Source organism: Nicotiana attenuata, chromosome 5 (genome assembly GCF_001879085.1).
Source record: "Nicotiana attenuata strain UT chromosome 5, NIATTr2, whole genome shotgun sequence".
In the NCBI taxonomy this organism is placed as follows: domain Eukaryota; kingdom Viridiplantae; phylum Streptophyta; class Magnoliopsida; order Solanales; family Solanaceae; genus Nicotiana; species Nicotiana attenuata.
In genome coordinates, this window is record NC_031993.1 from 27,897,215 (window position 1) to 27,969,303 (window position 72,089).

The 72,089-nt window shown below is 37.9% G+C and overlaps 4 protein-coding genes and 1 non-coding gene across 6 annotated transcripts; 1 reads left to right on the forward strand and 4 right to left on the reverse strand.

The window, feature by feature from the left end:
• Positions 14,297 to 17,504, reverse strand: LOC109225560 (peroxiredoxin Q, chloroplastic-like). Its single transcript, XM_019390268.1, has 4 exons — positions 17,114 to 17,504; positions 16,887 to 17,024; positions 15,254 to 15,343; positions 14,297 to 14,783 (listed from the first exon to the last, which is right to left on the reverse strand). Exons 1-4 carry the CDS (start codon positions 17,315 to 17,317, stop codon positions 14,565 to 14,567), a joined length of 651 nt encoding a protein of 216 aa, XP_019245813.1. The 5' UTR covers positions 17,318 to 17,504; the 3' UTR covers positions 14,297 to 14,564.
• Positions 30,072 to 33,928, forward strand: LOC109225563. 2 transcript variants are annotated; one of them, XM_019390270.1, is made up of 3 exons: positions 30,072 to 30,329; positions 33,086 to 33,157; positions 33,561 to 33,928. In XM_019390270.1, the coding sequence occupies exons 1-3, from the start codon at positions 30,166 to 30,168 to the stop codon at positions 33,694 to 33,696; spliced, it is 372 nt and encodes a 123-aa protein (XP_019245815.1). In that variant the 5' UTR covers positions 30,072 to 30,165; the 3' UTR covers positions 33,697 to 33,928. The 2 variants fall into 2 exon arrangements, with proteins under 2 accessions (XP_019245815.1, XP_019245816.1); XM_019390271.1 differs by lacking the exon at positions 33,086 to 33,157 and having other exon boundaries at positions 30,079 to 30,329.
• Positions 34,059 to 42,240, reverse strand: LOC109225562 (respiratory burst oxidase homolog protein E-like). Its single transcript, XM_019390269.1, has 14 exons — positions 41,332 to 42,240; positions 40,778 to 40,937; positions 39,664 to 39,712; positions 38,769 to 38,882; positions 37,723 to 38,145; positions 37,260 to 37,643; positions 37,064 to 37,159; positions 36,728 to 36,843; positions 36,479 to 36,649; positions 36,243 to 36,396; positions 35,964 to 36,152; positions 35,703 to 35,831; positions 35,375 to 35,453; positions 34,059 to 34,715 (listed from the first exon to the last, which is right to left on the reverse strand). The coding sequence occupies exons 1-14, from the start codon at positions 41,942 to 41,944 to the stop codon at positions 34,606 to 34,608; spliced, it is 2,787 nt and encodes a 928-aa protein (XP_019245814.1). The 5' UTR covers positions 41,945 to 42,240; the 3' UTR covers positions 34,059 to 34,605.
• LOC109226078 lies at positions 45,069 to 45,711 on the reverse strand. The gene is made up of 2 exons (XM_019390882.1): positions 45,370 to 45,711; positions 45,069 to 45,308 (listed from the first exon to the last, which is right to left on the reverse strand). Exons 1-2 carry the CDS (start codon positions 45,709 to 45,711, stop codon positions 45,069 to 45,071), a joined length of 582 nt encoding a protein of 193 aa, XP_019246427.1.
• On the reverse strand, positions 61,029 to 61,101 carry TRNAA-UGC. The gene has a single exon. It is a non-coding gene; the product is annotated as a tRNA-Ala (tRNA).

A 72,089-nucleotide genomic window follows, 5' to 3' on the forward strand; every position in this document is an offset into this window, starting at 1 on the left:
CTCTCTCATTCTTCATTTCCCTTGTTTGGACCGGAATGTTGCCCCTGATATGATTCACCTCTACTCGCTTGACTTGGCATCTCTCGAAGACTGATCGGAAGGTCTTTCTTTGGACCGTAATGCAGGCTTTTGGACAGGGTTAGGAAGAAAGGGTATCAAAGGCTCAAAACAATTTAACATGGGTTCAAAATTACAGCTTTCGGAATCAGATTTCTCACAACAACCACAACTTCTGCCCCAGTTTCTTTCTTGGGGACTTTTGGATTTTTATTTCGGTGTGACTGAAACTCAGAGAGAGGCTGCCTACGTACCCTTTCGGGATCAAGTCAAACGTAGTTCAGGTCATAAAACTACGTTCGTTGTTGCGATCTTTCCTTTTCTTCCACTTTTCTTTTCTTTCCTTTCATTTCTTTTCTTTTCCTTTTCTTTTCTTTTGCTTTTCTCTCTTTTTCTTTTTCTGTTTTTATTCTCTATTCTTTTTCTTTTCTTTTTTTTTCTTTTCCCTTTCTTTTCCTTTTCTCTTCCTTTCTCTTCTTTTTTTTCTTTTCTTTTCTTTTCTTTTCTTTTCTTTTTTCCTTTTTCACTGTTTTTCTCTTGTTTCTCCATTTTCTTTCCCCGCTCGGGCTTACGAGTTTTATTATTGATTCCGAAAGAGGGGTATGCAAGAAAATAACCGAGGCTCAAAGGGGTAACAAAGGATAAAGTGTTTGGATAGCAGAACAAAATGCCTTCGTCATTTCAATCTCCAAAACATGCCAAGTACAAACTACGCAATTAAACAAACTGAGGAAAACATAGGTAACATTTTTTTTGATTGCACCAGAATTACTAACCATATCCACACATTTGCCTTCTACATTTGTCAATTACCCAGCACCATTTGGACAATAGTCTAGGTACCACGAGCGGCCCCTGTAGACTCGGGGGCAAAATTGCCTTTGGTCTCAAACCGATGTGGCATGATGCATTTCAACAGTATTTCTTTATGTTCCGTCTGACCCAGTTTCACACAGTTTGGGCTCGAAGAGATTTCAAAATCCCTCGACTGTCCTTACATCTTCAACATTGTTTTATTGCTTCATTACTAAACTGACTTTTAAAACCAGGCTGAGAATTATGCGTGCATGTCATGTCACCAGATCCAGCATGAAAAGAATTGCAAAAGGAGAAAGGAACCAGATAAAATGACTAGAAATGGCGGGAAACAGAGAATTGATTAGACTGACGGTGAAAGGGTTTAAACAACGAAACAAGCAAACTAGACTAGAGTTACAACCCTTGAACAAACCTAAACAGCACTACACAAGCTACTACGACGAGACAAACAAGACAAAATGAAAGGATAGAAGGGTTTGAGTCACAAGACAATATCCGGATTACAACCCTAAAATAACCCGGACAACAGAAATGACAACAAAATAAACCACCAAAACTCCAAGAGATGGAGCGTCTTCCCAATACCAAGTACGGCGTCTTAGCCACTGAATTTCACACCAAGATTGCTGGAATTTTCACAAGACTTCATCACGTTGTTCTGAGTAAACTGCTTCTGGTTTCTTCTGCCGGCTCATTCTCACAATCAATCATACCCACCATATGCGTTTCATTGTGTACAGGAGACGGATCTTGGCCAGTGTTTGTTGCATCTGGATTTTGCACGACAATGTCACCTGCATCAATAAGCTTTTGAATTGCATTCTTCAGATTCCAACATTTCTCTATGTCGTGCCCCAGGGCACCTGAGCAATATGCGCACTTTTGAGAAGGATCAAACTTCTTTGGGAGAGGGTTCGGCATTTTTATCTGAATCGGCTTCAACATGTCCAATGTCCTTAGCCTCTGGAACAGACTGGCATATGATTCTCCCAATNCGCCTAAAGCAACTACGCTTTATCATCTTTGGGAAAAACCGTGAAATTCGCTAAACGGCTCGTCCCGAAGTCTAAGTATTGTTGTATAAACATTTATCGAGGGCCCCGCAATTTTACATGTTTTGTGCGGCGAGGCTCGTCTCATTTTTTATTAAAGGCAAACCTAAAGTAATCTACAATTTTCTATCATGTATTGTCTCTAAAAATAAAAGGAAAGGCCCTACTTAATTAGTTATTAGCCTACTCGCAAAATTCAGGTCACTGGGCTTCGATATTAGCCCGGAGAGGTGGAGTTTCAATCCAGCGTTATTTTTAAAAGGGTTGTAGACCAGTTATGGGCCTTTGCACAGGCCCAAATGAGAAACGAATTAGGACTAGAGCTGGGATGGGCTTTAGCAGAACTGAGGCCCAACTCGATCAACACAGGCTGTTGAGCCTTGATCCATCAACAGATTCCAAATCAAAATAGAAAACCCAATGGGATCCTAATAGCTTCTGAACTTATTTCACATTGTTCTAATGGTATTCAATGATTTTTAAAACAAAGGAAACAAGGTATACCCATTCAAATCAACGAACTACTAGTTAACAGACTCCAGTTTGATGCTCAAGTCACGTTTTAAACTTTGCTGCGTGTTCATATAGGGTTTACCGAATTAACATGGAACAAACTACTCTTGCTAAATTCAGGGACTTAGTGTAGCGAAGATGTACTGAGTAATTACACCTACGATTACTGATTTTAGATACTAAAGTACTACACTACCACAAAATATTTATTGGGCCTGAAGTTGTCCTTGATATGAGCATACACACTAATGCCAGAGTTAATCTCAAGTCCACAATATTCTCCTGATTTTAAAAGTCAAACTAACACAATTAATTAAACTATGCTAGTTCAAGGCTAATCACAAGCCTAATAGTCTAAATAGTCCAGTACAGTCCATATTAGTACAATATAAACAATGACCTAAATAACATTATTGCACTAAATGTCTGAGTACACGAATCAGGAAATAAACTAAATCAACACTTGTGCTTCAATTCTCCACAAAGATTCATTCTTCACGTTTTCAGCTCACAATTATCAGAGTTACAATTGTGTACCTGGAATTGAGTAAGATGATGAGAAATAGGAGTTAGCTACAGTAGCAAATCAGCAGAAGTATACTACAGCAAGCCACAGCAGATTCCAATTCCAAAACCCAGGAAATGTTTTAACACTAAATCAACCAATCAAACAACCCAAACAAGTTGAATAATACCACACAGACTCGAAATTAAACCCAAAAATACCCTCTGAAACTTCAACAGCCAAAACACAAGGAATTTCAAGCCATTCTCCTCTTTAAACTAAGCTAGAGACTCGAAATAGTTGCTCAAACTCGAAATTGATCTAAGGAACTCAATGCAACAGTATTTTTCTGGAATTTCTGTTGTTTTTGCTTGTTTTCTTTTTGGATTTTTTGAAGATTTGGAGTTTGGATTTCAAATTTCAGATCTGAAACTTGTGGACAATGAGAGGGAATTTTTAGAGGCTCCAAAACTTGTCCTCTAAGGCATTGGCATGCCTTTATATAGGCACAATGAGGGCAGCCCTCAGATTTTCAGTTTTTTTTAGTCCCTATTTTATTTTCAGACTAGTCCTTTACTTATTGACTTGTTCCTCAAGTTAATATACTAAAATTACTGAAATTACACTACAGTCCTACTTTGGAAAGCCCTAGAAGCTTCTAGTGTTAACTACCATGTTCTTCCCAATCCCAAATACCCAAATTATCCCTGGACTTACACTAAAATTGTAGCTATAACCAAACAACTTCCTAAATTCTGAATTGAACTTCGACTAAAAAAAATGTAATCCTAATTCACTACTATCTAATGATCTATTAAACTTGGCAATAAACAGATTAAAACTAATCAAGACCAAACAGAGTCGATTAACAATTATCGAGACACAAGATTAAACTAATATCCCAATACTGGTCTGACCAAATCAAACTCAACATTCAATTACAACCAAGAATCAAGTGAACTAAAATCTGTATGGCTAAACAATTAAGCACGAATTAATCACCAAATAACTGGGCTTGATTTTGGCCGGATTTTGGGATTTCATCATGGGCGTTTGGGCTGGGATTGGTTTGGAAGGGGTTTGGTGTTTGGGCTTGAGTGCCTGAACAAAAATGGCCCAATGTTGGCCATCACTATGCCTCTTTATTTTAGTTTCTTTTATTCTTTTATTTATTCTTATTTTGTTTTTGTTTATATTTTTTTTATATATTTTTTGACTTAATAAAAATGCAAAAATAAAGACCTAATATATTTAAAAGTTAAACTATTTCCTAAAAATGTGTAAAAACTATTTCATGGCAAATTCAACAATTAAAAATGCAAAACTGGACTACTTTTTGTTATTTTCTTTATAATTTGTTCTAAAAACCACTTAACCCCTAACTAATCCTAAAATATGAAACTAAATCCTGAATGCAAATGCCAAATGTATTTTTTTATATTTTTCATACGAATTAAAACAAACACCAATAAAATGCAACAATTATCAGAAAATAACACAAAAATTTACAAAAATTGTGAAATAATAAAGTAATCATTTTTTAATTCCGGCGGCGGTCTAGGGCGGAGGACGGTGGCGTTAGGTTTCCCTGATGAAAGATGAGAGAGATGGGAGGGTGAGGGGGTCTGAGGGGGTAGGGTAGCGTTAGGACATATCTATATCAAAAAACCTAGGCAGTTCTCATCCGTTGGATCAAAAGAATCGAGGGTTGTGATTAAATTGGAGGAAACGGGGTCGTTTTGGTAGGGTGTGGAGGCTGGACCGGGTTGGCTATAACTGGGCTTGATTTTGNGAGATATTCTTTGATATCATGAAACCACGGCTCACCATCAAGCTCTCTTCCACCATATTACAATAAGCATGCTGATCTCGGACCTGAATCTGTAACGGGTCCACATAAGCCTTGTCTGGATGATGCAACATTGACGCCAAAGTGGCCAAAGCGTCGGCAACCTCATTGTGAATCCTTGGAATATGCCTAAAATCTATTGATTGAAACCGTTGACAAAGTTCTTGCAAACACTGCCGATACGGTATAAGCTTCAAATCTCGTGTCTCCCATTCACCTTGAATCTGGTGTACCAGAAGATCCGAGTCACCCATGACCAAGATTTCCTGGACACCCATGTCTATAGCTAATCTCAAACCCAATATACACGCCTCGTATTCAGCCATGTTATTGGTGCAATAGAAACGAAGTTGAGCAGTGACAGGGTAGTGTTGCCTGTCTCAGAAATCAGTACTGCTCCTATCCCGACACCCTTGGCGTTGGCAGCTCCATCAAAGAACAGTTTCCATCCTGGCTTCTCGATTTGTTCTAATTCTTCAACATGCATTATCTCCTCGTCAGGGAAGTATGTTTTCAAAGGCTCATATTCATCATCAACTGGATTCTCGGCCAAATGATCAGCTAGCGCTTGTGCTTTCATTGCAGTCCGGGTCACGTAGACAATATCAAATTTCATAAGCAAGATTTGCCATTTCGCCAACCTCCCTGTGGGCATGGGTTTCTGAAAAATGTACTTCAACGGGTCCAACCGAGAGATGAGATAGGTGGTATAGGCTGACAAGTAATGTTTCAACTTCTGCGCTACCCAGGTTAAGGCACAACACGTCCTCTCAAGTTGAGTGTACTTTACCTCATATGATGTGAACTTCTTGCTGAGGTAGTAAATTGCCTGCTTTTTCCTTCCTGTGATGTCATGCTGCCCCAGTACACAACCAAAAGAATTATCCAGCACGGTCAGATAAAGGATCAAGGGCCTTCCCGGCTCCGGCGGGACCAACACAGGTGGACTAGCCAAATACTCCTTAATCCTGTCAAATGCTGCTTGACATTCATCCGTCCATCTGACCACAACATCTTTCTTTAGCAGCTTGAAGATGGTCTCGCAAGTTGTTGTAAGCTGGGCAATGAACCTGCTGATGTAATTCAATCTGCCAAGCAAACTCATCACCTCTTTCTTGTTCCTCGGCGGTGGTAGCTCCTGAATGGCTTTGATCTTGGACGGGTCTAATTCAATACCGCGTCGACTCACTATGAATCCCAACAACTTCCCAGATGGAACTCCAAACGCACACTTTGCTGGATTAAGCTTGAGGTTGTATCTGCGGAGTCTCTGGAAGAATTTCCTCAAGTCCTTGACATGGTCACATTGTTTTCTCGACTTTATGATCACGTCATCCACATAGACCTCAATTTCCCGATGTATCATGTCATGGAACATGGTGTTCATCGCCCTCATATACGTTGCTCCTGCGTTCTTCAACCCGAATGGCATGACTCTATAACAATATGTTCCCCAAGGTGTAATAAACGTCGTCTTTTCCGCATCCTCCTCATCCATCAAAATCTGGTGATAACCCGCATAGCAATCCACGAAGGAACCAATCTCATGTTTGGATCAATTGTCAATCAATATGTGTATGTTTGGTAGTGGGAAGTTGTCATTCGGACTTGCCTTATTGAGGTCACGGTAATCTACGCACACTCTGGTCTTTCCATCCTTCTTTGGCACAGGCACAACATTGGCTAACCAGGTGGGATACCGCGAGACCCTGATGACCTTTGCCTCAAACTGTTTGGTGACCTCTTATTTGATTTTCACACTAATGTCTGTTTTAAATTTCCTTAGTTTCTGCTTGACAGGAAGGCATGCTGGGTCAGTGGGCAATTTGTGAACCACCAAATCAGTGCTCAAACCGGGCATGTCGTCATACGACCATGCAAAAACATCTTTATACTCAAAAAGTGCTTTAATTATCTCTTCCCTGAGCTGAGGTTCCAGATGGACACTTATTTTCGTTTCCCGTACATTCTCCTGATCCCCTAAATTGATTGGCTCTGTGTCATTCAAATTAGGTTTGGGTTTTTCTTCAAAGTGGCTTAATTCTTTACTGATTTCCTCAAAAGCGTCCTTATCATCATATTCTATTTCGTCATCACACTCAACTTCTTGTATTATTATGTCTGAGTTAGATTGGCTTTTAAGACTGGGCTAAAGACTCCTCATGCATGACACATCACTAAAACTAGCATAAAAGGGACTGTACAAGAAATAAAGAAAGACAAAAATGAAAACTATCAGGAATGAAAAAGAGGGAAATTGCATTTCATTAATATTTAAGATAACAAGGTTTAACTCATCCAAACGGACGGAACATAGCATCCGAATTACAACCTTGGAAATAATCCAGATTAAACTGAAAAGAAATCAAAACTAACTACCAAGACTCCCTCCGGGTAGGAAGGGGAGTTGCTTCCCAATTGTTAAGCTTTGCTTGGGCCCCCACGAACTGGACATCTGACTTGCTTGGACCTTCTCCGGCTTCCAACACATTCACCTCATGAAACAGCTTTTCAAACTTCTCAATCAGCTCCTTGTCGGGGTCAACCACATCATTGGGCATTGATGTTGCAAGGCGCTTCTTAGTACCAGGCCTGACAAAGGAACGGGAAAGGCGGGGAATGGGTTTTGGAAGGGTCCATGCTTTCTTTTTCATCTTTCTAGCTCGCCTTATGTCCGCAGCAGTGAGCTTGAAACCCAAACCAAAAGTATCCAGGTTTGCAGGAAGGGATACGGGCTGTACGATGCCTTGTAAAGAAACACCCAAGCCTTTTCCAGGTACAAATCCGTTCTTCAGCATTTTCGACGCAACCATGATGGATGCAGCGGCTACCTTTGGCACAGGAATACACTTCCCTTCCGGGATCTTCTCAACCGATACCGTATAAAAGAATTGATAAACCCATGGGCCTTTGTCATCCTCAGCTTCTATGAATGGCACAATGGCATCACCCAGAGTACACGAACTATCTTCCCCATGCACCACAATCTCTTGCCTATCCCACTCGAATTTAACCATCTGGTGCAAGGTAGATGGCACCGCCTTTGCTGCATGGATCCAGGGTCGGCCTAACAGGAGATTGTAAGAAATAGCCACATCAAGCACCTGGAACTCCATAGTGAATTCAACCGGACCTATTGTCAGTTCCAACACTATATCCCCAACTGTGTCTTTGCCCCCTCCATCAAATCCTCGCACGCAAATGCTATTCTTATGAATCCTCTCACTGTCCACCTTTAACTTTTCCAGGGTGGATAGAGGGCAAATGTTTGCACTAGACCCGTTATCGACAAGCACCCGGGTGACCACAGAGTCTTCACATTTCACCATGAGGTAGAGTGCTTTATTATGTTCAGTGCCTTCCAAAGGCAGCTCATCATCAGAAAATGTAACCCTGTTGACTTCAAAGATCTTGTTTGCTATTTTCTCTAAATGGTTCACAGAAATCTTATCGGGAACGTGGGCCTCATTCAGAATTTTCATCAATGCCTGGCGGTGCTCATCTGAGTGAATCAATAATAATAGCAAAGAGATTTGCGCCGGGGTCTTTCTCAACTGTTCTACAATGGAATAATCACGTGCCTTCATCTTCTTCAAAAATTCTTCTGCCTCTTCTTCAGTTACAGCTTTCTTCACTGATACTAGATTATCTTTGGTGGCTCTAGCCTTTCTCAGCTCGTCAGGAGCAAAACATCTCCCTGAGCGAGTCAGTCTATGTGTTTCACAAACTTCTTCCTTGACTTCCTTTCCCTGATACATCACTGTCACTCGGCCGTAATTCCATGGGATGGCCTTTCCACTGATTACCGGTAGTTGAGTCACTGGCTTGATGACAACCGGCTCTGTGCGAGCCCCTTTCACAATCACAGCGGGCTTAACAGCTGCCCCGGACACTACCACTTTAACTGGTTCTTGTTTTTCTGCAACACTGCTCAAAAGCTCTTTCTTCATCACTACAACTGGTTTGCTAACTGTTTCTCCTACCTTGATCGATGCTCTCTCCTTTGCTAGTTTCTCATTTGATTTATCCTCACTAGCCCTGATCATCATTACGGTTTGTGACGGCTTCTCATGCTCTCCCTTTTGGATTAGCTCGATCATATGGCTCTCGTGATGAGTTGGTAATGGATTTTGGGTGATGTTAGGCGTTTTTGGGGCTTGTACTTCAATTCGGTGGGTATCAATGAGCTCTTGGATAGCCGTTTTCAAGTGCCAACATTTTTCTGTGTCATGTCCCGGCGCACCTGAGCAATACTCAAAACTCACAGAGTGGTCCAGATTCCTTGGGGGAGGATTTGGCAATTTGGGTTCGATCGGGTTCAGCATGCCCAACTATCTCAATCTGTGGTACAAGCTAGTGTAAGATTCACCCAAGGGAGTGAAAGTCTTCTTCTTTTGCAACCTATCGTTCTTAAATGCGGGATTGGGTCGAAAACCGGTTCCAGCAGGATTTCTGTTGGTTCTTGGGGGTGGGTAGGTGTTTTGAGATGAGTAAGTATTTTGTGGGGTGGGTGCACGCCATTGCGCATGGGTAGGAGGTTGGGGGTATGTCTGGGCATGGTGGACAGAGAAATGGGGAGCGGGAGGTGGGTAATAATGCTGCGGTGGGCCATATGGGGTATGTGGGTAGGTTTGGGGTGAGGGCGACGTTGGTGATAATATGGCGATGGACCTCTGGACCAAGCTCTCGATTCCACTACCGCAACCTCTTCTTTCTTCTTCTTTCCCAATACGCCTCCAGTGCCGCTCTGAATAGCCTGAGTAGTTGCTTTGATTGCTGAATAACTCATAATCTTGTTAGACTTGAGACCCTCTTCCACCATACTTCCCATTTTCACGACCTCGTTGAAAGTTTTTCCCACTGCTGACACCAGATGACCATAATAGGTTGGCTCCAAAGCCTGAAGGAAATAATCAACCATCTCATTCTCTTTCATTGGAGGATCGACTCTTGCTGCCTGCTCTCTCCACCGAAAACCATATTCTCTAAAGCTTTCTCCGGGCTTCTTCTCAATTTTAGTCAGTGACAGACGTCCGGGACAATTTCGAGATNTTGGCATAAATAAAGAATTTAGATGACTAAATCATCACAAAAGCAATTTGAAGAATAATTATTGGATATTTTATAAATAAAGAGAGAAAATAAATTGATTTGGGGCTTTTAAAAATTATAGAAAGAAAAATTATAAAAAATTTTATGTATGCTTATACTATTTTGAAAGCATATATATGTGTTAAAAATATATGAGAAAAAATTGGGTATCAACATTTGGAAAGTTTCGCATAGAGCTTTTTCTCCTCCAAAATTTTCAAGACAATTCAGAGATGTTTATCATGATCTTCACTATTCGTGGAATATATTAAAATATCACCAATAAATACACCACAAATTGATCAAGATAAGGTTTGAATACACGATTCAGTAGATCCATGAACACTGCAGGAGCATTTTTAAACCCAAACGACATTACCAAAATTTTATAATGACCATAACGAGTCCTAAAAGCAGTTTTAGGAACAACTTGCTCACTTACTCACACTTGGTAATACCCGGACCTCAAGTCAATTTTGAGAACAACCTACTACCCTTTAACCGGTCAAATCAATCATCAATTCCTAGGCAATGGCTATCTATTTTTAATTGTTTCCTTATTCAATTGCCGGTAATCAATACAAAGACGAAGAGTGATCTTTCTTTTCACAAATAAAATAGGAGCTCCCCAAGGAGAAACACTTGGGCGAATAAAACCCTTCTCAAGAAGTTCTTGCAATTGAATTATTAACTCCTTCAATTCTGCTGAAGTCATTCGGTAAGGAGTTATAGAAATAGGAGTAGTTCCAGGAATAAACTCTATAGGAAATTCAACCCAGGAAGCTTTTAAGGGAAAACATCATAAAATTCACATACAACTGGTATATCTTTAAGGGTTGGACTTTTTAGGTGTGTATCATCTATATGAGCAAGATAAATTTCACAACCCTGACTAATCATCTTTCTTGCCACAACCGCAGAGATTATATTAGATGTTAATGATCTTTCACCTTAAATAACAATGTGTGAAAATGTAGGAGCTTTAAAGGTCACAAGTTTTGGCCTACACTCAACTATTGCATGATATCTATGAAGCCAATCCATACCGATGATGATATCACAGTCTTGGAAAGGCATTTCAATCAAATCAGGAGGGAAGACTAGATTTTGAATCACGGAGGGACATCCTCGATTGATCAGATTACAAACAACATGATGACCCAAAAGACTTTTGACAAGCACTCTACAATCAAGTCTCGCACATTTCACATTTTCAGGAAAAATAAATGATGAGAAAACATAGAAATGTGTAGAACCAGGATCAAATACTGTAACAACACATAATCCAAATAAGTAAAATTTACCAACGACCACGTCTGCCCCATCTTTGTCATCCCTCTATCTCATAGCATAAGCTTGTGTTGTAGCTCTTGACCTGCACCTGCTGTTTGGGTGTTTATAGATCTTTCACCTCTATTTCCTTAAGAAGGAATGGTAGTAGGTTTCCGAACTGAACCTTTAGTTCCCAGAGAAGAAATATGGTTAGGATTAGGATAGTCCTTCACTTTGTGATCGAAGCTCTCATAATTAAAACAAGCACCAGAAGCTTTTCTGCAAGTACCATAGTGATTCTTTCCATATTGTACACAAGTGGGTATATGAGTCTTACCTTGTCCATAGCTTGGAGTGCTGGTAGTAAAAAATTTGATCTATTTTGCTTATGCTGAACTGACCTGTGAACACCTCAGCTTTGGAATTGTCAAACTTCCTCCTTTTGGAGGGACCGCCATAATCTGAATTAGCTTTTCTGAACATGTTTTCATTTCTACTAGCTCTTTCCTTGTCAATTCTTTCCCAAGTAAGAGCAGTTGTAACTAGTTTGGAAATATTTTCTTGATGGAGGACCGCCATAGACTTTCGGATAGAATCATCCTAACCATCTTCGAATCGCCAGCATTTATTTTTTTATCATCAATAATACCACCAGCATAACAAGAAAGCCTGAGAAACTTTTTTTGATATTCACCAATAGACATACCCCTTTGCTTTAAATCCAAAAACTCCTTTTTCTTCACATCACGATAAGCAGGTGGGACATACTTCATGCGGAATTCTTTGACAAAATCATCCCAAGTAAGCATCGAAGATTTTGCTTTGACATTTGGTACATTTACCCACCAGTCATAAGCATCCCTTTGTAGCAATGAGATGACATACTTAAATTTTGCATCTTTCGAACACTATAATTGCTCAAATACTCTCTCTATGCACTCAAGCCATTGTTCAGCATCAGCAGAATCAATAGTGTCTTCAAACTCAACTCCACCCATTTTTCTCATTTTCTCTAGTTCATTTCATTAGGGTCGGACATTGTTCTAGCCAAGTGACGAATGAAATCGGCCATTTGCTGAAAAGGAGAATCAACAACAGGAGTACTATGACTCATATGAGGATGTGGCGCAACTCTTGCACCCTAATTATTTTCCACTTCAGATCCACCAGTACGAGAAAAATTAAGATAAAAATGTTCTCCAACCCCTTCCTGTAAGTGAGGTTGGGCATAAGAGTTATCTAAACCCTCACGAGTTGCTTCCATAGGTCTATTAGAAGAAGAGGTTATAACTTAATTCCTACATAGCACGTTTGATGAAGCGGTATCACGCAACACCGCTTCGTCCGAAAATTTTACTAAATATATGTATTAGTACTGTCAGGAAACAGACAACGAGAGAAAAATGATACCGCTTGACATAAATTGCCGCTTGGTGTGTTAGTTATGTGCTTGATTTTGCTCTAGTAGGTCAAATGTTTGAACCTCATCTAGTACTTTTTTTTACGAATATTTGAGCGAGCCTCTATGGTTAAAAATTATGCTAAGTAGAATCTAACTTGGGACCTTTTCTAACTTAAGATTCAACAAAATCAATAGATTAAGACTATTTCTTGTCCAAAAGTATGATAATTAAAGTTATTATTCATGTTCTTTTATAAATTTTGATACCGCTTATAAAAATTGTGTATGCCCCTGCGCATAACACACGTAATAAGTACAAACTACTAGAAGTTAGGCTCAAATACAATTAAAGTATAGTAATTAAAGTACAAAGTATAACTAAAATACGGGTTCCTAGTGTACCATCACTTATTACTGATAAGAGTTTTCATGAAGAGGCTGCGAAAAACTTCAGAAGGCAAATCTGTCTTCCAACTATTCATATGCTTTGTCAAAAAAGGTTCTAATCATCACTTCCATTTAAGAAGGTTCGAATTTTCAAATCCCATGAAGTGTTGTTGGGATTTAAACTTATAAAGGTTTGGACATTAAAGAATCATTCCTGGGGTTTAAAACTCCAATAAATCTTCACATTCAGATCGTAAAGTTTGAATTTTTATTGGGGTTTGAGCTTATAAAGGTTTGAATCCCATGAGTTGTTACCATATTTTGAAATTAAGCATATTATATTAGTGTTTCACTTGTAAAATTATGAATGCCAGCAACAATTGCTGGTGTTGTTCCATGTCTTAATTGGGAGTATTTTTCTCCACAAAAACAATTGTGTAAAAGGAGTGACTAAATACTAATTGGCTTTTAAATACTCACTAAACTCTAATAGCAAGGATTAAAGTGACTATTTGCTCATTTCATTTATTTATTGAACAATTGTTTATTGTTCATTAATTTTAATAAATGCAAATAAATTTTCTGTTTTAACAAAACCAAAATAAAAAAACAACTGTCTTGCAACAATAGCTATTCCATTTTAAGTAAAATAAATAAGCCAAAAGGTTATTTTCTTGAAAAAACATTATGCAAAATTATTTCTTCTGGAAACAAATCCAAACACAAATAGTTTCCCAAAGAAAAAAATAAAGCAAACCCAAAAAAATAACTTAAACTAATTGATATTTTAAAGTATAATACATTTAAACCAGTTACCATAACATTTTACTTACCATCTTACCTATCATATGTTGTAAGTTACCAATCTTATAGCCCGTTTGGCCAAGCTGCAAAAATCAGCTCATTTCGAGAAGTACTTTTTTTCAAAAATGCTTTTCTCAAAAATACTTTTGGTGAGAAGAAGTTTGTGTTTGGCTAATTAGTTTGAAAAGCACTTTTGAGAAGCAATTAGTGTTTGGCCAAGCTTTAAAAAACTGCTTCTAAGTGTATTTTTCTCAAAGGTGCTTCTAAAAANTACTTTTTCTGCTTCTCCAAAACTGCTTATGCTTCTCCTACAAAACTACGTTTTTTACTTCCAGAAGCTTGGCCAAACACCTCAAGTTTTTGGACCTAAAAGTGACTTTTAGGAAAAAAAAAAAAAAAAAAAAACTCTTGGCCAAATATAAGCTTGGCCGAACAAGCTATTAACTTACTAGAAATTGATTCTTAAGCCACCTGAGTGTAAAACTTCTAAGCGAACGGCGTGTAAGAACTAAACATTTGTTAACCAAAATTCAAATAGTATACGATTGAGCTCAACAAATAATTTGACACGCAACAACATTTTCAGAGAGTCCGACACACTTTTTGACGAACCCGAGCAACATAGCTCACATATGGCAGTGATTCAACAATATAGAGCATAATTTGTGCTATGACCCTAAACTGATAATTCCTTTGACATCTAACTACAGTGGTTGTATATCTAATCAGAATCACATACAGTAATATATATATTAAGCATAAAAGGAAACTAGTGGGAGAAATGGAAATATAGAAAGAAAATTTGGTGGACATTCAGAGACTTTGAAGTAGCTTCAATGTCTCATCAATATGCTTTTCAGGTTGGAACTGATTGTTATATACGAGTTGAACTACTCCATTCTTGTCAAGTACATAAGTTTGTCTTCCAGGCAATGTACCAAAAAGGTCTGCTGGGACTCCCCATTCTTTTCTAACCTTGTCGCCTTCATCACTCAGCAACGTATATGGAAGTCTGTATTTCTTTGCAAAAGCCTGTACCAACACAAAATACCTCGGTTATAACAGTTGGCGATATCGAACAGCAGAAATGTAAAGAACACAAATTTATGATAAGAAAAAATACAAGAAGTTTGAAACATGATGAGTTGGTGTACATCCTTGACATGAGAAGTAATGAACCGTAAATCATACTTGCAAAGGGAAGTATATTTTTGGCAGTATGCCAATGGAAATTCAAATCAATGCAGCCTAAGAAATTAACCGTAAATCAAGAACCTGATAGTTGTCTGTCTGTGAAATCAGACCATCAGGGAGTTGACCAGTTGTGTCTAAAACCATAGCTATTAATACCCAGTGCAAATTTTAGACGACAAGGCTAATAGGAAGACCAAGCTTAATGTAATTTGATTTGATTATAAGAATCAGAAATCCAGATTACTGACTAACTATCATAGAGGAACTCCAGCTAACTATTTTTAACCAACCAAGTAAATCTGTAATACCTTGTGGGATTCCGGATCATCACCACTAATCCCAACAACTTCCGCTCCTGCTTTCTTGAACTTTTCATACGAGTCCCTGAAGGAACAGGCCTGTATAAAATGTTCACACATTTGTGATCACCATGGTAACTTTTTATGCATACACTATTGAGGCATGAAGAGGATGGTTTTGCTTTTAGGAGTAAAGCAATTAACTTTCAGCTAAAAAAGAAATAAAATAAGAGGAATGAGACAATTCTAGTTATCTCTAGAATAGAATTCAAACAGTAGGTCTAATCTTGTATTTTTAACTTGCCTCAAGCCTATTTCAGATGAAATTAAGGTAAATAATAAATTTGTTCACATATTTGAGAAATTTCCTGGATTGGATTACACTTAATTTATGTCTAACGATAATATTTTTCACCAATTGCACTGTCTTTCTGAATTAGTAAACAGGAGATAACCATGGAAAATAGAGTAATCCGTCCAACATAGATACACTCAAGAAGTTCAAGGTGAAACAATGCAGCTACCCAAAAGTCTAATATATTAGACAAGCCACACATTGGTAAGACTTGAATTGAGCATTACTCGGAATAGGAGTTAAAGCATGTTGTAGTTTAATGGTAAGCTTCACTAATCATCACTTAGGTGCAGGGTTCCAATCTCACCAAAAGCTTTGCCCGGCCACTCTATTTAGGGGCCGACTGCTATTCCGTAAAATTGCTAAGAAAAAGGGCAGCCTGGTGCACTAAGCTCCCGCTATGTGCGGGGTCCGGGGAAGGGCCGGACCACAAGGGTCTCTTGTATGCAGCCTTACCCTTCATTTCTGCAAGGCACTGTTTCCACGTCTCAAACCCGTGACCTCCTGGTCACGTGGCAGCAACTTTACCAGTTACGCCAACGCTCCCCTTCATTTCATAAAAATTGCTAGTATATTAAAATTAGTCGTCCAACCTAGAACCTGGTTGTCAAATACTTAGCATCAAGTATGGAGGGACCTTTCAGGAGTGCCGCATTGCAGATATGTTTCATCATGTTCAGGACATGCCAAAGGAAGCTAGGGGGCCATTCAGAATGGCGAAAGGCAGGTCTACATGTTTTAGAATCAGACAAGTACGGATGTCCAATGATTATGGTTAATCTAATATTCATGTGTCTTGTCTATGTTTCTGTATATAATTTGTAAATGAGAGTAGTACTCTCATATGATCTAACTTCACAGAATAGGACTTCACTTGTAGAGATCTTTTGGTGACAAAATTTATCAGTCCAACTTCAATATGAATGGACAAGTCACACATTGGTCAGATTCGAAATCAAACTTTTCTCCGGATGGAGTTGTAGCCTCATATTCACCCACCCTATTCCAAGGTAAGTACTGTATAAAAGAAATTGTTCGTCCAACCTAATACTTAGCATTAAGAGGACGACTTCATTCACATCTATTCAGCTAATTGATTTTAATTCTCAACTTATGATACTAAGAAGGTCCTTCTTTGTGCAAATTTTTATGCATAAAATGCAGTTATTTTTGGATTGAACTTCAATAAGACCAACAAAATCATGTTTTCTCTATGATTATAAAGGTGCAAACCAATGTGAAATTAACTGAATTTAGACGAAAATTTAAGGTGTCTTTTTACTCTACCTGTTTTGTACAACCAGGAGATTCATCAGCAGGATAGAAATAAACCACCACGGGCTTGCCTTTAAACTTGGAGAGGCTCACATCTTTTCCATCTTGATCTTTTAATGTGAATGGTGGAGGCACTGAACCTTTTTCCACCTACCAAACAAGCCACAAATTCCAAATAGTGTTTAAAGAAATCAGAAAAAAAAAAAAAAAGCAATAAAATGGGAAAGCAATGTACGTACCTTAGCAAAAATAGAACTTTTAGTTGAAGAAAAAGAAGAAGGGGTTGTCAAAGAAGGTGAATGAAGAAGCTTGAGACCATAAAAATTGGATCTTGATGATCTTGAGACAATGCTTAGGTTGTGACAGAGGAGGTTTTTAGGGGTTTGAGAATAGAGCAGTGAATTTGGAAGAGCCAGCTTTACAGATGTGGACAAAGAAGCCATTTGTGGGGGTGGAGGGATTGAAAGAAGAGAGACAATATGAGTGACCTTAGTTGAAGAAAGAGAGTAACTTTTCTAAGATTTTTTTGGTAATGATTAATCAAGATCAAGATTGTTTTCTTTGTATATAGAAAAAGACCGACTATGGGAGTGGTACAGGCTAAAGTGTGTATGTGGCGAAAGTGGGAATTTGGTTTCTGCGCGGTGGAGCGTTGCTCACCCCAACCAAACTATGACAGTGCGGTCAACATCAGTTCCCTCTTTTCTTTTTCTCATTTTATTTTAAGCATATTCTTATTAGATAAATTTATCAACTTTTATTTCGATATTTTTCTAAAGTTAAAAGTTCATAAGATATCTTTTAAAAATTAAGACATTTCTTTGGATATCTATTCATCGAAGTTGTTCTCTCTAATAAGTCAAAGATAAGTCATTTCATTTCTGAATATTACTCATATTTTAGAGTTACAAATTTTTCTGCACGATTCGATTTTATAAAATAATTTGAATGGTATTAAAAAACAAATTTGAGTAAATAATGATAAATGAAAGAATAAAGTACAAGTTTCTATAACTGATCAATATCTAAAGTATTATTATTTACTCATTTCTGAGGTGGATGATTCTTTTTCTGACAATGATTTAAGACAAACAAACGTGGGAATATAGGGGGTTTTCTCGGATCTGACGCGATAAAATCTGAGATGAACAACAAATCGAATCTTTATGGAAAGGCAATGTTTGTAGTCTACTTGAAAGTCAACTTTTCATGAGAGAACTTCTCATATAGAATATTACACACACCCTTCTTCTCTCTCTATTCCACTTTATATGAGACATATCCCTTACCTAACTAAAAGTACAAGTGCAGAGAATATTCTGTGAAATATTCCCCTAAAATATCTTACTACTAAATTAGTTGTTAGGGCCGACCTGAGTATTCGACTCGACCCCGGCTACTCAGCTCACCAATAGGTTCATTCCATCTTGAGCACGACCTCGGCCTAATCGGCTCTTAGCAATCCTTTCTTGGGCAAGATTCCCTTGGTCAGATTTTTGACCCATACAGTTAGTCCCTCCGCTCGTCGGGGTTATTTTTTAGACGAGCTCGATGGGCGGACTTCGCCAGTCGCAACTTAAGAAATTTGGGCATGCTGGCCGAGGAGTAACCTTTTTATGGCGAGGTGACGACGTGGCGCTTTAAGAGCCACATCTGACCGTTACGTCAGTTTGAAATGACATCATTTCATCATGCGTCATTATGGCGCATGTTCCCGATACGTTATGTAGTTTCCCGCGCCTCTTCCGTTTTGAAATCAATGTGGCGGCATTTGGCTTTCTCGATTAGGGTGCCATTATTCTTATAAATAGGGATGGGATTTCCTCATTTGAGTTGCTGTATTTCTTAAGCATTTTAAACTTCAAGCTTCCCCTTTCTCTTTTCAGAATTCTTGCATCTTTGTCTCTCCCTTCTCTTAGCGTTTTCTGCTATTTTTACCCCTTTCGCGTTTGCATTTCCTCCCTATATACATGACAAAAAAATGACTAGTGCATCTCTTAACCTTGAGGGAGCTTCTGATCCTGTCCCATTGACTGTGGACATGCCTTCTCATGAAGAAGGAGTGGCCATTGTAGAAGATGAGAGTTTCCCCACTGTGGATGAGATAGTTCCACGTTCGGGGAGAACCAGGTCGGACTTCTCGAAGCTACCTGAAGATGATCCTGAGCCCGTCATTTCTGAGATGGATGCGGCAACACTTGTTGCATTTAGGGCTAAATGGCGAATTCCAGACCATGTCGAACTTATCCCAGCTGGTAACAACGTGGTGCAGATACATCGCCTAGGATACTGCGCATTCTACGCGTATCCATTTGTCGTCGGCTATACGCTTCCTCTTCCTTCCTTGGCGGAGGACTTCTATCGCTATTATGGTGTTTGTCCGGCTCAGCTCTCCCCGAACATATATAAGTTTTTTCTTATGCTTATCAAGTATGCGGAGCTAGCCAACCGTGGGATTTCTCTCCGTCATCTGCTTCACCTCTTCGCCCCAAGTTTTCACAGGGGTATGATGATACACCTTCGCCATCGTGGGACCAAGGGATTGGTGGTGAAGATGGATGATAAGACAAATCATCGTTTTTGGGTCAACTTCTTCTACGTGAGGATGGAGCACGTGGTGTCGAACCCCAATGGGTTCCCGAGGAGTGGAACTTTGCTCGTAAGTGTTTCTCCCAACTAGCTGTTTGTTGTGTCTCTTTGGTGACCTAATCGTTCTCCCCCTTCTCTTCTTTTTTATATAACCAAGAAGGATCCTCCTTCGCTAGTCACCGACATTCGTGACTAGGTGAGCCAAATTTTGCCTCACACGGTGGGGATCCGTGAGTGGTCGCAGTTCAATAAGAGGTTTGGGCGCAAACCTATGGCCGGTGAGTCATTTCATTTTGATCTTAGTTGTTTTAACCTTCGTACCGTCTTTTCTCTCCTTTTATTTTTTACTTGTCTTTCTTTGCTGGTAGGTCAGAGGGCTCCGAGGAGGACGAGGGCTCCTACACCCGCTTTTCGTCAGTCAGGTGCTTCCACTGAGCCTCTACTCGCCGCGGCTGCAGGTGAGTCCGTTCAGACTGTTGTTCCTTCTCGGACCCCGGCCTCACATAGACCTAGCCGTCAGGTTGCGGCCCTACTAGCGGAGATTTCGGCTACTTCAATATTTCATTTAGTGGATGAGTCATCGCAGGTGAGGAGGAAGAGGCTTCGCTGAAAAGACGGACACTAGAGGTTGGCGGCGAATAGACCGAGGATGAGGGGCCTGCGAGGGGTGATCCCGAGTTGACCACGGCCGAACCAGGAGGCAACATGGCTTTAGACACAGAGATTGTGCCCCCTTCAAATGTGGAGATTGCTTCCGTGGAAGGAGGGTAGCGACCAGAGGCAACTATGGTCACTCCGAGGGGTGATCTGTCAACGTCAGCGCGGGCTGACGTTCCCTCTTCATCCAAGAAGAGGGTGAAAGGAGTGATCGTAGATGATTACGAATCCGGCTCCGACGTCAACCTCGAGGAAGAGAGGATATTCGACGAAGGGTTTACCCAGGTTGAGGTGAGAACGGATTGATCTTCTCGTTTGATTGTCATCCCTTTGGACTACGACTTGTTGGCTGACACGGCGAGCGTGGTCCCTTCTTTGGTCCCTCTTTGCTCTGCCGCCAAGAACATGACTCTACAAGTGCATAAGGTTTCCGATTTGTCATTAGGCATTTCTGGGATGGCTCTGAGGGTGAGTTTCCTTCCTCGTTATTTTTGCACTTCGCGCCCTTCTCCCCTTTCTATTTTTACTAACTCTTTTCGGCTCTTCCTTTTTATTCTTTTTTCTTTTTTTAGACTCTCATTTTGAGATCGAGAGCGCCTGCCGAGAAGAGAAGCGGAAGATTGTTTTCCAGAAAATGGTTTTGAAGTACCGCCGATATCGTGACAAGTACCGTGAGATGCGTGCACGGTTCAGGGTAGGCGGTAACCTCCAGTCCCATAGAGATGAGTTGGACCAGAAGGACGAGGAGCTTGTGCGGACCATCAGAAGATGTAGTGAGCTCGAGGGGGCGCTTATAGCCAAGAAAGACGAACTCGAGGTAAGCAAGGGGGTCGTGGCCGAGTGTGTTGACCTTCAAGCGCAAGTGGCGTCCCTATGGGTCGAGCTTGAGCAAAGCTCGATCAGAGTTGCCGCCCTGAGTGGTGAGTTGATCGAGAAAGTGGCAGAGTTGGAGGGGACCGAGGAGGCCAGGGTAGTGGCTTTGGAAAAGGTGGCGACATTAGAGGACTCCATCCGCGTCCTCGGGTCTGAACGTGCAATTGATGCGACGGCTGCGCTAAGGGAGGCACGGGTTGACGAGCGAATTGGTGGCTCAAGAGAGATGTTTCGAGCCATAGTGATCAAGTTGCCGCTCTTGAGGCCGAGAAGGCGCGGTTTTTAGCTCGACCGTCCTCCTCTCATACTTCTACTTTCCCCGACATTCCATGGCATTTATATGAGATGTGGATCCACGCTGAGGCTCAACTGGACATATACAGGAATTTGATGACGGCGGTGAAGGTTCCTGAGGCCGATTTTGAAGATGCACGTGTTAAGGCGCGTGACACTAGGATTGCCTGCAGTTATGATCCCGCTACGCCGGGGACCGGTGATGGTGAAGATGATTTAGAAGGGCTTGCATCTGATGCTTGGTATAAATATGAGTATCCCGATGGCGGGGGAGATGATGGAGATGGCGATGTTAGACCAGGCGGTGAAGGTGGCGGTGGCAAAGGCGGGGACGATGTGGTGTGATGCTTTGTACTTAGTTTTTGTTTTTTTTTTTGTGGGGGCGTCTTTCTGGCCCTTTGTAAGATATTTTATTTTTTGGAATGGAATGATCACGACCTTTTGTTGTATGTTCTTGGGCCATTTTATTTTTCTTCGAATGTTTGTGTTCGGAAGAGTTGTATTGGTACTTGCTATTTCGAACATGGTCGAGTATATCTTTGGTTGAATTTGGGTGAAACCCATGTCGTACTTAATTCAAACGAAGTTGTAAATCGAACTTAAGTCAGGTTGAGCATGAGTGGAATTCAAGTGTGATCGAATATGAATTCGAATGAGGTCAGATGTTTAATTAATTCGAGCAAGGTCGAGTGTGAGTTGATTCGAGCGAGGTCGGTGTTGACTCTTAGTTGATTCGAACGAGGTCGAATGTGAGTTAATTCGAACGAGGTCGAAGGTGAGTTAATTCAAATGAGGTAGAATATGAGTCGATTTGAGCGAGGTCGAATATGAGTCGATTCGAACGAGGTCAAATGTGAGTTAATTCGAACGAGGTCGAATATGAGTCGATTCGAGCGAGGTCGAATGTTGACTCTTAGTTGATTCGAACAAGGTGGAATGTGAGTTAATTCGAATGAGGTCGAATGTGAGTTAATTCGAACGAGGTCGAATATGAGTCGGTTCGAGCGAGGTCGAATGTTGACTCTTAGTTGACTCGAACGAGGTCGAATGTGAGTTAATTCGAACGAGGTCGAATGTTTTAATTAATTCGAACGAGGCCGAATATGAGTCAATTGGAGTGAGGTCGAATGTTGACTCAATTGATTCGAACAAGGTCGAATGTGAGTCGATTCGAGCGAGGTCGAATGTTGACTCAGTTGATTCGAATAAGGTCGGATGTGAGTCGATTCAAGCGAGGTTGAATGTTGACTTAGTTGATTCGAACGAGGTCGAATGTTGCGCAGAGCAAAAACTTGATTCGAACATCATGTGTTTGTATGCTTTGCTTTCATATATATATCAAAGTTTACATGTTTTTCGGGCTGGTATTCCAGTCCCACTCTATCTAGTCCTTTTATTGTTCGGCCTGGAGAAGTATTCGAGGGGTCGGACAATGAACTTGCCAACTTGCAATCTATCCTGCTTGAACCTTAAACTTCGAGATGTCCTCCTTGTCGCCTCGTTAAAAACCTCCCTGAGAAAACCCTATTGGGACAAAACTCAGGTGAGGGAAAAAGAGCACGGCCTGGGGAACATCTTTTCTTAGAAGTTGAAGTACTTGAGGTGGGCGACGTTCCAGTTTTTTGGCAATAACTTCCCCTCCATTGTTTCTAGTTGGAATGACCCTTTGCTTGCTGCTGCTGCCGTAATCTTACGGGTCCTTGCCCGCCTGTGTTTTGGCTTTGAGTACGTAGTCCCCTACTTTGAGTTGTCTGAACTTGGCTTTTTTGTTGTAATATCACTCTGCTTGTTGTTTTAGGGCGATCATACTTATGTAAGCCATATCTCTTTGTTCTTCGGCCTCGTCGAGGTCTTGCCTCCTGCTTTCATCGTTAATCAGCCCGTTCTCGTATGAATATCTCAGACTTGGTTCTCCGACCTCGAACGGTATTACTGCATCAGTCCCATAGACTAGCGAATATGGTAATTCCCCTGTGCTTGTTTTCGGCGTTGTGCTGTATGCCCATAGCACTTCCGGTAGCAATTCCAGCCATAGTCCCTTAGCGTTCTCGAGCTTCTTTTTCATGTGTTCAATATTGATTTGTTGGAGGACTCCGCCTGATCATTTTCCGCGGGGTGATATGGCGTGGAGAGTATTCTTTTGATGTGCCAGTTTTCAAAGAACTCAGCAATCTTTTTCCTAGTGAACTGGGGCCCGTTGTCACAACTGATTTCTTTTGGGATGCCGAAGCGGCATATGATGTTCCTCCATATGAATATGATCACTTCTTACTCACGTATTTGGGTGAATTCACCTACTTATACCTACTTGGAAAAATAGTCAGTTAAAACTAAAAGAAATCGTACATTACCCCGTCCCGCTGGGAGGGTTCTAATGATGTCCATTCTCCATTTGATGGAAGGCCAGGGCGAGGTAACTGAGTGGAGGTGCTCGCCCGCTTGGTGAATCATAGGGGCATACTTTTGGCATTTCTTGCATTTTTTTACGAAGCCGATGGCCTCTTTTTTCATCGTGGGCCAGTAGTAGCCCGCTCGTATGAGGCATCTGACGAGAGATCGATTGCTGGTATGAGCTCCGCAGTGACCTTCGTGTACTTCTTCGAGGACACGCCGTATTTGATTTGGTACTAAGCACTTTGCTAGGGGGCCACCACACGTTCTTTTGTACAAGTCGTTATTGATGACGTTGTACCTGGCCGCCTGCATTTGAAGCTTCTTGGCTTCGTTTTTATCAGGTGGGAGCACCCCGTCCTGCAAATATGAGATAATACGATTGCGCCAGTCCCAAGTCAAGTTTATAGTTCGTACCTTGATTTAATCGATCGGTGAATGGAGGAGGGTGACCATGTTCCCTTCTTCGGTTCTGCTTTTGGTGGCCGCTGCCAGCTTGGCGAGGCCGTCCGTTTCGATGTTCTGCGCTCGGGGTATTTGATAGAGCTGGCATTCGTCGAACTTGGGTAACAATTTGCAAATTTTAGCCTGGTATTTCTGTAGCCGTTGTTCTTTGATTTGGAAAGTCCTTGTGACTTGGTTGACGATGATTTGCGAGTCGCATCGTAGGACTACTCGTCGTGCTCTGTACTTGAGTGCCAATTTTAACCCTGCAATCATGGCCTCATACTCGGCCTCATTGTTAGTCATATCAGGGCACCGTATGGACTGGCGAACTATTTCGCCTGTTGGGACCTCGAGCACGAGTCCCAATCCAGATCCTGACGCGTTAGAAGCTCCATCGGTGTACAGAACCCATTGGTCATGCATTTTGGTGGAGCTACTGGCGGTTTCCCTTTCGACTTCGGGCATTATCTTTACACTAAAGTCGGCGACGAAGTTGGCAAGTACTTGCGACTTTATCGCCGTTCGTGGCTGATAGGTTATATCGTGCTTGCTTAGCTCTATGGCCCACTTGGCCAATCTGCCCGATAGTTGGGGTTTGTGTAGGGTACTGCTTAGAGGAAAAGTCGTAACCACCGAGATGGGGTGGCACTGGAAATAGGGTCTAAGCTTCTGTGAAGCTACGACCAAGGCTAGGGCTAGCTTCTTGAGGTGGGGGTACCTCGTTTCAGCGTCGACCAAAGTTTTGCTAATGTAGTAGATTAGAGACTGCGTACCTTTATCTTCTCGTACCAGGACTGCACTTACTGCGACATCCGACACGGCCAGGTAGACAAGAAGACGCTCTCCGAGTTCTGCCTTAGCGAGCAGTGGGGGCGAAGACAGGTAGGCCTTTAGTTTTTTAAGGTGTCGACGCACATGGAATTCCATTGAAGTCCGTATCTTTTTTAAGTATGCCAAAAATTTTTGTAGGCTAAGTAATCCTCTCCAGTCTCTCGGCCTCACAAACTCATGCCAATCAGCCAAACAATGATAATATGATGTGAGACAAATGGTAACAGAGACTGAGATATGATATGCAAATGATGAATGCGACTGAATACATAATTGCAATTTAAGCAAATAACTCAACAGCAGAAATGACCTCCGTGGATCCCAACAGGATAAGCATATAGCCTAAGCATGGGCTCTAACAAGGATCACATTTTAATTATTCCGGCACGTAAGAATTTCATAGATAGAAACAAGATAGATAACTACATAGTACCACATAATCAATCGAGTCATAATTCACCCGGTGCACGCCCACACGCCCGTCACCTAGCATGTGCGTCACCTCAACACCAAACACATATCATGTAGATTCGGGGGTTCATACCCTCAGCACCAAGTTTAGAAGTGTTACTTACCTCGAACAAGCCAAATCCAATATCGAGCAAGCCAAACAATACTCTAGAAACTCAATCCCGCGCGTATCGACCTCCGAACGGCTCAAAACTAGCCAAAAGCAACTCAGAACATCAAATAATGCCTAAGGAAACAAACTCAATCGATAAAGGTAGAATCTTTAATCAAAAGTCCAAAGTCAACCAAAAAGTTAAACCCGGGCCCGTACCTCGGAACCTGACATAAGTCATAAAATCCGACAACGCATTCAATTACGAGTCCCACCATACTAGTTTCACTTGAATCCGACTGTGAATTTTAGATAAAAACCTCCAAATTTCACTTTGAAATTCTCAGTCAAATGCCAAAAATGAAGATGGATTCATGAAATATAACCAAAACCGAGTGTAGAACACTTACCCCAATCCATATGGTGAAAATCGCCTCCAAAATCACCCAAATCCGAGCTTCCCAACTCAAAATATGAACAAACCCTCGATATTATATGTTTCTACCTATTGTTTTGCCTCGTTTTTTGTGCCAAAAGATCTCGAAACTTGCTTTTCATCCCTCCAATGGATTCTTTGTAGAATTCCAGTCAAGTTAGGCTTTTGAGTCACTCCATTTGACCTTACAATGAAGGAGATATGTTGGTTTCAATATTTGGAAACAGTGCAGATTTTAAATACGAATTCAGTGGCAAGTTCATAATTAATCTGAAAAAAATCATGCGACCCAATTCTTAGTAAAATGACCATAAATTCCTCATACGAAGTCAAAACTTGATGATTCCAGTTGCTATGGTTTTAAAATTACGATACAGATCTAATGATTCAATCAAACAGAAATTGGAGCTCATTTGCTTAATGTGGTGCCATTTATGCTTGAAAAAATGACGTCGAAACATAAAAAACGAGCGCAACACAACCGAAACCTATCTGAAACTCACCCGAACCCCTCAGGACCCCGTTCGAACATACAAACAAATAACACAGACTTACTCGAGGCCTCAAATCACGCATAACAACATCAAAATCACGAATCGCACCTCAAATCGAACTTAATGAACTTTGAATCTTTCAACTTCCAAAACTCGTGTCGAACCTTATCAAACCTTTCAATTTACAAGATTGGGATGCGTCGTCTTCGAGACATTAAATGATGTTTTTATCAGGGGAGTAACTACGCGCTGCACTCTTTTTTTCCTAACCAAGGTTTTGTCCCACAGGATTTTCCTAGTAAGGTTTTTAGTGAGGCAGCACACAATGCGTATAACAACAGATACGTGCTCTTTTCCTTTCACTTGAAATTTTATTTTTAACATGGACATCCTAGGGGGAGTGTTGAAAATAATAGTTATGGATGCCCATGCTGAGCCCCATTATTTACTCTGTAGTAGCCATTCCTCTCATTATTTTACAATAGTGATTCTTCACTTTTCATGCATATATAAAGGCTTTGTAACAGATGGGTAAAAGTACACAATTGAAGAAGAAAAGTTCTTCCTTCTTTCTATCTCCGCTTCTTATTTATGTTTTACTGAATTACTTTTATTGCATAACAATAAACTTTTATTTTGATATTTTTCTAAAGTTAAAAGTTCATAAGATATCTTTTATAAATGAAGACATTTCTTTTGTTATGTAATCATCGAAGATGTTCTCTCTAATAAGTCAATATAAGTGATTTCATTTCTAAATATTACTCATATTTTAGAGGTATAATAATTTCTTTTGAAGTAAAAGTTAAAAAAAAGAAAAGAAATCACTCTTTAACTCAACATTTGATTCAGCCGACAGTAAAATATTGAGAAATTTTTACAAACCACTATTGTTTAGTGGTTATTAGCTAGCTGTACCTACCATTTACTATATTACTTCCTATAGCTATGTTTTTAGTTTTGCTAGAGTGTATTCGATGTATTTAAGCTACTGTATTCATAAATACAGTAGCAAAACTCGACGTGAAACAGGGGAGTACAGCTAGGCAATTATTGTATTCGACTGTATTCACGATATGTATTTGTGAATACAGTAACATAAATAGCGTAAATCGTGGTCTATCAGCTATTTTTAAACGGAAAGTGAATCAATTAACACAAATAGACTCCTAATATAACTCAACAAACTCAATTATAAATCTGAATACATAAATACATCTGAATACATAAATTATATTAATTAAAAAAAATATATGAATACATTCATGGAATATAGCGAGACAGTGAATACAATGAAATACATGGAATACAGTGAGATACATTGAAATACAATGAAAAAAAAGATAATGAATACAATAAAATACATAGAATACAACGAAAAATATTGAAATACAATGAAAAAAAAAGGTAACAGACTCTTTAAGTTGCTCAGCCCCCAAACTCCGCCGTCTTTATTCAAGAATAACCCTAATGTCGTCTCGTCGATAGCAGATTTCGAACCTCCATTGTCACCCCCAATTTACCCTAAAAATTCCTTTCAAAAATACCTGCGCCATAACGCAATATGAAGGTTAACACCACGACCATCAATAGTACCTCCAAATCTTGAGCGCGTGCACAATAGCTGCCAACTCCAAATCATGCACGGGATAGTTCTTCTCATCAATCATCAACTAACAAGACGCGTAGGAAATCACCCTACCATCTTGGATCAATATTGCGCCAAGTCAAATACACGAAGCATCACAATACGCAATATAAGGCCCTAAACCTATAGACAATACCAACAGTGGAGTTGTAGTCAAAGCAGTATTGAGCTTTTGAAAGCTCTCCTCACACTAATCAGACCATCTGAAAAGAGCACCCTTCTAAATCAACTTGGTAAATAAGGCTGCAATAGATGAAAATCCCTTCACAAAGTGCGATAGGAGCCCGCCAAACCCAAGAAACTCCAAATCTGTGTAGCTAAAGTGGGTCTAGGCCAATTTTGAACGACCTCAATCTTCTTATGATTAACCTTGATACGATGACCGGCTTTGCCCCGGTGGTCCCTTTACCAAAGTCCATTGCACAATCTGCTAAATTTTCATTGTCATCCCCAACTTACCTTTCAATAGCAGATTTCGAACCTCCATTTTTCTCTTTAGGGCTTGATTTCGACATTGATTCAGAGCCCCAGGCCACTAATAATGAAAATTTCGTTCGACAATAGAGATGAATCAATGGAGAATCATGGTTGCATTCAGGAGAAAGACTGGCGTTAAGAGAGAAAGGTTGAAGAAAAATCTGAAAGAATGAGAGAGAAAAATAAGACAAAACGTATTTTATGGCTTAAGGGTATTCAAGAGGTGATCATAAATAGATATTTAGCTATATAAATCAAAACGTAGCTATGAAATATAATTTTTTAAAAGTATACTTATTTAAAATAAATAAGGTATCAACCTTCAGGCCAAAATTTCTAAAATATTACTCCTCCCGTCGGTTCGAAATATTGATCTTTTTTAGTAAAGTTAATTTGACTGGTTTTCAAACACACCCAAACACCCTCTTAATTCTTAAACCTTAAGCACAAAAATAGGAGAGCAAGATGTCGTGAAAAACACTCCAAAGCAATGTTTTAAAAGGCGGGGGCGTGAGGCGAGGCGTTTTACCTCTGACGAGGCGAGGCGTAAGCCCTGAGACATGGGGCGTAAGTCCCACGGATCTTCACATTTTACTAATTTCAAGAATTATAAGATAGTATAAAATAAAAAATAATTATAAAAATTACATTAAAATCACAAAAATATAACAAATAATCTATTTAAAATATTTATATATTATAATTCAACTACAAATAATACGAAAAGTATGACATATATCATAATATGCAAATTAGCTGTAACGTCGTTACAACTCAAACATCAAAAGTAACATATTCGATACGAAATCTTATATGTATCTCTTAAGGAGTACCGAATCTTGAAAGAATTCAATATTATAATTTGATATTTTTTTTAAAATACTCCTTTTATTTAATATGCTTTCTATTTGAAAGAGAATTTATATAAAAATATAATTCACAATTTAAATATGATTCTCAAGCATTATTCATTTGTAAGTTTCAACAAGTTAATAAAGTGACACATAATTCACCATACGATACCATGATAACTAATTGTTTGTAAATAGTTACTAGCTAATACTGAGCTATTAAATTAATAAGTATTGTATCTCGTAAACGTCAAAACAATAATATTTAGGAAATAATTATAAAAAATTATGTACTAGTACGATAAAGACATAACAAAAGTAAATAAATAAATACTTTTAAATGAAAGATTTATTTAAAATTTACTTTTATAGCAGTCTTAGCGGTTAACGTGCAATAATTTTTATTTTAATTATGACGTAAATACTCTCAACTTAATAATTTACAATTAGGAAAAAAGTAATTCTGAATAGTCAACGATTTATTAAGAAAATTTGAGGATTTACAAGGTTAATTACATATAATTGCATAAAGTTCTATTAGGCGAGCCCAGTACGCTGGGGCGATGGGCGTGTCCGGGGCGTAAGCCCCGATAGCCGAGACGTAAGTTTTAGGAGTGCTCCGCCCCGGGGCGAGTCCCAATTCTATTTTTAAACCAGAGCTCCAAAGTCCTAAAACCCTAGAAAGAGTCGAAAGGGAATACCAAATTGGTCAACATTTATACAAACCCAATTTCTCTATTTATGGAGGGGTTGAAGGGTGTTTTTCGCAGATCGTTGTCACATGATGGAGATAGCAACTTAAGCTCAATTTCTGCTGTTCTTGAAAAGTCGAGCTCAAAATCATCTGGGGCTGGTTCCGTTTCGGCAGCTGACCAGTCTCAGCTCTTGCTTGCTCGGCCTCCTAGGTATTTCTCCCTCAATTTCCTCTGTTTCTTGTTTACTTCTTATTATTTTTTTTCAAATTTCTTGTGTGCCTTCAACTCGAAATATATATTATAGTTGAAATTTTTTAACAATACCCCTCCGTCCCAATGATAATGGAGGGGTTCAGAGTAACAGAGCATGTTATTTTGGTCTCAACTGGGACGTGGGTTCTTTAATTTTCTTAAGATAATTTTTTTTAGAAACTTCATAAAAGTACTGTTACGGAGGAGATTTTAGCTATCCTGTAACTGAATGAGTTCTATATACGAAACATCGACTTTTTGTAAGGGGACCAGAAGCCCACTTCGTTCCAAATCACTTCGGAGAAAAATGGTTTTTTCGCTATTATCATTTCTCATAATCTCTTTACCAATCTGATTAATACTGTTTTAAGAAATTAAAGATTTCTTTGTGCTCTTGATAAACGAAGAAAGTAGAACTAGAGCCCGTTTGGATTAGCCGGAAAAAAGTAGCTTTTAAGCAGCAGCTTTTAAGTGCTGAAACTTGTTTTATAAATAAGCAGTTACCTGTTTGGATAAAAGTGCTGAAGCTTAAAAAAAGTTGTTGAAGTGTTTGGTAAACAAGTGCTTGTAAGAACTTTTTTCTGTTAAAAAGACAGAAATATCCTTAAAGCTGTTAACATTATAAAAGGAGCTGATTACTACAATATACTTGATTCATAAGTAATGCAAACAAAAAATAATTTATATTTTAATTTAAATAATTACTTAAGATAGTTTTTTTTATTTGTTTGTCAAGAGTATTTGTTTTTCAATAGTATGTTAATGACGTTTTTCAAAAAATAATTTATATTTTAATTTAATTTTAATTTACCCGTTTCCTTATTTTTTTCAATGACNTCTTGCAAGCTCACAAATCGCCTTTAAAACACTATGAAAGTGTCTATGAATTGTTTCTCCCGAATGTTGAAAGATTTCCTGTATCAATCGATTTCCAGCTCCATGTGCACAAGTCATCAAGAACATGCCTAACATCTCGTGTATAGACATTCCACGTGTGGGTTTAAGCCCATAATTTTCAGTTAAGTCATTCGATAGATCAACAACACCGACTTCTCAATCGAAAATTTTCATAACAACGAGTCTCGTTTCCTCTTAATATCTCTTGAATAAATGCATTTCCAGAGCGACTAGATGTACGGCAAGGTTCCTTGCATAGGTATTTTTTGTAATACATCAATATCAATTTACCTGCTATTTGACATAAAGCAGTCCATTCCTTCTCATCTTGCTCCCTCTGTATTTCCTCCAGTTCTTCTTCATCTTCATCGTCTGACGAATAACTTGGATAAGGATCTATTATGTCACTAGAGTTTGAACTCTCCATTTAACTGAAAATAAAAACATAAGTAAAGAGGAGTTAACCGTTAGCTTTACAAATGCATTCCAATGATTAGTTGTGGAATTTAAAAAGAACTGGAGGAGTGAAGCTAGTTAAAAGCTAGTTTACAACATAAGCTTTACAACTGAAGCATTTCCAGAACATGAATTAACATAAGCTTTACAAATTCATAAGCTTATCATTTAACATAAGCTAGTAACTGAAGCATTTAACATAAGCTACTAACTGAAGCATTTAACATAAGCATTACAACTGAAGCATTCCTAGTTAAAAGCTTATCATTTAACATAAGCTACTAACTAAAACATTTGACATAAGATTTACGCTAACTAAAAGCTTTACAACTGAAGCTAGTTAAAAGCTTAACAAACAAAATCTTTAATTTAATAAAAGTTTAGTCATACAATCACAACATCTAAATACATAAAACCATAATAAAGTTTACACACAAAACCATAATAAAGACTCAACCATAACGATATATTATCCATTTTTGTTAAGGTATAACTGGTAGTTAAACTCCAACCAACACTTGCGAGCTTCATCAGTAGGCATCCCCAAAAATATCTGTCGATTATTTTTCTTGCGGAACATATTCATAGTAAAACTGTAAATTTCACTCCCAGCTAGAATATCAGGAATTTGTCCCAACGTGCCAATACACTTCTCGATGGATGTCTCATCAACTGCAGGAGATGTAGCTGTGCTTTTGCTAGACATAAACTCTATGAGAGAGTGTATATCCTCTTTTATTAATGTTGCAGCTGTTTTTTTCTTACTCTTTCTTACTTGACTACTGCTAGTAACACCATCAGTTGATTTTTGTCTTTTTAGTGATGGCTCTGGAAACACAACAGAATTTATATTCTGTAGATCATCACTTTCATCGCTCATTTCATCATTAAGATAAGTGAAGTGTTCTTTGTCACAATCATCAATAACATTTATCCCTTCTTCATCGAGATTAAGTCCAATGCCCGATGATTGTTCTTGATTTGCTGCACGTGCTCTTTCTCCTATGGCAACAACATCAGCAAACAGTGCATCGTAGCGAAACCATATGAGCGAAAGATCTTTGTTCCTAAATTTCTTATATTTTGCATTCTCCTGTAAAAAGAAAATAAAAACTACTTTAATCAAACAGATAAAATTAACAATGACAAAAAAATTTTACACATATGATAATGTGAGAGATGTACCTTAATTTTTCGCTCCCACCAATCATCATCTGCCATAATCGTATTTTTCGTGGCATCCCATCCTAACCCCGTCTCCCCTCTCATCAACTGCTTAAAAAGTGTCCATTCTCCTTTCATGTAATCCCAATGATTTTTCATTTTTTTTTTTATCATAGTCTTTTCCCGTCTTCTTACAGAACTCGTCAACAAGACGTTGTGTCTCATAACAATTATCAGATCCACTCTGAAACGGGCGCAAATAGAGAAAGGTATAAATTCATATTGCTATCCCCAACTAGTTTAGGATTGAGGTAGTTAATTGATATGATTGATTATATGCGTGAACGGGGGAGAGATATAATGGGTACCTGAACGCTATACTTCCAAGATGGGAAGTCCATATTCAAGTTTGCTATTAATATCATACACCTTATTCATGATCATTTTTGCATTTCAGCTAACCAAACTTTGCAACTCTTTTATTTGCAATATCAAAAGGTCTGTTTCCATTTAAGTGATCTTCCCTTACTAAATCCAAGCCTCCACCATGTGACCAATGCATTAATCATGTACATGTGATCAATTTATTTAGTGTCTTGTTGCAAAAGATGTAGATAGTAATGAAAATGCTGTGATTTTCATATGGAAAGTTCTGTCCATCTTTTTCTGCAGACAAGTGGTATCATTGTGGACTTGCTCAAAAATCTGTGCCATTTGTTTTGTTGCTGGAGTATTTGTTGGCTATACACTGAAGCGTAGGGTGCGGCGATGGGCTTCCAAACTTCTCAGGAGATTGAAGGATGAATAACTTTCTGAGATGTAGAGTTTATGATTTTTCTTTTTTGGTAGGTAGGTTGTGATTCTATTATCAATTACGCATGACAAATGTCCAAGTGTGATGATACTAATTTTCTCTGTGTTGTAGAGAAATTTTGTTTGAATGTATCATGGAATATTTGATATAAGAAGAGTACATTGGCTTTCTAAGATAATACAAATTACTTGAGTTCTTCATGGAAGTTCAGAAAGTTATGATGCTGTATTCGATCTCTTAAAAAAAATCCTTTTGCTTTTCTGATTGATTGCTCTGTTCTATTAGTAATTTTTTTGATAAGGGTCTTCCATGTGTAATTTCAGATACGTCATTGGACTTATCTTTTGACAGAATGAAAAAGAGAAACAAAAATAGATAGAAATACATCAGCAGGCTTTACTAATGACTATACACAAGAACAAACTTACCTTTAGCAATCACAAATTTTATGTACAAATAACAAAAGAAACATCCTATTGCTGCTCAGAAACCTTGATACTATGAATGCCTTGTAACTTTGTGCCTGAACGAAGCAGATGTCCCTCTTCTTATTTCCTTATTATTGCTCTTGCCCCTCTTTCTGTAACTGTCTTTGGCTGTCCTAACAATTGCAACTTATTGATCTTTGCAAATGCTCTGAGAATTTGATACACCATTCTTGACATGCAGCACATGAGATGTGCATGATGGTACAATAATATGGCTCTTATGCATTTCTGTGAAATGGTTACTTTAATGAAATTTATAGTCTTCTAGTGAAAGAACTCTCTTTCAGCATAGTATCCTGTTTGATACTTGCATTTGCATTTCTCCGAATCGATGTATACATGTACATGTACCACAAAATACTTACAAAATTAAAAGGGAAAAAACCACTTGGCTTATAAGTGAAAATTTCTAACATCAGAAGTTCTCCTTGTGGAACTCGAAACGCGTGGATGTCTTGTAAGTTAATTCTTGTGATAGCTTCTTCAACTCCTTTGCCAAGACAGGCATCCCGCAGTAGAAGACTCCTGCAAATCTTTTTATTAGTGAATCTACTTTGATTATTTTTAATCTCCAGTTTCATTTTGCAGTTTTTCTTTTTAATTTTTAGTTGTTCTTTTGTTTTTTGGCTGTGGTTCTATTTCTGTTCACTTTTCATTTTGAATATTCAATGTTAACTGGGAAGTGCCTGGTTGGATGTTCCACCTTTTAAATGCTTTAAGAAGCTAAATACTTTCTGCTATTAGTTGATTTAACTGTTTGAATACTTCATGAAGTACAAAAGTTACTATCCATGACTTCTAGAACAGCTGACCTATGCCTTTCTAAAGAAACTTAAGATATGAGTCCCCATTGAATATTGGATGCTATTAAACCGCTTGATGATGTGTTATCATTGTAGAGTTCTGTCCACTATCTTTGTCTAATCAACGACCATGTTATTCTTTGGATATAGCAAATATTGCTGCATTTTTAGATTCTTCTCCATGCTTGTATATAATTTTTATATTAATTATTATTTGTCTCTACTATGTAATGATATTTATTGGAACAAGGTTGTTTCGTTTTTGTGGCTTGTGACCATTAGCTCTAGAAGGGATCAAGCAAAATCAGGTAGGAAGCATCATTTGTTGGAACTGCCCATGCTTAATAACTTATCATTGTTGAGATTGTAGAAATTCTTTACCTACTGTCGAATAGGGATGTTTCAAAGCTATTCTCTTGAATACTTCCATCCATTTGGGCCTTGCAAAATGTGTCCTCACCTGCAATATAATTTGTTTTGGTGTCAGTACTGTTGAATTGCAGTCTTACTATCTTCTGTTCTATTGTTGAAGACCTTTCATAAAGGTTTGGCAGCTATATAGTAGTAAAACCGTTTCTTTTTTGGCTGGAATTAAGTCAATGAGCTAAGCCAAACACCTTTTTATTTTCTTTTTCATTTACTTGCCAATTTGTTTTTTCTTTTACATTTCTCTTTGAGAATCTGTGGAGAGGGTAGTGATGGATCATACCCTCGTGCCAGACAGGACGTCAACGCCATGTTTTGCGTGATTAAGTGCCTGGATCATGGTGATGAGAGTTGATCTGGCATCACCCTCTTCATAAACACTCGTTAGATAATTGTGCATCTCTATCAGACCCTGTTCCATTACCAGAATACAGGAGATAACTGAGTCAATTAACAAAAATAGACCAACATAGAATTCCAATTAGGAGGAGCGAAGAGGGGTGGGCAGTTTAAGGATATCTATCAAGAAGTATGTGTCTACTACTTTGTGATCCATCTCTGAAACTTCATTCATCACTCCTTTGAACCACTCAAAGGATCCAGGTTCTCTGGTTACCCAGTAAAAATGTGCACTTCTTATCCTTTGTGATTTCTTTTTTACACTTGATGTTGTGCTTGAAGAGACAAAACTTGTCCAGCTATCATCTGATGCGCTAGTCTCAGTATTCAAATCCTGAAACAGCAGCATGGAAGAAAGATATTTAGTTGGAGCCTAGATTTCAACATATTGCTTTGAATTTAATGATGAAGTAAGATTTAGTACGTTTTGATGTGGTCTTGTATTGTTCAATAGATCCTTTAGGATACTTATAAAAGGTGTAGCTCCAATACCAAGTCCTACAAGAAGCAAGGCATCATAATTTTGATAGTCTTGTGCTGGGGCACCATAGGGTCCATCGACTAGCATTCGAGGTAAGCTGCGTCATACATAGAATTTTTGGACCTTAGAAGGGAAATCTTGATGTAGGTTTGACAGGTCAGAAGTACAGGTAAAGTTACCCTCTTTGATCAACATTTTCATGTTCTTCAAACTTTGCTCGACCAACTACACATGCTGAACTTCTATTCTCTGTGAATACCCTCTTAAGTTCTTTTGTCCAGTCACCTACAATTCGGATGTGAACACTGAGATAGTCGTCTCCTGGTGCTGATGTTATAGAAAATGGATGCCTGGAGAAAAGTTGAGATGTACGTTTAATGCCTGTTGGTGGAACAAAGTCAGCTTGAATGTGTAACAGCCATACCTACCATTCAAATGAGGATATTGTTGGGCACTGCAGGAATATGTACTGGCCGCTCTTGTATTTGAAGCCATCTGGTTTTGACATGATCAAGCTTAAGAGATCTCCTGGAAGTACAGAAACCTGTAAGGTCCGAAAATCAATTCTTCATTTGTTTCCTCCTATTTTTGTTCTTGATCTTCCTCTCTCTATATTTTTAGGTGGTTTTACAGTTTAACTTTTGGGGCTAGTTGCTTGTATTTTCCCAAGAATACAAGTAGTTAATGAATTTCATATATTTACCCATATGTATCAGTATCTTGCTTTTAGTTCGCCAGAGGTGAAGGCCTCATTAGTAACTTACCTTCAAGATCTTAACTGCATAGTCTTCTGAGCGCCATATTCTTAAACTCCTCTCTGCAATGTAGAGGATTAAGGGAATGGAGATATACATCCATGTCTGCAATAGTTATCAGCGACACATTGTTGGCATATAATCAATGGAAAAATGTAATTAAATTTAATGTTCGAGTTGTACTAATTCTCTTCATAATCCGTACCGTTTTCTGATACCATTTGTGGACAAAGAACAGGAATGTTCCATGTAGTATTAGCAATACGTAGACCAATGCCAGAAGGTGATGAGAATACCAAAATGCGTTGAAGCCCGTTAATCGGTTCAGGGGGGATGGTAGCTTCAGTGTGCTCCTCCTGAAGCGTCGTGTTGCCAGTGTGAAGGCTATAGTCATCAAAGTTACCATAGAAATACCAGTTATGCCTTCAACACCAATCAAAAGGCTTCTGTAAGTTGGCTTTAACTTGTCAAAATCAGAAGCTACGAGTGCAAATTTTTCTGGCGATGAGTTAACCAGATGGGGAAAATCACACGCTAAATGGTTGGCTGCATGAAGTATTATGCCAACAGCTATGGCATGTGCAATAATCTGCCAAGTTGATGACACAGTTAAGAAGAATATGATACTACTGACAAATTCAGAAGAAACTCAGGTATGCTGTGTTTACCTTGTGAAAATTGATGTTGTCATCAAATGGAACAAGTATCCTGGCTCTTGTTGACCGTAACCTAGTTAATATGTTTCGACAAACTGGTAAAAGGATTAGTGCCATGTTAAACTTGAGAGTCTCTGCAGCTCCTTTAGCTGTTGCCAAGCAGTAACCCATAACTTGAAATGCTGCCATTTGCCTATACTGCAAGAATTTCCAAGTGAAAAGTGCAGTCATCGCCGACAACCATAGCAGCAAAATCCAGCCCCTCTGCCAGTTTTCTAAGACAAGGCATTTGAGGGCACAACTTGCTTTCTTTACTATGATGTTGGTCTTGCTGAATCCTAGGTTCTGACTCCATTCAAGGGTTGTTGTGCTTAAAGGTCTACTGTAGCTCATGTAGTTGTCCCTTTGTAGAAGAAGTGTTTCCAACTGCCATAACTGAATGAAAAGGCACATAAAGAGATCTTATCACTAGCAATTCTAACCCAGTTGGTACATGAATTAGATAGACACATTTGTGTTGTGCTGATGCTTAATTGTATGTTCTAATGCCTAGATAAAATGATGATTTGATAGTTCATAGTGGAAGTATTCTGATGTTGTTTGAACTTGAAGCTGCATTATACGTAGGCTGTTTCGTAGTGATAAATTCAAGCAATGATTCGAGAAGAAAAGGAGAAAATGTTAATTACTTTCTGTTCTTTCTTTGGTATTAAGTTGGAGAAACTTAAGAAGATAATTTTCTTTTATTTGGAGGCAAATCCAAGGTTATGCTTGGATTTCCTATGATTTAGAGCTAGAAGCTTCGAGATGAGGTCTCTGTTTCGTTATTATTGGTAGCAAAATACAGTTGTCTTTGTCTCAAACTATATATAGTTGAAAGTATTTGGAATGTATATACACAGGACCCAAATAAATATGGAGAAATTGTGTTTGCAGTAGCACTTTGCAAATGACTTAAAATCCTAAATATGCCTATGCTTAAATACTCTTGGGAAATAAGGAGGGCAAGTTAGTAGATAGAAGGTAGGTACGAACTTTCTTTTTCTCTTGTTATATACCTCAATGTAACCGAGACCTTCTGGGTCTAATTCCTCCATTATTAAAGAAGCATACTCTGCTGCACATTCCATCAATCTGGAGAGCTTATTTACTGAAGCACTCAGCATTATCAGCTGGTGAAGGAACAAGAAGAAAAAGATTAGTGAATAGTGATAATTCAAAATGTAAGAATTTGTACATGCTCAACAGTGAGTTACTTCATCTTGAGCTTTTTACTTAAACTTACTATATATAACTACTGGTAATTACTTGATTGTGGAATTCTTTTTGTTACCCTTATCCATGGATGAAATTTGCGGAATTGGTTTACAAATACTACTTCCTCCGGTCCACTTTAATTGATTTTTTATCGTTTTCACACATATTAAGGAATCTACCTTTTAGCATTAATTCATAATGAAATTGACCATATTAACCTTAATTTATTCATTGGAAATATAAGAAATATTAATAGGCTTTTTATTCCAAGGGCAACTTTAGAAACAACAACAACAACAAACAATCTAGTGTAATCTCACATAGTGGGGTTTGAGGAGGGTAATGTGTACATATTTTATACCTATCTCGTGGAGATAGAGAAGTTGTTTCCACAAGGGCAACTTTGGAAAAAAAAAACAAGTTAATTCATTTTTGATATCGGAAAAAATAAAATATTGTGAACCTAAAACATAGATTAAAAAAATCAACTAAAATGGACCGGATGGAATATTACGCAGCGAACCCATAAATAGGATTTTGTATTTTCCGAATAATTTAAGAGGCCCCTATTCCTGATGGAAATTACACAAGTAATATATGGTCTGACCAAAACGTAACCACTCTTTTTGTTTTTTCTGTTCGCAGTTCACCTTTTTCTTGTTTTGATTGAGAAAGTTCAACCAATGATAATCTTACCTCTTGAACTTCTTCTCTCGTGATTCTCCCATCTCCATTGCTATCAGCCCTACAATGAAAACACGAAAACATGGTCTTCAAAATATTGAGAGTTGAAACAGTTAAATTATTAGACAACAATAAATGTTTGCACGAAGAAGTGTCTACGCTAGGGATTCTTTGGTTGGGAAACAAGTTATTCTAAAATTAATTATTCCTAAATTCTTACCTCACCCTTTCATAGGGATAAAAATAACATTACAATTTCGAAATAACTAATTCGGTGGTTAGTTATACTGTGATTTTATGTCAATTAAACAGGGGATAAACCTCATCTCAAATTTAAGTTCGAGAATAATTATCCCTTATCCTTGGTACTAAACAAGCCCTAAGAGTAAGAGTGAATTTATTGTTAGACTTGATTATTGGGATTGTCAACTTGTTGAAATTGACCAAAATAAGGGTACGAGGCCGTAGCTAAAAGAAAAATTTACCCAATCAGGTCTTATAATGTTACATTACCAATGTAAAAGTTTTTTTCTACTTCCTCAGTTCATTTTTACTTGTTCACTATGGACTTTGCACTCCCCCTTAAGAATAAATAAAGTACATAATTTACCATGATACCCATATTAAATAATGCATATTTTTAATGGAGTTGGGAAAATAATTTAAAATAAGTAATTAATATTAGGGTATAACATGCTAAAAGTGAAAAGTAAAAGCAAAAGTTTATTTATAGAACTAGAGAAGTAAAAATCAACTGAGGGAGTATATTATTGGCGTATTCTCCAATATCACATGTAGTTTACCTTATGCTATTGAGGTCCTTCAAGGCATTTATCAGTAGAATCTGATTAAGTGTACTTTCTAGGCGTATAAAATTTTCTGATTTACCTGTTACCTCTCGTATGATTTGGGAAAAATGGGATTATTGACGTATTAGATTGTGAGAATCAGATTATATTACAGGCGAGAATTCAATGCACGTGGGTAATCTAATTTATTTGACAGAAGAGGACGATAAAGCTTTCGTGTGGCAAAGCCGAATGCACGCTTACAAACAAGTAAAAGCTGGGGAAGAAGAAGACAAGTGGAAACCGAAAAGTATAGAAGATGGGAGAGACGCACACACATGTCAAAGAAAATCTGAAGTCGAGCGTCAAAGCTTTGGTCCGAAATCTGCAACCAAAATTCGTGAAGCTCTGCTTTATTTATCTTTGCTGTCTTTTGTCTCCGTCGTCGCACCAATGCATCAAAAATCCCCACCGCAAACTCTTTTGAATCCGCCATTCCTGCACATACACCACCATTCTGTAATTTTGTCTCAATTCTATATAAATATACATTTTTATAAATTACATATTCCTATATATAATTACTATGTACGTCCCCTATGTAATAAAATATTCCTAAAAATTTATGGTGATATAGGTTAAAATATGAAATTTAAAGTTAGAATTGTTTTTAAATGTAAAATTTGTCATTTTTTTTAAAACAAACTAAAATCCACTGTTAGCATTGTGAATCCGGCAGTGGCATTGGTGATTTGCTGAGACCCAAGGAAAAGAGAGCATTTGCTTGAAACGGCAAATTTAAGATGGTCGGGATTCCTCCATTATCAGAGATATTTTAAATTAAATGGGCCAGTTCCAAAAAAGGAAGAAAAAAAAAAGTATTTGAAGGTACCAATGCATTCACCGAAATCTTCTCTAGCGAGCAAACCATCTTTGGCAAAAGCATCGAAGCGCGTCTCAACTTTTCCCCAAAGCTCATTAATGTCCGATTCTCTCGTGCTTTTGCTTATAAATCTTAGCCCTCCTAGCGCGCGCTGAGCACTCGCTTTATTCCTCACCACCTGCAATTTCGATTTCATCTCCTCTCGCGGCGACAAATTCGTCATCAGCTGGTTGCCATGAAAATGATGGTGATCATCCCTTTCCGGTGATCTCAGCCACTGGAATTTCCGGCAAATACTAGAAGCGATGGCAGATGCATACGTGCTGTTCGACGGAATTCCGCTGGGAGAATGTTCTTCTTCCGCAGCAGCAACATTGGTATTGTGTGGTGAAGCTGGTGTTACGCTACACAAAACAATGGAATTATCATCAAGTTCTAGCCTCACCTCAACTATGTCTTTGTCGTTGTTTCTCTGTAAATCGTTGAGGAAAATGGGCAACATTGCGCCACCAACATGCTCCGACGTTTCCGCCGTAGAATCCTCTGGCATTTCAAAGTTCCGGCTGTAACTGGATCGCTTTGAGCTGCTAGGAGATGACCTCAAAAATGACATCAGCTGCATTCTCGGTTCCGGTAAATAGTAAACAAGGTTTTTTTAGCTTTAGCTCCCTGCGTTCTTTTCAGTGCTTTATCTGCTAAGTGCATATACTACTGGTTTTGCTTTCAGTAGTCTCAAAAAATTACTAAGTTGGGGGCTAAAATGACGTGCTTCAAACAAACGCATCTCAACCGATCTCTCTAACATGAATTTCACGCTTTCTGGTTTTGCTCTTTCATACACATTCGTGCCATATATAGAGAGAGAATTAGAAAGAGTAGGTGGGAATTGTTTGAAAAGTTCTTTGAAGAATATCAGCAGCCGGGTGATCACATTGTAACTGGTAAACTATTGTGTTATATATGCTTAACACAATGGCCTAGCCAGGCAACCACGTGTCAACATATTGGTTTCATTTACTACACTTGTAAATGAAATCTTTGTATATTTAAGATTTTATTTGGTGTTTTACACTAAATACCATACCACCCTCTAAACCTGGCACAAATTATTAGTTACTGTCTTAAACTATTTGTGGTCTTAATTATCCCTGTCAACTTGGCCTTTTGGGATCCATTACCCCCTGGACGCTGATGTGGCAATGAGTGTGGGTGCACTCGCCTGCCACGTGGATTTTTCCTATATATGTGGCATTTTTTTGAAAAAAAAATATACTCCCTCCGTTTCATATTAGATGAGGTAGTTTGACTCGGCACGGAGTTTAAGAAAAAAGAAGAAGACTTTTGGAACTTGTAGTCTTAAAGCTTAAGGGGTAAAAAGTTTGTGGGACCATGACATTTGTGTGGCTGTAAAAGCTTCTCATTAAGGGTAAATGAGTAAAATGAAAGAGTTTAAAGTTGAATTATTTCCAAATTTTAAAATGTGTCATTTGTTTTGGAACAGACTAAAAAGGAAAGTACCTCATCTAATATGAAACAGAGGGAGTACTTTTGATGCAATGACTATTTATTTCAACTGTATAGTTTTACTTTTTCAGGTAAAATATGTAAAAAGTATATTTTTAGAGCACCATAATTTAGAGCTATATAAAAAATTATAGCCAAAATAATTAATTTCAAACTATGTATTTTTATAACTTGTTAGATGCCTTGACTATTTATTTCAATTGTATAATTCTTTATTATCAAGTCAAATTCATAAAAAGATTAACTAAAGTTTTATTAATTTTAGCCAAATAAAAAAAATTTAGCCTAAATAATATAGTTCTATCCAAGTTTTATTATAAATTGTATTCGAAAAGAATTATCTAAAAAAGTAACATACTTATAAAGGTAAAGATATATTTTATTTTTCAAGAGAATGCCACATATACAGAAAAATCCACGTGGCAGCGCGAGTGCACCCACACTCTTTGCCACATCAGCGTTCAAGGGGGTACTAGCTCTCAAAAGACCAAGTTGAGGGGGGTAATTAAGACCATAAATAATTTAAGGCTGTAACTAGTAATTTTGGAGAGTGGTAAGGTATTTTGCCTTACACTTTCACACAAATTGTGTAAGTTTTTCTTTTTTCTTTTTCACAAATTAATGGGTCAAAATTTGCAATCCAAAAGGGTAAGATTAGTGTCCACTGTTCACTACTACCTCCTTTCAGTTTTACTTGTCCACTACGAATTTTGCACACCCCTTAAAAAATAATAAATGATGTGCATAAATTACCAAGAGACCCATATTAATTTATGCATCTTTTTAATGGATTTGAGGAAATGATATAGAATGAGTAATTAATAATGTGGATATAACAGAAATTTTTTTATCTTATCTTAATATGCTAAATGTGACAAGTAAAAATGAAAATCTATTTGAGAATACTGAACAAATAAAAGTAATGGAGGGAGGAGTTTGTAAAACAAAAAAAATCACACACAACTTGCGAGACGCAAAATAAAGTTTCTGGCATCCATCTTTGTGACTTGTCAGATGATACTGATGATAAAATTCTTCTTACGTTATAAATATATATATATACAACTGACAATTCATAATAGTATTCTAGGTTTTAATTCATCGACCTTTTATATTGTAAATTTTGATTCGATCTCTCTATTAAATTAACCTTTCGACATTGCTTTATTTGTATTCTTCCAGTATTACTACTATAATCATTAGTCAGCACTCTTAATGTTGTGGAGATGATTTAATATAAACAAGATTAAAATAGTAAAGAGAAGTTAATAAAAGTTGCAATCTAGTGATGGCATTTTCTGTTTTCACCTTGCGCCACAGGCAATGTATTCACCTTGCTTTAAAGGTAAAGAAGGGAAAAGAACATTCATTTTCAAGTTGGGCTCTATCGTCTCTTCTAAAGATAGCATATACTCTTCTGAAAACAGAGAAAATAGGCATTTATTATGCCTGCCTTCTTTTTTAATTAAGTAGGCCAAGTAGAATACAAATAGCCTGTTTGGCCAAGCTGCAAAAATTAGCTTATTTTGAGAAATATTTTTTCTCAAAAGTGCTTTTCTCAAAAGTACTTTTGGTGAGAAACAATTTGTGTTTGACTAATTAATTTGAAAAGCACTTCTCAGCATTGGTCTTCCTTTCTTACTACTTCCTTTATGACTGAATTCAAGCGGCGTTGGTGTTCCACACTCGGTTTGTGCCCATCCTCCATGAGAATTTTGTGCATGAAAAATGCTGGGCGAATACCTCGAATGTCAGCCATGGTCCATCTAATCGCCCTTTTGTGCTCACTAAGCACGCGTAGTAGCTTTTCCTCGTGCAAAATATTTAACTCAGAAGATACAACAATATGTAAAGTTTCATCAGCACCCAAATAAGCATAATGAAGATGAGAGGGTAAGAGCTTGAGTTCCAATTTGGGAGATTTTTCGATAGACGGCTTGGGGGTGGCCCAGTTGGTCTATCTAGAGGCTCAAAATCGATCATTCCTTTGATGTTAGCACATGCATCCAGATGATGTACCATCTCCTTCACCTTATCATCCAAGCCAATTCTATCAAACAACATAAGTGCTTTCTCTAGAGAGTCATCCAGATTTGCACCTACATCATTTTTTTCTTCTTCTTTTTCAATCACAGATATCATAGCTAGATCCTAATAGTGACTTGGCAGCTGAATTGCCTTCTACACATTAAAGGCTGCTTCCGCATTATCAACCCGGAGAATCATTTTTCCTTCACAAACTTTATCACAACATCGGTGGTGGCTAAGAGAGGTTGTCCAAAGATGATGGGCACGTGTTCATCAGCTTCATAGTCCAGTATAGTAAAATCTGCTGGAAGAATAAATTGCCCAATTTGTAGTAGCATATCTTCTATCTCCCCCTCGAGATGGATAATAGATCTATCAGCAAGCTGTAACATGACAGTGGTTGGCCTTGGCCCCCAACCCCAATTGACCGAAAACTGAAAGGGGCATAAAATTTATGCTAGCCCCTAAATCACAGAGTGTTTTTCCCATATGTACCTCACCAATTCGAACAGGTATGGTGAAGCTCCCCGGATCCTTCAACTTTTGGGGAAACTTTCTTTGAATGCTTGAGGTGCACTCTTCAGTAAGTGCCACCGTCTCAAACTCTGTCAATCTTCTTTTGTTAGACACAATATCTTTGATGTACTTAGCATATTTTAGATTTTCACGTAACACATCAACCAATGGGAGATTCAATTGAATTTGGCTCAGCATATCAAGAAATTTGTCGAACATCCTGTCATCAATTTTCTTCTTTAATCTTTGTGGGAAGGGAGGTGGTGGCCTTGCATTTGGAGTCTTTTCACTTTCTTCAGTTTCTTTCTCAGTTTCCACCATAGTTTGAGGACTAGTTCGCCCTTATGAGTGACGTTTTCTTTCTTTCTTTTTGGTACTTCTTCCAATTCTCTACCATTCCTTAGAGCTACAACATTTACTTGAGTTCTTATCTGTCACTTGGAAGGGCCTCTGCAGGTCGAGTATTTTGCTGTGCAACCAACTGCCCAATTTGCCTCTCTATATTTCAAAATTCAGTCCTCGATTGCTGGTTGTCTGTTCGAAGCTGCTGGTTGTCAATTAACAGCTTTTTCAACATATCATTGGTGCTTTCTTCTACCTATTGGGGTGGCTTTTCAGGCTGATTGTAGTTCCCTTGAGGCCTGTATTGATTTTGAGTGGCCTGGTTCCCACCCCATGAGAAATTCGGGTGATTCCTCCAGTTTGGGATTATAGGTGTTCCCATATTGTGTATTCTGGTTCATTTGACCTCTGCCTTTCTAGCTCACATAATAAAGAGATTAAGGATTCACCGGACATTGGTCACTCATATGACCATCTCCACAAATTTCAGAACATATGGCCATCCCCTGAACGTAATGCATATGATGCCCTTGACTCATTGCCAACTAAGCCACTTGGTTGGTAAGTTTAGAAATTTCTGCTTGCATGGCTGACACCTCATCTATTTCAAGTGTACCTGCTGCTTTCTGTTTTATCATCCTTCTTGGTTCACCCTCACCCTTCCAGTTATGATCGTTTGCAGTGAAATTGTTCAGCAGAGTCTGAATCTCACTATATAGCTTTTGCATGCAACTTCCTCCACAAGCTGAGTCTAGATTCAATTTGGAGGTCTCGTCCAACCCATCCACAAAAGTATGTCCTAGTACCTCATCAGTCTGACAATGATGGGGGCAGTCTGTGAGTAGTTTCTTGTATCTTTCCCAAGCTTGACGAAGTGTCCCACCATCTCATTGTTGAAACCCAAGAATCTGGATCCTCAACACGTTTTTCTTCTTAGTGGGGAAAAGTAGATTAAGAATTTTCGTGCTAGATCATCCCAAGTTTGGATCGAGTTTGCGGTCTCTTTGTTTAACCATTCCTTTACTTCCCCCAGTAGAGAAAAGGGAAACAAAGTCAGTCTGACTTAGTCCTTGGAGATATTCGGATAGTTGTATGTATCTGTAATCTCTAAAATATTCTCTACATGCCTTTTGGGGGTCTTCACTCGACAAACCCACAAATAGCCTTGTGGATTGAATTAGTTGCACCATGTACTGCTTCAACTCGAAGTGCCCAGTTATACCAGGCTTCACGATAGCCTGAGTCATTTTCCTGAGGCTAGGCCTTGCGGCCTCAATCACTGGTCTCTCTTCATTTTCTGCCATCTCGGTTAGCTGTGGTTGGACGACAATATCCAGCTCTACAGTTCTTGCTCTTGCTTCCGCCTCCCTCCTTAACCTATGGAAGAGTCTTTTGGGTTCAGGATCAAAAGGCGGAAGATTGTTCAAACTGTTACTTCTTCTTAGCATTCAATGTGAACACATGTAGAGTCAGAACAACAAAACAAATTAAATCTCAAACAAAAACAAATAAAAGCTTATTTCAGACAAGTAGCTAATTTCTGAATCCCCGCAACGGCACCAAAAACTTGTTGGGTTCAAACGCACACATACGTGGTCACAAATAATAAAGTGACGAGAAAGTATCATTCCCACAAGGATTTGTGATCAACTATTTTCCAATCTCAACTATTTATAAATTTACTTCTGAAGTGGTGGTGAAGAAGATTATGGTGATTTTTGTTAACTAAATTACTACGCAACTAATAAGCAAACAAGAAAATAAGATCGCAAGTAGAGCAAACAAACACTTAGCAAGAATTCAATGAGATTGGAATATTCCGGCATTACGGGATTCATGTCTCTCCTATTGCGTTCTTCTATTTGAGTTACTCACTTAATTTATCTAATTTGTTGATTAGCAGGATTTATGATGCTCGCGAAGTTCTTTCGGCGCTTCGGTCGCCTATTCAAGCCAACCTAATACTATATGTCTATAGAATTAGAATTAACTAGAATGCATGTAGATTCTTGCGAGAATAACCAAGAGACAACTAGAATATGTCTATCCTAATCACAGATCTATTTTCTGATGCACGGATTCAAGAACTTACTCTATTCAATCTTATATGCAATCTATAGTTCCCACTTTCGAGTTCAACTATAAATTTGTAGATAGTACTCTATTGTTAGCTACACAATAGAATAATTAAGTGCAAGATTGAATAAACAAATTAATATGATAAACCAAGCAAAATAATCAACCGTCAAACTACAATAGTCAATAACGACCCATAACCCCAGAATAATGAGGTTCTTAGCCACTTATGATAAAGTTAAACAATATGTATTAGTGTTGAGTAGTCTTAAATACTAAGAAAGATGAAGAAAAACTAAGAATCCTTTCTCCCGAGTGTTCCATGCTTGTGTTTTGCTCTCAAAGTGGCGTCCCCCCATCCAAAATAGGTTTAGACTTCTTTTTATACGATTAGGGGTGTGTAGGGCCGAAATAACCTTGTCCCGCACGAAATAGGAGACTTCCCATCACCCAGCGCTCAGGGTGGCGCGGGGCGCTAACCCTAGCGCTGGAAAAGTTTAGCACCTGGAAGTTGCGCCCCAGGCAGCGCAGGGCGCTGGCCTGGGCGTTGCACTTTACTGATTTTCTTCTTTTGTTCTTTTTTTGCTTCAATTCGTGCACTTTCTTCCCACATAGCCTTCTGGTGACTCATACACATAATAATACCACAAATTAGAATAAATCATTACGTTTCACATCCAAATTTCAAAAAATATGAGTAAAATGTGAGGCGACATGCATATAAATATACATAATTTAAGCCGAATATCAATGTTTATCCTGTTAAGTTTTATTTATTTATTTAACTACTTAATCTATCTTATTTTTTGATTAAGAGGGTTTATGTTGCTCGTGAAGTTTTTTCAAACGCCTCGCTCATCTATTCAAGTCAACTGATCACGCTCAACTGAGTCTCACAAAAGACTAGGCGGGCGTTGCAAATATAATCTGAGTATTATTGCCCAGAGTCGAACCACAGGGAACTAACCTATCAATCACTACTGTCAGATTTACTAAATTCACACAATCTGTTTTCCCAAACTTTTTTAATTCATAATGGTTGATTTTCTAACAACTAAAGACTGAAAGTAATTAACAGCTGAAAATTAACTAAACTTGATGTGTAAGCAGTAGGAATAAAGTCTAAGGCAATGGTTTCCCCCGATGGTAATTTCCTTGGTTGTGCATGTCTTATAACTACGATTTAGTTGTCTCTAACAATCATGAACGCTCAAGCTATCATAATTCTTTCTCAAGTAATTATGATAATCTACTAGACACACTCTCTCAAGCTACGCTAGCTAATTTCACAATACAGTTCACTTAGATTGCACCCGAGGTTTCGTTATCTCTAATCCAACCCCTAAACCCTCGGTTATGACTCTCGTCTATACTCCGGGAGTGATGTTGTTCATACAATCACCTAAATATGCACTCTTTCTCAAGTAGATACATAATAAATAGGAACGGATAATTGAGGGCCCTTTCAACTAATCCACAATCAAAACATAGATGAACAATTAGAGATTAACAACCAAATTCAATTATATTAATAAAACAACCAAGTCATCCCCAACGGGTTCCACCAAAACCTTAGATTAAGGTTTTTAGCTACTCATGACAATGGGGAAACAAACTACTAAAAGATTCATAATCATAAATTGCAAGAAGAATAAAGAAGAATAAGAGTAATGATGTTTTGGGTGATCTCTCACACTTGTTTTCCTTGCAAAAGTACTCTCTAAGATATTACATGCCTCCCTTGGGCGAGTTCTATTGTTTAAATAGGGTTTTTGGGCTAAGAATTCCGTGTTTTGCACTTCAGTCCCTCAACTTTTTGCTGCCTGCCGCGGTCCTACCGCGGTTACGCTGGGACCGCGGCCAAATGACCTCTCTGAATCTGCAATAGTTGCTCGCCGCGGTCCGACCGCGGTTACGCCGGGACCGCGGGAGTTCATCTCCAGTTCTGATTTGTGCATTTCACATGGTGCACTTAGCGGATATTTATGCGATTGGCCTCTTTTCCTCCATAATTGATCCCAAAAGTACTCCATAGCCTTCTTTTATTGTATGTAACCTGCAAAACATAAAAAGCACTAATAAGAGCATTTTGTTATCACTTTTACCATAAAAACTCTACAAGAAAGTGGTTCTTTTAGGGCTTAATCATAGTTCAATTCACCTATTATCATCAACCTAATATTATACATCGATAGAATCAGAATCAACTATAACACATGTGAAATTCTTGCAATAATAACCAAGTAAGAGAATTAGCATATATCTATCCTAATCGCAAATCTGTTCTTCGATGCGCAGATTCAAGAACTTACCCTATTCAATCCTATATGAAATCTATAGTTCCACTTTCGAGCTGATAGATTCTTAGATAATATTGTATTGTTAGCTACACAGTAAAATAATTAAGAATAAGACTGAATAAGCAAATCAGTATGATATAATCAAGAAATCTTGACAATCATTAAATATCAACAATCAAGAACTACCCATAACCCCAAAACAAAAGGGGTTTTAGCCACTCATAGTCATATGAACAATCACAAAAGTGATTAGAAGCATAAAACAAATACTAGAGAAAAGGATGAAAATTTCGATAATTCCGTACTCCAAATGTGTTATGTAGACTTTCTTGACTCCAAAATATGTCTGACCCCGTCCAAAACAAGGTTAGGGGGTATTTATAGGGTATGATCGAAGTGTCCAAGTCCAAAACTAACAAAGAGACCAACTTTTCTCGGACAAGGGGCAATGGCACGAGGCGCCACGAGGCGCCATCTTTTCCTCGCTAGGCTCCATGAGAGGCGTCATGGTTTGGACGTGGGGCGTCGTAGGGCGTGAGGTTGTTGGATTCTTGGATGAAGTGGGGCGCTGTCTAGGTTCCGACTTTTCTCTGCATGCACTTCACATTTTAAGTGTTCCTACATTTAATCAATTAAGACAACTATTACACAAATTATCATTAAAACCTCAAAATGTAAGAACAGTAATGTCATAAGATATAAAATTATAGCCAAACATCAAGCGCCGATGTTAGGGGTAGAAAGTTGAGGGTTTGTGTCAAGGGTCTAGTTTGTGGTCCGATCGGGTGAGAGATTGGGGCGGGTTAGAGGATGTGGGTTAGGGATTGGAGTTGGTCATGGGTCTCGGTCAGCAGTCGAGGGTCGGGATCGAGGTTGGGTGTTGGGGTGGGAGTGTGGTAAGGTGTCAAGGCTAGGGGTGGTGGTCAAGGTTGAGGTATGGTGGGTGGTGGGGCCTGGCCTGGCCTGGCCTGGAGGTGGCAGAGAGGGTGGCGGTTTGTCAGAGACGTAGGGATTGCTAGGTGGGTGGAGTGTAGGTTGGAGAGGATTAAGAAAATGGTTGAAGAGTTTCGAAAAATATTTTCCCTACTTTTTCTATGGAAATCATTTTCCTTTAATTTAGTTCAAAAGGAAAATACTTTCCAAACAATTTAAGCCAACTAAACTTAAGAACATTTTCCGTAAAATATTTTCCTCCATACCAATGACACCCTAATCTGTATTCAGTTGCTGCAATTAATCGGTTTTTCCTTCTTGATTAGTCTTCTATTTCCTGCAAGCTTAAGTTCTTGAATTCTTGGCAATCTCTTCTTCTAACAGGCTCTTCTTTCTTTTGTTTGATCCAAACTTTCATTAGTTCTATCATTTTTCCTTTTGTTCTATTTCCAATATTTTTCGTTGGTTAAGGTTCTTCTTTTTTGCTTGGAGTAATAGCTGTTGTTAAGGTTCTTTCATTTTGGTTGCTTGGAGTTGTGTGCGGGTAAAATCGGGGATAAAAATTACCCCCGATTTTCCGGTAAAGAAACGAGAGGGAAGCACAATCTGACACAACATAGGGTAAAGGCGAGGGGTTCCGCGTCTCAGAGCCCGGGGAGGACGAATGGTGCACCCGGGGCGGATATGGTTGAACATTTGGTCCGAGAAGAGTGAAGGGCCGACACTAAGAGAAAAAAAGTTAGACACAATAAGCGGGGAGTCGTAATATCCGCCTTCGACTGGATGTTATGGCGTAAATCTTGCCCGGTATCAATTGCAGATCAACGTTTATTGGGAGGAGAAGATTTTTTACGTTATTTGGACTTGTACTAGGATTGAAAATCCTCTACTATATAAAGGGGAGAGCCTTTTCATTTTAAAGACACTGTTGGCATGCATATCAAAGCAATAAAAGTTAATTTTTTTCTCTAACTGCTGTTCATAGTGTTTTTCAGCTGCTTATTTATTTTGTTGCAACCGAGCTAGTCTCGAAGGCTCGGCCGAGGTTAATTTTAAGTGTTCATCTAAAAGCTAGGCTTAATTGTTCATCAAATTTGGTTTGTTCATTTTGTTTCACTTTACTTTAATTATTTTCTATTCATAGATCATTCGTACTAAATTAAATTACGTATCCTTTAACCGCGTACAAATTTTATTGTTACTCGTCTTGAGGGTAAACAATTTGCCGCCCACCGTGGGGGTAAGGATTAGTGGTTATTTAACACGAATTTCCATAACACACCCTACTTTACACTTGCTCTTTGAAGTTTGATTTCAGGTTCATCTAATAATGTCAAATTCACAGTCTGCTCACTTGAACGTTGGCACCGAGTCAGGCCACCACGGTTAAAACAATAACATGGTACCCAGCAATGACGTACCGCATGTTGATCCCAATGGTGTCCCAATAGCTGACCTGGTCGATGCTAACTCACAGGTTGCCATTACCATCAACTTGCCAACTAACCCCGAAAAAAGCATTCGGGGGGGGGGGGGGGAGGAAGGGGGCACCCCAGCCATCGGCTCGAGAAACACCCGAAGAGAAGGTGATGGAGTTAGCTTGTGATTTGATTTTCGAGATACTACAAGCTCAGCATGCAGCAATAGCACAACTACAGACCCAAAGTCACGCCCAGAACAGGACCATGCTGAACCTCGGAGAACTCGTATGAAGCTGCCTCCAACTTGGACTTCAGCATGGTGTACTCCCGGCAGAGGGCATCCTGTTCCGAGACGGCCGAGTCCAACTTGCTCGAAGCTCACCATTCAGCCGAGACCATTTGTTGGCTTTATCCTTCATCACCCGGAGCTGGTCCTTGGCCAATGCCTAATCCTCTTTGGTGGCCTCCTTTTCCGAGGCCAGGAGATCCATCTTGCTCCTTAACCCCTCAGTCGAGGCCTTGACCTCGTTCATTTCGGTCCTGAGCTGGTCGATCAGGTCAATCTTATCTTGGACCTATGAGGTTGTGGCGTTAGCAGTTGCGGTTAACCTCTTGTTATTAATCTCAAACACCCTTACCTTTTCGACCAGAACGACATGCTCCCTTTTCACCGCAAGGCGTCCTTTTGAGCCTTTTGCAGCTCGGCTTAGAGGACGGCGAGGTCCTTAAGGGCCTCATATTTTTACTCATTAAGAGCTTTTTACATGTCCCTCTACCGGACCTGCTCCTTGATCTCGAAGTCGCGATGACCCACCTCCGTCCGAGATCGGTGGAAGCTCTCATGATGAAGCACCGAGGCCTGAGGAACAAAATTGATGAAATCATTAAAATATGCTAAGGCTAAATAAACCCTTTAAGGGATATAAGGAATTGGAAACATACCCTATTCAGCACCTGTTGTGCCTCATTGAAAAGGCCCGGCACATCCACTTCATTCGTCTTTGCTTGGTCCTCTTCGGTCACCAAGCAACGAAGATAGCCCGGACAGCATCCTGGTATCTGCCGGGATCGTAAACATGATCGTTCTTTTATGGTTTGGATCCATGCTCGGGGCAGGGAACTGCTTCACCAGCTTTGGGCTCGATCTCAGCCCACCTCACTCCGGCAACACGTCCTTTTTCGAGATCTCCAAGGGTCCAAACCCGGAGTAGTCCTCCAGTGCACCGACGTCCATGCCTTTGAAGAATAGGTTGAGGGCCTCATCTGCGGCCCGTGATGCCTCAGTCGGCTTTTCTATAATGGCCCGGGCCTCGTCAAATAGAGATTTCGTATGAGACGGTGACTGTGGAATGTCGATGACGTCGGCGGCTTCTCTCGGAGCTGGAGTAGCTTCTCGAGAGTCCATAGCCACAGGCTTTCCCTCGGGCTCCCGAGCCGAAGAGGGTTCGGCCTCCCGGTCATTTCCATCCGGTGCCGCCCGCTTTGTTGGCACGCATATCAAAGCAATCAAAGTTTATTTTTGTTCTCTAGCTATTGTTCATAGTGTTCTTCAGCTGTTTATTTGTTTGGTTGCAACCAAACCTGTCTCGAGCACTCAATCGAGTTCAATTTTCAATGTTCATCTAAAAACCAGGCTTAATTGTTCATTGCGTTTGGTTTGATCGTTTTGTTTCTCTTTACTTTAATTAATTTCTGTTCATAGATCATTCGTATTCACGTATCCTTTAACTGCGTACAAATTTAATTGTTACTCGTTTTGAGGGTAAACGGGAGTAATAGCTGTGTGATTGAGTGATCAAGAGATAGCACTGCCATGAGTTTCGGACGGTTGTCCTTGGACAGATCCCAATCCCTACCAAAGTTAGTCGGTGTTAGTTTTGATCCACAGACAACTTGTCATCAATCTTTTAGAACAAAGATGTCTGGTCAATGTAAAACTTATAAAACAAAAAATTTGCAGGAATATTCAACTAATTTCTTTTCGATAACAATGGACAGAGACAAGGCTAAATATACAATATGAATATTGAAAATTCATTTAGCCTACTCCAGATTGCTTGAGATTGAAGTGTAAATATTTTAAAAGCATGTCCAAGCTAGCGAATCGATAGTAATATAATCTGTAATATGGCATGCAATGGAAACTTTAAAAAATTTTGGGCATAAAACGAGATTTATTATTTTCTGATTCTTAGTCATGAAGTAAGATACTAATTAGTTTACAGAAGTTGGTGCGTGAGTTGATGTTGACATTTTCAATATGTAAATCATACATTTGAAATTCTAAGTTAGGAGCTCTTAATATTGATGAAGTCATTTGGGCAGCTCAGTGAGCTGTCTTATATGGTTTTTTCTAGAAGTTGAACCCTCTCTAAATAGAAGAAAAAAAGATACTAGTATTTAGGACGTTGATAGATCAAGAATGTTCTAGTCAAATTACGACCAATGACTACAATAAGCTTATCGCCATAGAGTCATTATGTTTTGAACTCATGATTTGTTGTTCAAAATTGTGACTTCTTGACCGTAGGATTTATAGCTTACGGTAACAAACCACACTCATCAATATCATTTATTAGTCCAACATCAACTATTCTATATCACAGTTTTTCGTCAATATTGCTTATTCTTCTTTTTATTTTATCTTTTTCCCCAGTGGGACTTTTAGTAAAGAGCTCAGATTTATAGCTTTGAACTATTAGGTTAATCTTTTTGTGATTTTAATTTTTATACATGCAAAGTACAAAAAGATGTATATATATAAATTAGAACAAGGCATGTAATCGCAAGATATATGTCTTTCAATACACATTATCATTTCAATACGTTGTATTCTTACTTGAATTTTTAGTTGTTTGAAGTTAAATTATTTTATTTAATTTGGTGTAAATATCGGGTGCAAATAAGTATGTATCCACAAATAGTAGATGATTTGCTTCCGTCAATTTAAAATCTATGTTACCTAATAGTGTACGTTCATAAATGGTTATAACAATTAGAACCATCTCATTGCGCGATGAGTTAATCTTAGATCGAGCAGCCTATAATTTGTTTCTTCCATAAATAAACTAATCACCAACTTGTAAGCTGATCAGTATTTGATTTTGTCTCCACTCATGCAAAAAAAAAAAAAAAAAAAGATAAGAGACTCTCGTAGTAGTTAGATTTTGAAAGCTAAAACTCAGTCCTTGGTCTTTGTTTTTATTATTTAATAATTGATGGCTGAACTTGTGCCCTTTATTTAATTTGCTGAAGCAAATAACTTCTAGAATGAGTGCTAATCTATTATTAGATCTAGATTGAAATTATAGTAGTAGTATACTATTCAATCTTTCTACTTTCTACCTGACCTTAGTTTCCCTCATTTTGGTGATAAAGACTGGCAAGCGGACTTAATCAGCTGGTAAATAATGATAGCAACAATTTCAGCTCCACTTGAAGACCAATTTACATGTTAACCCTTTATATTGACATTTACCTGGAATGCACTATTAACATCTACTAGTCTTAGGGTACTCGCTTTGCACGTATATCTATATCATTGAATATATAATTTGAAAAATTAATATAAATATTATTAACTAATAGTTTGACTTATAAAAGTAAAATTAAAGAAAAATGCAAGTTCTTGAAATGATGACCGGTGATCCCATTTTGTTAGCTTAATAAAGGAAGGAATCTTGCCAATAGAATTCTCATATACCTTATTGTGATTTCTAAGAATTTATATGGGAATATCTTATGAAAATTATTGTCATTTCTATAGCCTAATACTGAAAATAAACAAATAACATAAAATACTTTTATTAACGAAGATAACTAAAATAATTTGAAAAATTGAATCTTTTGGTCTTTAGAAATGATGAGGTTGCTTTTATAGCTCATAGAAAAAACTAATATGTGACAATATAAAATCTAAAAATAACTGATGTTGAGTTACTATTTTACAACTATTAACTTAATATATAGAAACTGTAAAAGTTGCCATTTTTGGAATAATAATAATAATAATAATAATAATAATAATAATAATAATAATAATTTATGACAACTTATTTAGAATATATTTTGTCTTTCATTATTTAATCCTTATTATTTTAAGTTTGTATTTTTACTAATTTGATTCTTAATTCTAATTTTAACTAATTTTGTTCATTTTTTTCACCGCTAATACTCTTTTTATGGAGATAAATTTACATATCCTAAGATTTTTGTTAACTTGAAAACTAATTTACTTATACGATGAATTAAAAACTACTTAAATTGAATTCTTTCGATAATTAGTAATTCAAAGACTTAATTATTTGTTTTTAACATTATTTTTTATTCATTCAAGTTCTACATATATTAGCTCATTCAGAGTTTTAAATATTTAATTGCAGTTATAATTTTAAACAATAAACATTTTGCATTGTTGAAGAGTAAAAAATTAATCTAATATTGCACTTTTAAATTGTTGATAGATCTTTTATATTATTAAATATCTTTTTTTGCAATTTATCTTATTATTGATCAATGTACTTTTCAAAGATTATACAAAAACAATATCTAGTAAGCTAGAATTTAATTGTAATTAGAATTTCAAAAGTAAGTATAACGTGTATTCTCATTGAATAACATGAGAAACTAGAAAATAAAAAAAATCATTTACTTCTCTAGTACTGTTATACCGTTAATTTTGATTAGGTTTTCATGCTTAGTGATCACGCCCAACTATGCCTTATAAAAAGGACTCTGCGGACATTGCAAATATAACCCGAGTATTACGCCCAGGGTCGAATCCACAGAGAGTTAACCTATCAACTGCTATCTTCAGACCCACTAAGTCTTCAGAACCAGCTTCCCAAATATTCAAATCTCAGTTGAGTGTTCTTTAACAACTAGCTTGCAAATAACTAAATGGCTGTAACTAAGTAAAAATAAAGGTTGTAAACAATTATGAGAAAAAGCTAAGGCAATGATTTCCCCTATTGATGGAATCCCTTCTGTTTATGCTCATACAAATTTACCCACACATCTCTATCAATCATGACTGCTAATCTTACCGTAAATCTCTCCCGAGTAATCACAGTAATTTACTATTGCACTCTCCCGAGATACACTAGCTTACTTTATTTAGCACGATTCACTTTAGATTACACCCAAGGCTTCGTTATCCCTAATCCCGCCTTTAAACCCGCAATTATAGATTCCTCTAATAATCTAGGAGTGGTGTTGTTCAACAATACCCTAAATATGCACTCTTTTCCAAGTTATGCACACTAAATAGGCACAGCTAATTGAGGATCCTGTCAATTAACTACAACGAACACGAAGTTGAACAAATAAAGATTAAACTAGCAATTTGTATTCACATAAACAAGAAGTTCATCACCCAATAGGTTCCATCAACGCCTTAGACAAGAAATTTAGCTATTCATGGCTATGAGAACATAAACTAAGCTTGAATTCATCATAAAATCAAAAGAAAAGAAGAAAGATGTTTAGAGTACTTTCTCACAATTGTTTTTCTTTCTAAGAAACCTAAAAAAATCAATACATGCCTCTCTTGGGCGAAGTCTAATGTTTTAAATAGGGTTTAGGTCTAAAAATCCCGTAATTGACACTTTGGTCCCAGAAGTTTCTACGCCTGCCGCGGTTCTGCCGCGGTCGCGGTAGAACTGCGGCCAAACACCCTCGCGGATTCTCACAACTTCTGCAGCTGCTTCCCACCGCGGTTCTGCCGCGGTCGCGGTGAAACCGCGGTGGATCCAATTCTCTGAATCTTCGGCCTGTTTTTGCCCGAGTCACTTAAGAAATTTCACAGTTGGCCTCTTTTTCATCACTTTTGACTCCAAAACTGCTCCTTAGCCGTCTTTATACATATATCACCTACAAATCATGAAAAGCACTAATAAGAGCATTTTGTCATCACTTTTAGCATTAAAACTACGCAAGAAGGTGATTATTTAAGGTGTGATTATAGTCAAATTCACCTATTATCACTTAGTCATAATGAAACTTACATAAAATAATGTTCTAAAATATCATCTATAATTAAAAATTTGCTTAAACTTTTTTGCAATAATTGTAATTAAAGAATATTAATTGTTTGAGTTCTTTTTTTCTTACCTTGGTAAAAATAAATATAGAGAGAAAAGATTATTTGAAAGTACCTTGAATATTTTTATACTAAATTTATGACATAAAAATGATACTTTTCATTGGCCAACAACAATCTACTACCTATTCTAAGCCGTAAATTTTCTTTTTCTAAAAAAGAAAAAAGAAATATTTTGTTTAGTTTTTTTCATGCTTATAGCATACAAGGAATATTTAATATATAAAATTTAGTACGTTAGGCCTCGTCACATGGAAGTTCGAACAAGGAATATTTAGTATATGAGATTTTAGTTGATTTGGAACTCCTAAATATTAGGGAAATAATGCACAAAATTAAGTTGATTAGAATTCTTAAATATTAGCAAAATAATTAAATTACTATTTGTCTAATGTGAAATCTAATCTTAAAGGGTAAAAAAGGCGAACAACATTTCGCTAAGGGCCTTCGTGCTTTTAATATAATATAGATAAATAAAATGAGTATAACTTTAGTACACTGAGTTTACTTTAGAATGTAACTAACTATATGATCATGAGTTGGTAACCTAAAAAATAGGAGCAACCACCTACTACAATAGGTTAGATTATATTGATAATGTATAAACGATTTACACTTTCTGTGTACACAAGATAAACTCAAATAAGATCGCTTTTGCACTTTACAGCAGTCGCATATTAAAAAACAATTAAAGTAGGGCAACCCAATGTACTAAGCTTTTGCTATGCACGGAGTTCGGAAAACAGGGGCGGACGCGCATTTACCCAAGGGGTGTCATCCAACACCGCTTGGTCGGAAAAATTTACTATAAAGACATCTATATGAAAAATAAACAAGGAGTGATATATAGAATATAAATGACCATTCTCCGGTAGAATTGCGTCTGGCATAGTGGTCAAGTATATCAATCTTAAAAAAAAAACAATTAAACCTGTGGGACATGACGACTTCCACGTTCTAGAAGGTGATAAAATATATTTGAATGCATAAAGCAAGTTATTTAAGCATACATAAAAATTTGGATCATAATTTTAAAAAGATTATTCGACATAACTTATTAAAAATTTTGCGTTTGTCCCTATTCGAAAAAACCCGAACATAAGGATCTATTGTACGAATTCTTACCCTGCATCTCTGCTAGATGTTATTTTCACAGTTCGAACCCGTAACCTCCTGGTATGAACTTCATAAGAAATTGTGAAGCCTAAAGTACTCCTAGACTCTACAAAAACAGTATACTTCTTTAGGAGTAAGCACGTTGGTCCATTAACCCAGTTGGTCGAATGGCCCAAAATGGCTTTTTTTGGGGAGAAATTCAAAAATAGCGATTTACCACTGGTCGTTGAAAAATAGCCAAGTTTCAAAAGTCATCGAAATTTAGCCACTTTAAATCTGAGCGAAAACACTGTTCAAAATCCGGAAAAATACGCCCGCGAATTTTACGGGAGTTCCAGCATAAGTATGCTTGAACTCCCGCAAATTTTACGGGAGTTCCAGCAAGTATAATTGTCCAGTATAATATACTGGAGTTTGGAGCACTGGTGCTCCAGTCTCCCGCAAATTTTACAGGAGTTAGCAAAGTATACCGGTCCAGCATAATTTGCTGGAGTTCGTACACAAATGCACCAGAACTCCCGTATATTATACTGGACCGGTCCCTGTTGCAGCAAAATAGTGGCTATTTTTCATTGACTTGATAAATGCTGGCTATTTTTCATTGACCAGTGTGAAAACTGGCTATACCATGATATTTTAACCTTTTTTTGTCATTTCAAAATGCAAAGCGAACTAAGATATGGGTAGCAATTTTACGTCCATATCATATATCAGAATCCGAAGGCTTAAATTCCTGGTTACTCCATTATAAATGATGACTAATTCTAAAAGAGATAAACAGAAGATTAAAACCATCAAGATAAACTACACTTATTTGTCTCTAATGGTTCCTAGCTTACCTGGACTGTTTTCCGATCGCTGGTATAATTGAAAACTTAGTGAGATAATTAAGTTCTCTAGTATATCTTAATTAATTACAAATTTCTCTTTCACAAACACAACATACTAAAATTAATTAGTGGAACATACTAAAATTAATTAGTGGACTAGCTAGCTAGTGCCTCAATTTGACAGTACAACTTTTTTGATTGGGACAGCTCTCCAACCTCTTTCCTTTTGACAAACATGATACTAATATACATTAGAGTTCTCTCATTTAGGAAAAAGCTTGAAGTGTTGCTTTGGGTTCAATCTCTTAACTCAAGAAGAGACTGAAATCTGCTTTATATTGTCACATTCGGTGATTACATGAAGAAAAGAAACAACAGAGCTGGTTTTTGTCGTAAGCTGGGGGCAGCAGGGGTGAGAAAAGAAATATCTCGCTTTTGTTAAAGATCATATATTATTGAAAAAACTTAAGATTTGCGAAATTAATTAATTAAATAAATAGTTAATATTCAAAAGAACAAGTGGAGATGCGGGGGATCGAACCCCGTGCCTCTCGCATGCAAAGCGAGCGCTCTACCATTTGAGCTACATCCCCTATTTACGAGTTTATTCATATACTCTTGAACATTTAATCATTTCAGATAACGGTCCAATGTGTGTTGTTTTCTTCAATTAAGCAACATCAGAACAGATGTATTTACCAAAAGATAATGTTCATAAAGACCTTGTTTAGTATGCATTACAAAATTTGAGTAAGACGTTGAAAACAGAATATTTAACGTTAGTCTTGATTTTGTTGCGTTTGGCCTGAACTTCATACAAAATAATTATGGAAGTTGAACGTTTTTGTGTTATAAGATTTGGATTTGAAAATTTTCAATTGAACTACACCTCAAATAATTATTTCAAATTTTTTATTTGAAGAACAAACTATTTCCTTTTAAATTTTGGGCAAACAATTATTTACAAAATAAAAGGGACCTCGAATTTGACATACTGAAAATTATTTCAATGGCCGAATGAGTAATTTTCTATGATACTACAGTTCGTGTAACCCTTTGCTGGGCCAATATCCCCCATCTTCCAAATTCCACTTGGGCTTCCGGTGGTCAAGGTTTGCCTCTATTCTCCAAAAAACTGCACGGCGTGATCCTAAAGGAATTGATTTTGGCAGAATCTCCCAGTTAACTGATCTTAGCAAAATGTCGCTGCTTTTTACTTGGTCGTCATAGTTCTTTAATTTTTTAAAGCTTGAATTCTTGTTAGGTGATGGAAAATATAAGTTAATAATTGATTATTATTGCAATCGTTTAGATTTTGATAATTTGTGCTTAATTTTTTTGTTCTAATGTTTTATACTTCAATACCACACAAGAAGGGGAGGGAGTGATTTGTGTGGTGTACAATTTTCGCGTGCACTGGATTTAGAATAATCTGGTTCTTCTATGCTTTCCTTAAACTATAATTGCGGAATAAAAGATGCAGAAAGTAAAGAACACAAGTATTTTTACGTGGAAAACATCTGACTCAAAAGGTGAAAAAATCACGACCTACTTCACAGTAGTATTTTTCCCAAAACTTCACTACAACTCTAAGCCAAACAACAATGTTAACAACCCTCATGTAAACCTAAGGATTAAACTCTAACCCTTGTAGCAACAAACCACAGGTTGTTGCGAATGTTTCAAGTCAACTCTAACTTGAACAATACAACTCAAGTACCTAGTACAGATGCTTCTTAAAAAATTTGAAAAGTACAACTCAAAAGCTCCCACTACAATGAAACTAGAATTAAAAACAGACACATGGAATTGGTTCTTCAATCTGGTTCATATAGCTTCGGGTTCGCACTCTTGAAACTCACAGGATTTGCTCACAAAATGTCTTGCTACTTTGCTCTTAATTTTTGCTTAACTTCAGTGTGTTTGCGTCGCCTGTAAAAGAGAACACAAATGATATATATATATATAATATATATATATTATATATATATATATAATATATATATAATATATATTATATATATAGAGAGAGAGAGAGAGAGAGAGAGAGAGAGAGTTAGTAGAATAAGGATTGATTAGAAATGTGATACTTTACTATGCCTATTGCTTGAATTTAACCGTGACCTGTGTACACTGTCCATGGACCTGGTTCATGCATGTTTTCCTTTGTCAATTATCAAAACCAAAACTGCTTAGGTCAACAAATTTCCCTTTTTAATGATGACAAACTCTATGCTATCCAAAAGCATGGAACCTATTTTAACTTAGCTCAACATCAACACAATGTCATAATACTTTTCATTTTAATGTCACAAATCATCAAGGACTAGGTTCATTAGGTGTGAGCACGTGATTTTTGCCTTGGATGATTTACTCCTATAGAATTCTTAGATTTAGGATTTTTCCTTTAATTATTTGATTTTTTAGGAATTGATTGCATAATTTTTCGTGTTTGTTTGCATTTTTGTGCACATTTTTAATTTATATAATTCATAAAAAAAATACAAAAATAGTGCATTTGCATTTAGGACCCAATTTTAGATTTTTAGGATAATTAGTTATTTAATATTACAAAAATGAAAAGAAAATCACAAAAATAGTTCATTTTGCATTTTTTAACTTTTAATTTCCGAATTGGTCATAGTTTTCTTTTTAAATTAGGATTTAATTAATTTGTTGAAAAAAAAAGAGAGCAATTAGTTTATTTTTGGAATTAAATCAGGTCTTTTACTTTAATTTTTGTATTTAACAAATTTGAAAAAAAAAAAAAAAGAAAAGAAAATGAAAAGAAAAGAGGGTCTTGATAAAAATACCCAATTTTGGGCCAACCCATTTAAAACCCGGTCAAACCCATCTCAATCCAACCCAGAAATCGGCCCAAATCCCATTCTAACCCGGTCCAGCCCCCTTACCTTCCAAACGACCCCGTTTTTCTCCTATTAATCTCGACCGTTGGATTTCATCAATCCAACGGTCCGGAACTAAGGGCTACTTAATACTTATATGTCCAAACGCCCCCTACCCCCCCCCCCTCATCACCATCTCTCACATACCCTCAGAGACCCCAACCTAACGCCGCCTCAAACCACCGTCCGCCGCCCGCCGGAAATCGCCCACGGCGGCGGCCGGCGGCCAATCACCTTCACTTTCACACCCTTGACTCCTCTCCACCTCCCCATCCCAAATCTCCAAACACCTCTTCTCAAATCCCCCTAGAACGCTTCGAATTTTAGATCAAAAATTGAAACCCTAGCGCCGCCACCTAACTTTCTCCGGTGGCGGCGCCACCTCCAAACACCACCAAAATAACACCCTATGACCCCTTCGCTCCCCTCTTCCCAAAACCTCACTCGGTTTCCCTCGAAACTTGCCAGAAATACTCAAATATCAAAACTAGTGTTCGAGCCCTAGAAACCAAAACCTAGTTCATTCATGCAAGGGTATTCCTCCGATCTTTCTTAGCGTTCAGGGTCGGATTGGCCGCAAAATAACGTTGTTCGTTTGTTCTTGGCAAAGAACAAGCGATTAACGTTATTTGGCGGCTAAATCTGAATATCAATCGCAAGTTCGAGCCTGGCCGGTGAGTTCTTTCTTATTTTTTTTTGTTTTTTTTCTTTCTTTTCTTCTTTTCTCTGATTCACGTTGGTGTTATTCTAATTTTCGTCCCTCCTCATCTCTTCTTCTCTTCTCTGGTCGATTTCAACTGAAACTCGACTAATCCTCTGGTTGTGAATAAATCATGTTCTTGTGATTCCTTGTTAGATTTATTTTTGTTCAAATTTATTTTTCTGATTTGTTTTTCTTTAGTCCGTAATCTGCTGGTTTGGTTTTGTTTGATCATTTAGTTAAATTAATTAGGCCCATGATTTGGTTAATTCCTTGTTCCGTAGTCAAGTTGATGAATTCATTTACCCCCTCTTTGTTTGATTGCATTTCTTAAAAGGCTTTCGAGTTTATTCTTTTGGGAACTTTGGTCAGTTTTAAAATTGGGAATCTTTGGGTAATTTGAACTGGGCTCTGAAAGTAAAGAGCCCAAGAGGGATTTCCACTTGGGTTACAAACCCGTATCAGTTCTAACTTTGGGTCAATTTGACCCGTTTGGTCTTAAAGGTAAAAATAGGGTTTTAAAGGGGTAGTCTAGGTAATTAGCTTAGGGAATCTTTCAATATCTGCTTTAGGAAGCTTCCTAGAAGCTGAAAATAGGCTAACTTGATCAACAAGTCAGAAAATCAGGGGCTAAGTAGCAAATGTGAAATTGGAAAAGGGCTCAAGGGCAAAACCTGGCCGATATCTGCTGCCCTAGTAACTTGCCTATAAAGCCATAGTTACTTGAGGCTCAATTGAGAAATTTTAGGGAACAAAAACACTAAAAAACTGAGAAACGGCTGATTTGAAATAACACTGAATTCTCTGCTTTTCTTGATTGAAAACTGCTCAAAATTTGGTTGGTTTCTGGTTTTATGATCTTCCTGTTTATCTATAACTTCTGAAAAACTACAAGCTCTTGCATCCGGGTAGAAATGGTTTGAGTTTTGGGTATTTGGAAGTTTGGTTTGAGCTGCTTTGGGTTGGGGTACTGTGTTATTGCTGAATCTGGGTTTGTTCTGCTGCTGTTGATTGCTGATTCTTCACCTCTCTTGTTTTCCCTGTTCATTTCCAGGTATTTACCACACATCTCAGTGTATAAAAAATGGAAGAACATGAAGTTTTGTTTGAGCTGGAAAATCTGTAATAAAGCAGTTGATTGAATGCTATTTCTGCACTTCTGAAATTAGTGGATTTCTGCACCTTAGTTTAGTTCTCATTATGTGTACACCTGACCCTTTTGTTAGTTTTTCTTTGAACTTTGAAAGCTTCAAGTTTTGTACATAGATATTACTTTTCTGCAAATACTTGGTCCATGTTGGATAAATTATGGGTTTTAGCCATTTGGTCTACATGAGTTTGAGACTGGTGTTTGTATAAAAGAGATTATTCTGGACGTTTGCAGCAAAATATTCAGTCACGTTATATGTGTTAGATTTGTGTTAGTTCAGTTGAAGTCAGTGCATTGTTTGATAGTGGTTTCTGATTTTGAGCTTAATAAAATGACAAACATATGCTAGAATGTAAAACTTTCATTTGGAGTCTTGATTAGTAGTTGTTTTTCTGCCATTTTGAGATCATGTAATGTTGTTGTTTAAAAGTCGTGATAGTATTAAAGTGCTAGATAACAAGATGATTGTGGATGAGTTATTGTAGGATTGTATCTTCATCATAAGGATAATTGGACACTAAAATGCGATTTGTATATGTTTTTAAGACAATCAGTAGTTGTTTTAATTTTCATGAAGCAATATGATTTGTAGTTTTGAATTCGAATGATGTTTTGGGCTATGAGGGGACTCGATCCTGAGTCCCAGCTTTGTGACAGGGGTCTGTTTTCAGAGTCGGTCTCCCTCTTGGGCTTAGTTTAAGCTATTGTGAAATCAGCGATGGGGCAGCCTTACAAGTTTGATAGGCTATTGGGCTTCACTTCAGGCCCAGGCTTCGATATAGACTGGACTTCGTTTAATTTTGGTCCGTCTGTTTAAATGAATCAAGTCCGGGTTTTTAGTTTAGAATAATTATAATTCCTTTAAACCGTCCTTAATTAATTAGTTGGGCTTTTAAAAGTAGATTGGAGGCATGCCATATTAGGTAAGACATAGTTTATGGCCCTCCAAATATAGTTGAAATTCCTTTTAAAAATGGAATTGAGGTGTTCCGCGCCAAATAAAATCTCAAATGCGTGGCCCTCACTTAATTGTTTCTTTTAAAATCCTTAGACTTCGAGGCGTGCCATTTAGCAAATTTTCGTGGCCCTCGCAAAGTTAAAAATGCGTAGTTGCTTTAGGCGCGTTATTTTAATAATGTTACTTTCCTAAACTCGGGTGCGCATTTATGTGATCCAAATTCAAATCTCAACGTTAGATAAAATGTGTTGCGAACTGCGGGTGCATTTATGTGACGTGGTTTGAGACATATTTTAAATGACGTTGCAATTTCCTTAAAAAATGAATAAAAGCGGTTAAAGGTTTAAAATTGCACCATAGGCTAAAACATGTATTAAAATCAGGTAATGGGCCAATTATAATAGTTTAATCGACCGTGCTAGAACCACGGAATCCTGGGGTGCCTAACACCTTCCCTCGGGTTAACAGAATTCCTTATTCAGAATTTCTGGTTCGCAGATTTCAAAAGGAAAGTCGAAATTTCCTTGATTTGGAATTTAAAATAAACCGGTGACTTGGGACACCAAATAAACTATCCCAAGTGGCGACTTTGATAAATAAATAATCCCATTTCGAATAATGTCACTTAAATTAAAAAACTCCGTTATATATTATCCTTCGGGGCGGGTGTGTAAAAAAGGAGGTGTGACATTAGGTTATAAGCATCATAGTCCAAAGCAAAAGCACACATTATCTTGCATGGCTATTGCTTGAATTTGACCATGACCTGTGTACACTATCCATGGACCTGGTTCATTCATGCATTCTTTCGTCAATCATCAAAACCAAAATCGCTTAGGTCAATAAATTTCCCCTTTTTGATGATGACAAACTCTGTGCTATCCAGAAACATGGAACCTGTTTCAACTTAGCTCAACATCAACACAATGTCAGAACACTTTTTATTTTAAAGTCACAAATCATCAAGGACCAGGTTCATTAGGTTATAAACATCGCATTCCAAAGCGAAATCACACCTTATCTTGCATGCCTATTGCTTGAATCAGACCATGACCTGTGTACACTATCCGTGGACCTGGTTCATTCATGTATTCCTTTGTCAATCATCAAAACCAAACTCGCTTAGGTCAACAAATTCTCCCTCTTTGACGATGACAATTTTGTGCTTTCGAGAAGCATGGAACCTGTTTCAACTTAGCTCAATATAAAGCACAATGTCAGAACACTTTCTATTTTAAAGTCACAAATTATCAAGGACCAAGTCATTAAGTTATAAATATCACAGTCCAAAGCAAAAGCACACCTTATCTTCCCCCTTTTGGCATCATCAAAAAATTGTATAGTTAAGTAACCAAATTTTGGCAGATCTCACTCATGGCCACTGGGACTACTTCAAATGCAATCACGGATTCAATTCTCTTTTTCAATCTAAGGATACTAGCCATCTATGAAATATAAGCAAATAATTAGAGAAAAAGTAGTGAATTTTATTGATTGATAAGATCCTACCACAAAGCATAAGAAAAAATAAAAACATAAAACTGGACTAGGAAGGGTTTAGGACTGTGAAGGACCAGGTTCTTGGTTCTTGGGCTGAAGTACTTTCAACATATCTTGAAAAATACCCTCATTCTTCCCATTCTCCTTTGCAAGCTCAGATTTGAGAGTGTCTTTCTCAGCTTCTACTTCAACCAACCAGCCTTCAGTCGTTCAATCTCAGCATCCTTAGCCCCACTCTCTTGCACCAATTTTCTAACCTTGCTACTCTTAGGTAACCTCTTGGATGAACCAAGTTCTTTGGGCGCATTTTGGACTTGGTAGTCACAATCAGTCAAAGTATCAACCCCAAAGTAGTCTTTACTCATGCTAACATCTCAATTCTTGAGGGGAACCTTAAAGTAGTCAAGCACAACAGTTAGGATAAAGCCATAGGGAATGACATGAGTCTTGGTGCCACAAACAATCCTTTGAAGGAGTTGGATTATGAACCCTTGTCAATTTATTTGTTTTCCACTGTCCAAGCACTCCATAAGGACCAGGTCCACGAAGGTAGGAATGTGCCTTCTTTCCCTCCTGGGCAGAACCTCCTCGTTCATTAATTCAAAGAGTACTTTGTGAGTAGGTTTTATCTCACTCTTGTATACTGCCTTGGGTTCTTGCTCCAAGTCCCAATCAGCAAATTTCCTAGTGATGGCCAGTGAGGTGGGAAGATTTTCTACACTAGGCCACTTCAAATTTTTATAGTCATTATACCCCTCAGCAGGTATACCTAGAATCTCCCCAAGCTCCTTATCATCAAAGCAAACCTTCACCCCGTTACTGCACTGGTGAACCTTCCATTTTCAATCTCACGGTTGGCAAAAAATTCAAAATTTTTAGCCCTGGACAACCTTCCTTCCAAATGAAGGACCATGTCCTTCCAACCTTGAATCTCTAATTTTTCCAGCAACAGACCCGTACGTTCTTCCTCCAAATCATCAAGAAGCCTCCCCTTCAAAATGGTTCTTTTCTGGAATTTCACCAACTTATCTTTTTCTTTATCAGTTTCCTTTTTTTCACTTTCCTCATCCACTATTTAAACGTTCCTTGATTTCCTAGCAGACCTGGTTCTTATAGACAAGGCAGAGTCCTCTGTCTCAATAGAATTTTCCAAAGACTTCTTCTTAGAAGTCTTGTCTTTCTCTTCTTAGCACTGGGAGTCACAAACTCAACTTCCTCTACCTAATCCTCATCATGAAGGACCAGGTCCATCCCCTCTATCTGAATCGCCTCACTTGTTTCTCCAACTTTATTCTTCCCCTTGGCAACGACTTTCTTGGCACTTTCAGCTAAGGTCTTTTTCAAGGTGGTCTCACTATGCTTCTTCTGGATCCTTGTAGTTCTTACTCTTGTGGGAGGAGTCTTTGCACAGATAGAAGAGGCAACCTTTCTCTTCTTGCCACCCATTTCCTTTCCAGGGATCTTAGCTCATGCACTCTTCTTCTTCCTATGATTATAACTATTAAACACTTTCTGCAACAAGTCATGGAGGCGTTCCATTCTAGATGGAACATGTTCTTGGAACCTTTTCCTTAGCCTCACCAGCCCCTCTGTTGTAGTAGTGTCCCCAGAACCACCACCTCCTTCCTTTGCAACACATTCTTCCTCTTCAACACACTCCTCACTCCATAACACCATTGCCCCTGTTTCTTTATTTAAACCAACAAGAGTAGGTGAAGAAGATCCAACCACTCTTTTTTCTCCATTTCCCCTCACATCTACTTCAGCACCCTCACTCTTCTTTTCTTTTCCCTTTTCTTTTTACCACCAATTTTTCTAGATCCACCAGTTTCTACACCAACAATCGTACCAACCAATATAAACCTATTTTCAAGATTCTCAGCAATTTCAGAAGCAACATTAGCAATATTCAACACAAAAGTTACCTGTTCAGTTTTAGATGAAACTGGTTCTTCCCCCTCAGTTGCAGACTTGAAGGACTCATCAGATTTTTGGGGTTTTTCTTCTTGGCTAGCCTGCAATTTCTCATTCAATTTCTTGGCATGTTCTCTACTAGCCATTGTTTTTCGTGCAAACATCTTGACTTGCTTTTTGTTTGGGTTTGGGTGATTGAAGGTGTGGGTTAAGGTTCTTTGTATGGTGAAGAAGGGTTCTCACTGTTCTTGGGGTTTTCAGATAAGTTTGCCATTTAATTAGTGTAGGTAGATGAAGAATTTCGAGAGAGGTGATGACGTCCAAATCCACTACTAAAAAGTAATAGACACGGTCGCATGCAATATAATTTACCCAACTGTGAGTCGGGGTCGAATCCCACAGAGAACAATGTGTAGGCGATTAGGAATGTAAGAAAATTATCGCTTATCGCGTAATGCCAAACACTAAGAATTTGATTTTGAAAATGTTTATATCTAAATGCGGAAATGTAAACTAACCTAGAAAGCAAGTAAAATGATCAATGGCTACAAGTATGGTTGCATCGGGAATTACACTCAAGTAACGATCCAATGTATTTCATGATTTTACAAATATGAGCGAGTTTATGTTAATTAGCCACGGATAATAATTCTTAATTAGCTTCTTCCGAAGACTAACAAGACTTCCGAATTGAATTATCCCTAAAACAATTAGAAGATTAAGCACACCTGGAATGACTACAAGTAGTTCAATTCTATCCCTAGGTAGAATCTATAAAATGAGGGTTAACGCCTCAAGTTCTTGTTAATTAATCTTTCCCAACCCCAAATTATCTTTTCCAAAATTAATTCGGAGTTAATGGGCGAGTCCTAGGGTTAGCTAATCCCTTTGGAAACGTTAAAGAACAAGAATAATTAAAATAACAACAACTCACTTCATAAATAAATAAAAATCATTCAATACATAAGCACAACAAGGTATTTAATCCACACTTTAAACATGAATATTTCCATAAACAAGATTCAAGTGTTGGAAATAAATACTACACACTTAAATATTCAATACAAAGCAAGGAAATGAAGAAATAAACATAAATGGGTAAGAAATCTTAACCACAAGCTTCAATCTTCAAAACCCAAGTGTGTGTGCAAAACCCTAGCTTCAATACTTGTTCTCTCTAGCTCTATGAACTGAAAAATAAACCAAAGATCTGCCAAAGATATGCCTGGACGAGTATAAAAATGGTTGGGATGAGAACTTGTGAAATGTCAATTCTGCCCAAGTCTGATGCACGACTTCCGCACCTGCGGAAGAATTATCGCAGGTGCGTCTCCGCAGAAGCGGAGTTCCAAACGCAAAAGCGAAAACCTTAATCAACACTGCCACCGCAGATGCGGTTCACCAAGCGCAGATGCGCTTCCGCAGAAGCGGAATTACAACCATAGATGCGGTTTCTGCCTGTTCAGCCTGTTCCGCCGAAGCGGTTCTTTCTTCGAAGAAGCGGGATCGCTTCTGCGGCCATACTTCCGCTGAAGCGGAATCACTGGAAAGTTTTTGCTTGTTTTCACCTTCTTTTTGCTCAATTCCACTTCAATTTGATTCAATTCACTTTGTAGCATCATTTACCTGAAAATCTAACAATAACCACTGTAAACGACCTCATTTTATATTTAAAAGGACATAAAAGCAAAGGAAAAGAGGCTAGATTGAGTGGTAAAATCACCACTCATCAAGAGGTTTACGGTTTAGAAATTTTGATCTTTAGAAAATGAGAGATGAAGAAACAGGGTAGGTTTAGATCAATTTAAAGAGGGAAAGATTGAGTGTATAACGACAACTTTTAGAGGTTAGAAGTCTAATCACCTTGGGAGTATCAATTTGAAGAGAAGTTAGACTTTTCCCCAAAAATTTCGGTAACTATGGCGTGTGGTCTCTTTGTAAAACTAATTCATTTGTAACTGACTGATTCAAAAGGAGTTTGGTATAAAGTAGGACTCTTTTCAAATCATGATCTATGTGCAGTTATTTCAAATTACGCGGAGTGTAGGATACATACCTATAAGCTCGATGAACCAAGTTCTTCACTAAAAGTTCTCTTGTGTAAGACTGATTTTTTTCAAGAAAATAAAAATAATATCATTAGACATCAGTGAGACATTTAGCACATGGAAAAAGAGTATACTAATAAAAGTATGAGACTGAGCAATATCTAATCTAATTATTTATAAAATTTACAAGTTATCTAACCAATCATTGAGTTGGGACCAGTTTCTTTTAGGTGATCTTAATCATCCCTAATTCTAACTTGTTCCTTTCAAAGTGAGCCCTACTCAAAGCTTTTGTGAAGATGTCAGCTATTTTCTTATCAGTAGCACAAAATTCCATAGTGATCAAGCTCATTTCAAAATTATCCCTCAGAAAATGATGCCTAACATCTGTGTGCTTAGTTCTTT

Coding starts and splice junctions, on each gene's coding strand:
- LOC109225562 (XM_019390269.1), bottom strand. CDS start 41,944: ATGCAGCTGATGTCATTTTTGAGGTCATCTCCTAGCAGCTCAAAGCGA. Junction 37,644..37,722: donor ACAACATCAATTTTCACAAG/GTAAACACAGCA, acceptor TCAACTTGGCAG/ATTATTGCACATGCCATAGC. Junction 34,716..35,374: donor ACATCCCTATTCGACAGTAG/GTAAAGAATTTC, acceptor AAAGATTTGCAG/GAGTCTTCTACTGCGGGATG.
- LOC109226078 (XM_019390882.1), bottom strand. CDS start 45,711: ATGGTGGAAACTGAGAAAGAAACTGAAGAAAGTGAAAAGACTCCAAAT. Junction 45,309..45,369: donor TACCTGTTCGAATTGGTGAG/GTACATATGGGA, acceptor TGCCCCTTTCAG/TTTTCGGTCAATTGGGGTTG.
- LOC109225560 (XM_019390268.1), bottom strand. CDS start 17,317: ATGGCTTCTTTGTCCACATCTGTAAAGCTGGCTCTTCCAAATTCACTG. Junction 17,025..17,113: donor AAAGTTCTATTTTTGCTAAG/GTACGTACATTG, acceptor CTTGTTTGGTAG/GTGGAAAAAGGTTCAGTGCC. Junction 14,784..15,253: donor ATGATCCGGAATCCCACAAG/GTATTACAGATT, acceptor GTGTTGGTACAG/GCTTTTGCAAAGAAATACAG.
- LOC109225563 (XM_019390270.1), top strand. CDS start 30,166: ATGGAGGGGTTGAAGGGTGTTTTTCGCAGATCGTTGTCACATGATGGA. Junction 30,330..33,085: donor TTGCTTGCTCGGCCTCCTAG/GTATTTCTCCCT, acceptor GTCTTCTTACAG/AACTCGTCAACAAGACGTTG. Junction 33,158..33,560: donor ACGGGCGCAAATAGAGAAAG/GTATAAATTCAT, acceptor CTTTTTCTGCAG/ACAAGTGGTATCATTGTGGA.